Source organism: Haliotis rubra, unplaced genomic scaffold (assembly GCF_003918875.1).
Source record: "Haliotis rubra isolate DU_JTF1 unplaced genomic scaffold, ASM391887v1 Scf1160, whole genome shotgun sequence".
In the NCBI taxonomy this organism is placed as follows: domain Eukaryota; kingdom Metazoa; phylum Mollusca; class Gastropoda; order Lepetellida; family Haliotidae; genus Haliotis; species Haliotis rubra.
Genome location: NW_025765071.1, coordinates 2,574 through 74,662, shown reverse-complemented (window position 1 = coordinate 74,662; position 72,089 = coordinate 2,574). Strand labels below are relative to the sequence as shown.

The window sequence follows — 72,089 nt, the reverse complement described above, 5'->3', positions numbered from 1 at the left end:
ATATCGACGTGATTGCCGTTACTATTCACTCCTGTGTTTCAAAGATGGAAAGGACCTTGAATTAACGTTAATTTGTTTGCTTCTGTTACATAATGTTACCCTCATGAACGGTTCAAAGTGGATTATTTATATATCTTCTTGAAACCACAGGAGTGCCACAGAATGAGGCATAAAACACCCTTTTATCACATCATTGATTTAAATATATGGGTTTGCCTTAACGTTGTCGTACTGGGACTTCAGTGTTAAGCGCGGTCACAATCCTGTGTGGGACACGTTGATGATCGGGGAAATGCCCCTTTTGGTTCACGTTAACAGATTCATATTCTCCCAAGGGAAATCCACCAACACAAATACGTTATTGTTATTGACAAATATGTTTGTACACCAGTTTGTACTCGTGAATAAAAAACTCGCCCCATGCACTGAAATATGTTACTAGTTGTAATGAAACCATTTTATCCAGCATACATCACGCAACAATATAACAACTTTAAAATAATACGAATGTATTCATCACAAGGGATATACCTCAGTATCACTATCGATTCTCAAAATCTACATTCCGTTTGATACTCTGAGGTTGTGTTCTTGCTTCAAATGCTTTTCTTAAAATTTTCAGCGACATGTATTTGTTTTCAGAATAGAGCTTGTTGATAGACTGCCTTACAAGATTCTTTTGAAAGTTGTCCAAATGTTTTAATTTGTGTGATTTTGACACGACCCCTACCTGCTTCGCATCACCCTCACAATGTTTGTGTTCCAGAACATTTGTCAGTACCCTTGCTGATACTCCTAAAGCTTTTGCTGCCCGCTTACGGAATTTATTAATGGCATAAAATGGTTTGCTCCTTCTGGCTTCAGCACGGAAAAAAATCGTACACTTTAATCATCAACTGTTTCACGTCAGCATTCAACTTCATTTTTCATCAGGCACGACGAGATAGTGGCTGTTCCGTTTCTGCGGTTTCACCCCGCCGCGACAGATAACAACTTTTGCGTTTTCAATGATGAAAGTTTCTTAAACAACTTTTTGGGTGGAGTCCGGAAAATTTTCAAATATAGGAAAAGCTGTTGGGTATTAGTAAATGATAAACATGTGTACTATTTATATTTATGTGGCAATTTTGTACAATGATAAAATTTGCAATTCATCGGTCCGTTTCTGACTCAAACGGACTGTAAATATGATTGTTTGTACTGGAGTCTGAGAATTTACAGAGGTATCTCGCAGACAGCTCTATTCTGCTGGTTGCAATTTCTGTTTGAAAATTCACCATTCAACGATACAACACAGATCTGATCTGCAATGTCTTTCGGCTGGTTTGAGCCCCATATCCAGACATAAGTGGACCCATCCTGCCAGGTAAACACGCTGTTTTCAAGTCTCTGCATTCCAAGCCAGAGAGTTCCTGGTACATTATCTGCAATGATACAAACCCCATTGAGCATATGGGCCACCTCTGCCACCAATAACCGAAGTGAAGAAATAATATTGAAGGAGTATTGAAGAATCAAGTATGTAAAATACATTTGGGAGTGTAGACCAATGCCTTGTGTGTCTACCATGTAATATTTACATCACTTCCTGACATTAGGTTGATGTATTTGTGAGTGGTTTCCGTTTTGGTATTTCCGTTTTCTCTCAGGTTTCACACTACGATTAAAAAAAACAGTATACACTGACCGTGCCTCTGGAGTAAAGCCATGAACTCCTGCTTCTCCTGACTGTTGAGGACGACCAGGCGGCCGCCTTCACTTTGACACAGAGAACTCAGGCTCTATGAGGAGCCGCCGTTTGGGGTCATCTTGTAACACAACCGCGGAGACACGAAAGACGTGTAGCCCGTAGATACAAGACATGGGTCTGGATCAGGAGGCGCTGAAAGTGAATAGGTTCGTTTCTATATCGTGTTTGTTTGTTTTTCATATAATATTAATATGTCTAAAAGAACACTTAAGATATTCGCTGGGTCTCCAGAATGCTGGTGTTACTTGTATTAAATGGGTGCATGCAAATGGTGATAAATATATATTCACGGTACCATTAAGAACATATAGTACGATGAAATCGGGTTTTAAACCAATTATCGCGCGTTGCTGACAATCTCTTGTGTACAGCGTATTTAACCACTAACTACCATCGATGACGATAAAGTGACCACACGATCAGAACTTATTAAAGTGAATCCTTTCACTGTCTGGATTAAAATCGATTTAAGATCCAAAATTAAAACAATGTATATGTCCTTATTACTCAGACTAAATATTTCTGTTTCTCCAGGGTAACACATTTCCCTGATTTATTTGTAAGCATTTTATGGTGATACACATTGAGCAAGCTGACAGCAATAGTCGTAGCAGTATTACGCAGTATTGAAAACACACAAAACTTTATCTCTTGTCGTTTTGAAGCCATTGTCTCCAGGGGACGATTGCCAGTAATTGCACATTCGTACCTTAGTTTCACCAGGGATTTATGTCAGTAATGGCTTAGAGAGTGTTCAGTGTAGTAGTATATACAATGATTGTCCGAGATCAATTCCAAGAAAAGTCGCTGTAAAGCTTTATTTCATAAATAAAGCTTTTGTCAGGCCCTAAAACCTCGCCGCCATTGTATATACTACTTTTGAATCCCCAGTTAACTTCCCGGCCACACGTTACACAATAGTGTCACTATGACCGCAAACTAGCACTTTCCTGATCACGTGACACTATGTCGTGTTGACCTCGAGGAAACAGTTTAATGTGAATCGCCTATGATCTCTTTGGTGTTCGTAATGAAGGCTTGCTGGGCTTTTCCTACCCCCTGTTCTATGTACTTTTTTTTCTCGTCTTTGCGCTGATAGCAGACTTACGAGACTTGGACCGGATTTCTTGTTTCATCTTACGATATTTGTCGAGTTCAGAGAGGATTGAACGAATTTCCTTCTCTGAGATCTTACTGTCAGTGAGTGCTGTGGAAATACGCTCACTTACCGTGTTCAGCTTTGCTTCGGCCAGAACCCTGATCTCGTCGTGTTTCAATGCCTTACGATGCAGTCTGCGGGATGCAAACTTAAACACCAACCCTGCCACCCCTACCACCCCAGCTGTTATTTCAATGCCTAGCACTATAGGTGCGGCCACGATGGTGGCTAACAACCCAACACCTGCCGCCCCTAGTCCCATGATGGTTGTCGTAAGGACAGTATCAGCCCCGTCCACGATATTGAAAGCTCTATGGTACTTCTTACATAGTGCTTTTCGCATGTCGCGGTCTTGTTCTAGTTGGCATTTTACATCACATAACTGCCTCAAGTGGAACCCGTCTACGGTTTCCAGGGTCTTCGCGACTTCTTCTACGACTGGGCACAGGCCAATCCTGTGTATAATATATTATATGAGATACTTTTTAATTGTATGGGAGGTTTACTACCTGTTCAATATATTTGAAACTTATAAGGTTTAGCTTATCGTGCAGGGAAATAGGTGAGAGTTTAATGGGTAAATCTATGACTACATGAGCCCCTATGGGGGATACGAAGGAGACTATTAAATCCCCTGTCGCCCCCCGCCGGTGTATGGTGATACGGAAACGTTCGTAAATGCCCATGGTGCCATTGTGTAATGTCACCCCGGGTAAAAATTGATGTCCTCTAGAAGGATTATTATTTCTTAGCTGGGCTTCTATGATGAGTGTGGAGTCCGGGTTCATATCCAATTGGGAATCGGGTACGTCAAACCTTAACTCTGTGTTAAATATACCATTTATCATGTTACCCGTGCGATCTGGTATTAGATGATGTTCTATAGTCCCCTTTTCCGTAATGAAAGACCCGATTAAGATACCATTGTTTCTAATTTCGGTGACATATCCATGTCCACTTAAAGAGATGTAAGGTAAGGTGAGGGTCATGTTGCTCAACCATCCGGGCTCTATAAAGTCGTCTCCCAGAGGCACCCGCACGTACACACCGTCTCTTAAGTGCAGGGTGTACGAGGTGCCGTCCACGCCAGGCTGATCGAACCCCCTTGTGCCTCCTAGAACCCCGAGTGTGATGTTGGGTAGATGATTGGCCCTTGCCGCCCGCCTATACACGTTATCTTTTAAGCGTAGGACGGACAAGGCGTCTTCCTCGCCGGGCAGATCGAATCCCTCCGTGTCTCCTAGATCGTTAAGTGTGGCATTGGGCCGATGACGATTGGACATTGCTATAATACTATTACGAGATAGTTTCCAATTGTTTTTCTGATAATTTCTCAGGGGTGCACTTCACCCCCATGAAGTGTATGTTCTCGGGTAGGAAGATCTTGGTGAGTGATATCGTGTCTTCCACGGTCACGGTGACCCCCTGCAGACTGGTGTGGGAGTCGACACCCACCCGCACGTAAACAGTGCAAACCTGATACTGGTGCCGTTTCCCCAACCGGATTTTGATCCCCTTCACGATTTCGACTTCATCCTGCGATGGTTCCCCTAGGTAGACTTGGATGACCAGCGTGGAGTTCGCCGGTAGGCTCGCCAGGATGTTGACCATGCCATCGAATTCAGACACCAACTGCAATGCCCCGTCTTGCACTTAAGGTTTACTCGATAGCATGTGGGCTGTAGCACTCGAGACTGGGCTGATGACTTCGCTACGTCTCTGCGTCGGGATGTAAGCCACGAGCAGGGTTCCGTTGTTCACGACTTTGTTTAGGTAGTTGTCTTTGTTTTCCGTGAACACGTAGGGGGAGCCGAGCCTAATGTTGAGAAACCAATCTACTCGAGAGGGTAACAACACCAACTTGTCGTCATCGGTGAAGACGAGGGTATACTGCTTGTTTCGGGCGAAGGTCGTGCTCTCAACATCTTCTAAGTCGAACAGTTTGCCTCCGAACGATTGAGATACCGCCCATCTATCATCACCGATGCGGACTAGGTCGAACCGAGTGTTGAGGGGCCGCTCCTGAGGTATCTACTATATCACCTAGGGTTCCACCGATGGAGGGGACTTCAACGCGTTTGTCAATGTTGTTTTTCAGTTGCAAGGCGTAGAATTTACCATCTACTCTGGGGTCGTCGAATCCACGTGTGTCCCCGAGGTCGGAGATACCCGCATTGACGCTTTTTTCAACCTCCTTCTGGGACCTTGAGCGCTAGTCATTTTATGTGCAGCGTTATGCTGAGGTGTCCTATATTAACAGGATTATGCTTTATATCTAACACCGATATTATCAACTCAGGGTGAAAACGACTCGGTTCTACCGTCGTTGTATTTCTCCGTTTTCACCGGTACGGTTCTCAGTATCGTGGAAGGGTGCCCACCTTGAATGTTGTCCGTTGTGCTCAACTGACCGAGATGAATGCACAGCTCTCGGTACGGTACTAAGTCGGGTAACTTCGTGCCTGTGGCGGTAGTTGTGGGTTTTATCTCGTCCAGCGACATCCTGAGTGTCCTCGCCAATGGTCGGCCGAGCCTCAAGGGGTTTATTCCGTTGTTGGTTAACACCACTGTGCCGTTTGAGTCGTTCATCTTGAGTTCGGCTCCCAAGGGTTTGAAGACCTCGTCGCTTAGCGAGCACACGCTGTAGTAACTGTCAGTTATCTGGTTGCGGGCGCCACTGACGAACAGCTTGTTGTTGCTGGCGTTGATGTTAGTCCATCGTGGTAGGTAGGTGATATCGCAGAGTGCGACTTCGAGTTGGCCCGACATGTTATCGATCGCGTGCATCAGCTGAATGGACCCACCGCTCGTTATTCCTGGAAGTGTTACGTACATGTTAGAGTATATATACTCATTATATAATACTTTAAAAATGCACATGAAGATCGTGGTCGCTGATGGGCTGTATTTCGGAGCCCAGTTCATAGATGTGTTTGACAGGTATAGGTTTTCGGTGACTAACGCTAAGGTAGTCCACGCCTCGTTCAACAACCCTATGCAGTTCTGGCAGAATCAACTCATCTTCGCCGTCTGGTGTGCGACGACTGGGTGTGGCTTGACATTGACCAACACTCGACGGGGACCACTGAGTCAGTCTGTGTTCACGTTTCACGTGTACTGCCAGGTCAGACGTATCCTCAAAGAGATCAGTGCTCCGCTCCCACAGGACAAAGCATGGGACGCAGTAAACAACCCGTACGATCGACGGGCCTACGAATGCGTTTGCAACGAATTCGAACTAAACCCGAAGACGGATTGGCGTTTGCCGGGACCGAACCATGGGTTGGGTATCCCCATCGTTCACAATATGCCCCTCGTGGAAGCCAGCGAAAAGATGGGGGTACAAGTAGGATCATATCACAACAAACGAGTGGGATGACCTTTACATGGCTTTCGACAACAGCAAGGATTACCGAGTCTGGAGGTTCGAGCAGGGGCCTGCGGATGACTGGGAAAAGTTCATGCTGGACACGCCAAAAGGGTTTACTTGTGCCAGCATCGAACGCTTGAACGACTCGATTCAAATGTACGTGTGGGCCGTGCTGGGTGCTCAGAATCAAACGCGTTCCAACATCCTCGGTAAGGGGACTGCTTGTGACGCTCAGAAACAGTTCCTGTCCAACGTCGAGGATGCCATCTCCGCCCCGGTCGATATACCAGGCGCCATCCGACGATACCAAGACGTGTTGGAATATGCCCGGTCGAAAGTCGACTACGTGTTCGATATGGGACTGTACATGGCTCCGAGCGACATGCGACTGAGAATCAACAAAGTGGTGGGCTATAACAACAAAATTGTCGTAGCCAAGGCAGGCCAAAAGTTGGGTGTCAACCCCGATGTCAACGTCCCCCACGTAACACCACCCACGACCGGTGAAACTGGTATAGTGGCGCCACCCCAAGAGCCCAGGGTTCACCCCACACCCCAACAGCAGCCGTCCAATCAGCAGCACATCGACCGTAAAACAGCACTGGTGGTGGGGGATCGCGGTCGGGTTGGGTCTCATTTGGTTAAAAATTCCTTAGCCGCTACGTACACCAGCCCTACCACGTTGACGATGGCTGCCCACAGGTTTTGGCTGAGCCATGTGACAATTTTCGACAGCGGGCTCAGCAGCCACGAGACGATGCTACCCAGGATGCCGGGCAGGGCTTCGGCGGCCTTACCAGCGAGTTTAGCCAGGGCCTCCCCGAGGGATTTCAGGTGTTTTTTTATCCAGTCTCGGACGCCACCAGTGGGTGTACCACCTGGTGAACCACCACCTGCGAAGCCGCCGGCAGGCGTCAGCAACACGACCAGGGTTGATATGATGAAGCCCAATGCAGTAAGAATGCTGGCGATAGTAGTCCCTTGCTCTCGGAAGAGGATTCGGATCCTGTTGGCCAACGTGGTGTCTTCATTTAGGACTCGATCGATGGTTTCCCTCACGCGGCTGATCTGGGATCGAAGCTGTTCCCGGTTCGAGGAAGCGGATTCCAACCGAGTCCGTCTCTCATCTTGCAAGTTGCGCAATCGTTTTTCGATGATGGTTTTCAGAGACTCGTCTTCCGTTTCGGTGAGTTTTATTTTCTCGCCAGCGATATGCTCATCGATTTCGTTCAGTTTCCCCATGTTGTTCACGAGTTCTCCGCGTACACATTTCAAGGCTTCGTCTAGGCCTCGCAGTTCTCGAACAGGAAATTCTAAACCAGGCAAGGGTTTGTCATGGTACGTGGCCAATATTTTGATGTTTCTTTGGCATCACCTTCACCGCTGAGTTCGGCCCTGATGTTTTGCAGATCTTGGACAACCTTAAGGGGAAGCTTAGGCCGTGCGCCACTGTAATCTATGAAGCCTTGTTCATCACGGATCAGTTGCCCACCATAACGACTGACTAGCGTAGACAAGGCAAGCGGTTTTCTCGTGCGCTTATTCACAAGATCGATCTCCCGGATGAGCTTTCAATCGCAGTGTGCCCTTCTTATCGATGTTAAACTTGGAATAGTCTAGCCCCAACGGATCGACGTAGTTTCTATCTGACTTCCACGCGTTGTAATGATCGTCGACGGTTGATTTTAAAAGTTCATTGCTAACAGTGTCGCCCATGAATGAGGTGTCATCGTAATCCCCATCATACGCACCAGCGCCAAAATCATCGCCGTGCTAGCCAAGCACGGCGTCCAGGTCAGTCGTGGCGCTGCCGGGGCTCATCGCAGTCAAGCCATAGTTGAGAGATTCAAAAGGACTTTGGCCGAGCGCTTATTCGGGCATAAGTATGCGAGAGAGATGGCCAACCCGGGAAAACGATCGACGGAATGGGCAGCGCGGCTACCTCAAGTGGTGTCGGCTATCAACCACGAAACCACTCGGCTCACCGGCAAGAAACCAGCCGACACTATCAAACTGAAATCAGTGGTGGCTGAGTCGGCTGCACCATCGCGTGGGAAGGAGAAACAGATACCCGATAGGGCCCTCGTGAGGTACCTCTACCAGCCGGGGGAACATGAAGAGGACACTCGGAAACGAGCCACCGATCCGATATGGTCAGTCAAAACTTACAACATAGATAAAGTGGACATCAAAGCTGACGAGCCAAACTTGTACTACTTGAGAGATGGGCCAGGGAGAGGTTTCGTTAGAGAGGAATTATTAGTCATACCGTACAGCACAATGTTACCCCCCAAGCAAAATATTTAACACTTACCTTGTCGGGTAATCTTAATGGTATCCTGTCAACATGACATAGAGCTATCACATGATCAGGAAAGTGCTAGTTCGCGGTCATAGTGACACAATAGTGTCACGTGTGGCCGGGAAGTTAACTGGGCATTCAAAAGTAGTATATACAATGGCGGCGAGGTCTAAGGGCCTGACAAAAGCTTTATCTATGAAATAAAGCTTTACAGCGACCTTTCTTGGAATTGATCTCGGACAATCATTGTATATACTACTCAGTGTTTTCATTTCAAATATTATGAGCTTACCTCCTGCCTTGATGAAGTGCTTTGATCCAGGAACAGATTCCCCAGAGAACGTGAGAGAAGATCTGTACATGGTGCACGTGCCACTGTGGTAGGTGAGAGTTGAACAGAGTTCGTCCTGGGTACAGAGGCAAATACAGGTATCTTGATGAAGAAGCGCCTGTTTCCTCCAGGGATATTATCTTGCCTTTACATTGTTTAGTGTCACCTGTCTGTCAAAGCGTTGCCAGTAACTGCAATTTCCTGCATACACGACTGGGATGAATGCAATGACCAGATGCAGCACAATGTTCATCTTGCTTCAGTGGGACGCGGCCCCTACTGTGATATGTATTGACACCTGCTGCCAATGCAATCATATGTGTAGGAGATTATTCAGGTTCATTCACAACAGAAGTGTGATGTCTCCAAAACGTTTCTGAATTTAATGCAAACGCAGTGCAAATTTGTTCAAACACTTCGAATTGATTCAATCACAATGAAATACACTTTCCGTGAACTGGAAAGGTATTGTTCAACCTGTAGAGCAAGGAAGCTCCCTAAAAACTGTTAAGCCCTTGATGCCTCATTAGCAGAACAGAACAGAACAGAACAGAATTGTTTATTTTCGAAAATCATACAGAATGATATATAGAACATACAGTCGTTTAAATACAATATCATATGGGTAGGTATTTTGATTTAGAAGTGGCTAAGCGCAGTTTTAGCAAAAAGTGAAAAGTTTAGCAACGGTCGGTTTTTCATTCCTATTGTCGTCCAGTATTTACCTTTCTTCTGTCATTTTCCTCTTTGGGTAAATCATTAACCATGTTTACCAATCAAATAATTCCACATTGCCCGAAGACACCAGTCAGTGTTTAAGCCACATGCATCACATGTTAAAACTTTTCGATACCTCCCAACACTGAATGTTTGCTTGGAATGTTTTGCAGACCATTTTGACGTAGCAAGTTAAATGCTATTTCCCATCTTTCTTCACCTGAAGCTTTATTGTCTTCAAGCAAAACATACGTAATTGGTCACACGCTTCTGGGTTATCACATTAAACTTGTCAACTGTTTAGATATCAATATTCTATAAGTGATCATATGTCATCCCTTATCGATAAAAGCATTCGACTATTAAAATTGCATTATTTGTCGTTTATTAAGATATTTGGAAACACATTTGCTCTTTGTTATTTATAATTACAAACTATAGGGAATCAATGTTCTGGCAATTACCAACAGCAATCACCTGTATGTGAAAACTTAACGTGGGACAAGGAAGACGCTCAGGATCGTTTCTCAAATTATCGACCAGGTGGCCTTAATACTGAACTTAATTCCCATGTACAACAAATATTGATGCTAACCATGTAATGTAGTTTAGGTTTGTCAGCACCTGTGCTCGAGGCTTCACTACTGTGTGCAACATCTGAGACCTGCAGTCCTTCTGGCTTTTCTCCCACATTAGGTTAGTACGCCTAGATTGGAATATTTGTAATTCACGCTCTCCTTATGATGGTTGATGTGTTGTATTTGTCTAGCACTTTATAAGTTTATACGTGTTTGTGGGGCGGTGGGGTAGCCTAGTGGTTAAAGCGTTGGCTCGTCACGCCGAAGACCCGGGTTCGATTCCCCACATGGGCACAATGTGTTAAGCCCATTTCTGGTGTCCCCCGCCGTGATATAGCTGGAATATTGCTAAAAGCGGCGTAAATCTAAACTCAGTATACGTGTTTGTATATACTTTGTACTTTATTAGTTTCCCCGTGCTACGCGCAGTCAGAGAACAACATTAAGGACACCTTTGTTTGGTTGACTGAGCGTTTCGCCACCATCGGGAAACGTCATAGCTAAATACCTTAAACATGGTGCTTATTGCTTACCTGCCTCGCGCCTGTCGTTAAGGAGTTAGGCATGATGTCAATGCCAACCCGTTTCGATACACATGCTGATACCGTTATTCAGCAAGTGATCAACTAGGTAATGGTTACCTAACTAAGAACTGCATATACTGAGATCAACAAGCACAATGTGAACAAACAAGAGTGAAAAACAGTTGATAGGAGTGACGTTTGGAAGAGTTATGACAGACTTTTAAGGAAGTGGCTTGTAACCTTATGTCACAGTGTGTCCTTACAGTGTGCTGTGATGTAGTGTCCAAATAGTGTATTGTTACGATGTGTGGTTACAATGTGTCATTACAGTGTGTCGCTACAGTGTGTTGTTACAAGGTGTTGTTACTGTGTAGTTATAGTGTGGTTATAGTGTTACATTATGCTGTTACAGACTGTAGTGATCGGATGACGTACAAGCGAATGTGATCGGGAATATGCACACAAACGGTGGCCAAACAAATTTCAGATTTTGCAAACGTACTCATAGATTCTTATTACAGTTCTCAATATTTTCAAATGAGCGACATTTCCATCACTTCAACGCAAAGATGTCTGGTTAAGAATGTGCCAGGTTTGCACAATGTGTGCGTTATTTTGTTCGTGTTTTACTTGAAGCTTCGTCCAGTTTAATGGTTAATAAATTGACGTCGTTTACTGCTTTGGTGAGTGAGTGAGTGACTTAGTTAAGATTTTAAGTCGCATCGACAATATTTCAGCCATATCAATAAATCGTTATTCAATACTCAAAAGCCACAGGCCTATAGTACAATATATAGTGGTACAATTTCGAACAGTTTTATCTATGATATTGATATTATGTTTTCATACAATTATGACGTTCAGACTATGCTCGATGGTTATTAATCTTCCATAGCGTTTCATAGCGTGATATATCAACATAGCAGCATTCTGGTTATCATGGTTGTTGCAGTTTAATAAGGAATAAAATGTGTCTTTAGTCTTTCTTCTCTTTTTATCTTCATAAATCTACCCTTTTCAATCAACAAATCATGTGATAAGAAGCGAAATCGTGCTAAACTTACTCATTATTTTTAGCGAGACATGCTAGATAATGTTCAGTATATATGTATGGTTTAAAAGATGAATAGTAATCACATCTCGTAGAAAGGGAAAGTTTTTCAAGCCAGTTTTGTTGGTATATATCTTTCAATCTTTGCGTAAATAAACTAATAAACCTTGAGGGAAACTCAACATTTTGTTCATACCACATGTGATTAAAACAAAAGATTCTTTAAATTCGTTAGCCAATTTGTGTGTCTATTTCTATCATATAAAATCACCACTTCATAACATTTCTTTGGTAAACGAGGATTTTCAACACCGTCTGAGCTTGAATAGGTGCGTACCTTGCTTGGTTTGACCAGGAAAGGTGATTAGTAATAAAACACCTAGGTATTTATACGAGGTTGTTGATTCAATCTGATTGCCTTTATGATACCATTTTTCATGTCGAGACAATTTACCTTCTTTCATGAAAATAATTACTTTTCATTTATTCATATTCACATTCAGATTCAGTTTAGATTGTTCACAATAATATTCTAATTCATTAATTTGCTTCTGGAGACCAACAATTGTACTTGACATGAGAGCATTGTTACCTGCAAACAATAAAGGAAAAAGCTGGAACACATTTGGATGTACTAAGTACCATCTCTGCAATTAATTTCAATTTCATTGCTAATTCATTGATAAAGAAGGATAATAAAAAAGGACTGAGTACACAGCCTTGTCTAACGACAATTTGTACATCAAAAGATTCTGATAGTTCATTTTTATTCCCAACACAAGCTTTCACATTCTATATAAATGTTGCTTAATACGTTTGTCATTTTACTACTCAAACCACCTGTTTTAAATAAATCCCATAACTTACAGCTTTGTACAGAATCAAAAGCTTTAGAGAAACCAACAAATAGTGTCTAGAGTTTACCCTCTTGGATACTTATCTTTGCACAACACTCTGTAGCATGAACAAGTTATCAATAGTAGTATACCCCTGTCTGAAGCCTGTCTGTGATTCATTTATATTATCCATTGCTTCCCCCAACAAAATCAATCTTTTATTGATAATCGAAGTGAACACTTTGCTAAATATACTTAATACTATAGTGACCCAGTATTTCAGCCATGTCATGACTAAATCATGTTATAGATGTATAATAGTTGAAAGCAGATAATAAACACCTGTCAACGAAGGACAATGAAACAACTAGATTGTCACAGATATATATTTAAAACTAGTAATTCAGTCTAAAACGTTCAACTACTGAAGACGATATAATAACCAGGCTGTTTAGTCACATCGGCAATATTTCAGCCATATCGTGACTGAAAAGGTTATACATTTATAATAAATGGAATTAAATTACAAAAACAGTAAGGACAGTAAAATAACTAGATTATCACCGATAGAAACGTAAAACCAGTCATTAAATCTAAAACATTTGAACTATGGAGGACAACACAATATAATACCAGGCTGTAGATCGCCAGCAACTGAAGGTAGATCATCATACTAGGGACCATGGGGACTTACAGTACCTTTGCTACCTGCATGGGCCCTACCTGGATTTACACCATCCCTTCAGCCGATGACGACTGTAGGAAAATTTAGCCATCATTCAAAATCACGAAAATACTACGTTTAAAAAATCTGGTCAGTTTAAATTTCCTTTGATGGCTTTGGACTTACGTACCCTCTCAGGACAATAATTTTAGAGTACCTTAAACCAGCCCCCTTGAAGATACAGCCACTAACAGTCTCAGCTGATATTCTAAATTACCACTTATAAAACATATATCTATTTACAAAACATATGTCAAACTTAAGGCAACAATGTATTTCTTTTTGAATGCAGTTATTAAATGATAATTAACTTTAAAAAGATCCCTTACAGTTTTGACATTGAACTATGTATTCCTTGTGATGGAAAAATCAATGCAGTCACGCAGGACATGCTTGACCGTGATTCTTTCGTCACCAGGAATGCAAATCCGTAGGGACTTTGTTCCATATTCTGCGAAATGCCCGTTGGAGATAATTAGGTCTTCTTTGAATCTCGTCCCAAACGTGTTCTATTGGACTTAAATCCGGACTGAGTGCAGGCCATTGTAGGGTTTGGATACCAAGTTGTTTTAGGACGTCCAGTGTTGTCCTGGCAGTGTGGAAAGATGCGTCTTGATGGAAGATGTGATTTCTGTGACGTCCAAAAATGTGGTACAATGTGGGGTCTTATGACTTGGTCAAGTTACGCCAATTCCTCGTCCTGGAACGGCATTCGGGAACACCACAGGGCCAACTCTCTGGTTCAGACCGATTGCACCCCACACCATGATGCTTGGACCACCCCACGAGTCTCTTTCAACAATACACTAATTGGAAAACTGTTCCATACGCCTTCTCCCATACTCTCTGCCATCGGCTGTCGAAACACAATATCGGCTTTCATAAGAAAAATAGAAGAGTTCTCCATTGTCGATAACGCCAAATTTTATGCTGAGTTGCCCATTGCAGTCGGTTTGGGCGTTGACGATAGGTGAGGTCGATTCCATGATATGGTTTGTGAAAACAGAGGTTTCTTCCTCGCTAACGTCGACGCACTATATCGGCACTAATGGGTCTGTCCCAAAGGTCTGACGTGCTATTCCGTTGCTCTGGTTAAGCGATCCTGCAAATGGTTGCGCACATCTCTCGGTTTTGACGTGATGTTACTGAAAGTCATCCACCTCATGTACGGTCTTGGATGCTGTTAATTGCCAAATTTGAACACAATCCAACAGAATGTGATTAATAGTTAAAGGACTGTGACACGGAATACATTGAGGTGGGTCCTCTCCCTTCCGTATAAATCAATGAGTGTAATGAGAGTGTCCAGTGCGACACCTATGAATCACCACTTAACTGACTGACTGACTGAGATTGGTTTTACGCCGCTTTTAGCAATATTCCAGCAACATCACGGCGGGGGACACCAGAAATGGGCTTCAGACATTGTGCCCATGTGGGGATTCGAACCCGGGTCTTCGGCGTGACGAGCCAACGCTTTAACCATTAGGCTACCCTACCGTCCCCCCTTAACATTTTAAATCATAAAGAGCATGGTAGTCTATAAGCGTTGTATGGCTTGACGTTTATTTGATACTTACTTGTTTCACTATTGCTGCAACATGTTTTTGAGGTATTTGCAAAATACGGTTAATTAATGCACTAAAGACGAGCGATGGTCTGCGGAAATAGCTCATATTGATTATTATATTGTTGGTGCAAACATGTGAAGGCCATGACATGCACTTAGAGGCTAGGTACAAATAAAACATCTTAATTGAATGTGAATGCATGTAAATATTGAACATTGTGCGTAATTCCCACGCCTCCCTATTATCGACAGTTACTGCTAATAGTCTTTTTGTTTTATTAAATATTTTTATTCATTTCAGATAGGTATACAAAGACAGGGAGTACACAACTCCATGTTAGGGCTGGTTACATATTGGCAACAAAGAGTTACAAGTTTTCAAAATAAGACAATATAGTTACTAGTATACAAAGTCAGGGAGTGCACGACTCCAGCAGCAAACTTCGTGGCTTACAGGGATGCTCGAGCTAGTTATACATCAGCAACAAAGATTTACCAATTTCGAAGTGTGGAAACATAGGTACACAAAGTCAGGGAGTGCACCACTCCACCCACAGACTCCATGGGTTACAGGCTAGTTCTAGCTAGTTATACATCAGCAACAAAGATTTACCAATTTCGAAGTGTGGAAACATAGGTACACAAAGTCAGGGAGTGCATCACTCCAGCTACAGACTCTCTGGGTTACAGGCATGTAAGAGCTGGTTATACATCAGCAACAAAGAGTTCAAATTTTCAAAGTGTGATAATATAGGTATACAAATCAGGGAGTACACTACTCCAGTTGCAAACTCCATGGGTAAGGCACTTGGAGCTGGTTATACATTGGCAACAACAAGTTACACATTTTCAGAGTGTGAAAGTATAGGTACAAAAGTCGGGGAGTACATGACTCCAGCGACAAACTCATGGGTTACCTGCATGTTGAGTAATTAATATTATTATCATTCTTCTTCTTCTTCTTCTTTCGTTGACAGGTTTTTACAGTTTACTTACTATGTAGAAAATTAATTGTTCTCGTCACGATATGGCTGAAATATTGCCGATGTGACGTTAAATTTTAACTCACTCACTCACTCATCTTCTTCTTCTTCTTCTTCTTCTTCTTCTTCTTCTTCTTCTTCTTCTTATTATTATTATTATTATAATTATTATAGGATATTTATATGATGTTAAAACCTGGTTATCAATGACAACAAAGAGTTACTAATTTCAAAGTTTGAAAGGATGGGTATAGAAAGCAAACTCCAGCAGCAAACTCATGGGCCTTAGGCATGTTGGAGCTGATTATGTATTGGCCCAGAGACTTGCAGATTTTCAAAGTTCGAAATAAAGCTATTAGGCCATTTTTTGGTGAAATTTGTTAATCCTGTTGTTTTTCCTAGCTATATATTTTTCGACAAATACAATATTCTGTATTATTTTCTGACATTTGCAGCCGTCTGTTGTTTATACCTGAGACATACATGAATCGTTTCCCAGCGAGAATAATGTTAATAAAATCATAGCCAGTGTTAAGTCCCAACAGGATTGTGAAATCTGAGAGTACAATGTCAATGCTAAAAGTGTTTTTAATAAAAATCCTTAGTTCACTCCAGAACATATGTACATGTTCACACGATACAAAAACATGGATCATATCTTCTGGTTCTGATTTGCAAAATGTACAAATATTTTTGTCAATCAATTTCATTTTCAACAATTCTTCTTTAGTATATATAATCTTGTGGATGAATCTAAATTGGAAATCCAATAACTTAACATCCCGAGTACACTTTCTATAGTTTGTAAAAACAATACTCCAAGGCAATGTAATCTGAGTCATACTTTCCCACTTGTAACACACATCAGGTAGCTCACATGTTTTAATCAATTTGTCATAGAACCTTCTACAACCTTTTGAAGGTATAATAAGTTCATACACTATGTCATTAATACCCAGATTTTGAGTCTCATTAATGGAATTATTGACTGTATGTCTCCATGAGACAGGGATATTTTTCAAAAGTTTATTGTAGTCTAGAAATGTTCCTCTAACTGGATATCTGTTCTTGAACTCATTAAAAGAAAGATGCCCGACCGACAGATTAACAGAGGTCTTTACTTTCAGTGATTCCATACTCAAACCAACTTTTAAGAAAAAAGGATGAATCAACAAACTGGTGATTAAACCAGTTACTGTTAATAGCTAATAGCATGCTATCGTCACTATATGGCTGAAATATTGCCCAGGTGACGTTAAATTTTAATTCACTCACTCCCTAATAGCATACTAAAGAATGGAGTGGAAAGAAGAGACTACATCTCATCAGATAAAGAGATGTCTGTAAAAAGCCGATTTAAATTTGCAATTCTGCTTGTATCCAAAATGTTCTCGTCACGATATGGCTGAAATATTGCCGATGTGACGTTAAATAATAACTCACTCACTCACTCTGCTTGTATCCTGAATGTATCTCCTGAGTAACATGACCAAATTTCGCGAAAAGTATCTTGTCCAACCAGCAGCCCGCATCACAAACACATGCATAGGCAAGTCAGTTGTCCACGTGAAAACATCAAAGTAGGGTCTAATCAACTAACACGCATGTGCACGTCTTTCGGCCACATGGGGGCGAGGGGGTGGCGCTCGCCACGCTGAAGACCCGGGTTCGATTCCCACATGGGTTCAATGTGACTTGATTTAATATCCCCATCACTGCCAAAGTACTGTAAGTCCCCATGGTCTCTAGTATAGTGATCTACCTTCAGTTGCTGGTGATCTATAACCCGTGTTTATATTGTATTGTCTTGCATTATAGTATATGTTTTAGTTACATGCTAGTTTTATATCTCTATCTGTGATACACTAGTAGTTTTACTGTTCATCGTAAACAGTTTTATAGCTCCTAATATTATTTATCTTTACTGATAATTAACTGTTCTCGTCACTATATGGCTGAAATATTGCCGATGTGACGATAAATATTAACTCACTCACTCACTCACCCACTCACTTAATACCCCCATCACACCAAACTCGTTCTCAGGACGTTCTTGGAACATTTTCGGATCGGGTTCAAACTGTGTGCGAACGGACTGGACTTAGTGGCACCTGCTTACAGTCTGTATAAGAACTTTGCGGACGGGATCGGTCGGAGTAGGGACGGAAGGGTGCTTCAGAACGTTTAACTACTATCTCCTCGTTCTTAAATGGGACGGAGTGACAACGTACTAAAAACGAGATCGCCGTACTACGAACGGAATTACCGTACTACGAAAAGAATTGCCGTACTTCAATCTTACTGACGCAATTGCGATACGTTTGGACACAGTTTCCTCCCCGTCCACTCCATTCGCAGACAGACTTAACTCGACTGTATCACATACTTAGTTAGTTGATATTCCGTGCAAATATGTTCAAAACAAAATGAATTGTTCTGCAGAAGTTCTAAAAGTTCTGCAGAGGTTCTAAAAGTTTGCAATGCGTTCTCATTACGTTCTACTCGTTGATAGTTCTCACGCTGTTCCTACTACGTCAACACCGTGTGCAGTGCGATAAGACAAAGTAGGGTATAGATACATGCGTTTTTAACACGTTCGTCATGTTGGATAGAGACTTCTACCTGTGAAACAAGAACAAGTTTGCAGCTGTCAACAGGTTGTATGCTGGTATCCTGCATTTTTTATTGGAGGCAGAGCGTGAGTACAGTGAGTTGGTGCAGCAAGGAACGAGGAAAGGAACAAGAACTTGTTGGGTGAGGAACTGGTAACATGAGAGGCGAATAGCTGTGGGACAATATATTCGACTGAGAGTACTGACTCCTTGTATTGATAAATGGGGTTTTAAACACAGTTAACGTATCTCGCTAAATTGTATCGTTTCTGGGTTTTTTTTATTAATCTTAACATTTTAGCACATCGTGATATGTTTACTACATCGTTGTTTAAAAGCATAGCTGATACACTTCGATCATCTATAGCAACATTGAGTGACGTATCAACAGGGAATAGTCTAATATTTCAGTCTATATCATCTACGAGATCATTTATGTATATCAGAAATAACAGTGGTCCTAATGTTGGTTCAATATGTGAAGTCCATTTCTGGTGTACCCCGCCATGATGTCGCTGGAATATTGCTAAACGCTGCGTAAAACTGATGGTCAGAGGCTGTATCCTTGAAGGAGTTTGAAGCATTGTAAAATTATTGTCCTCCTGAGAAGATACGTAAGTCCAAAAACTTTCAAAGTCAATTTCGACCTACATAAATTTAATCGTAGAATAATTGTTGTTTTAAATAATGGCTACATTTCTCTACATTCGCCAGTGGATGAAGAGATGGTGTAAATCCAGCTAGGGTCCATGCAGGTAGCCAAAATACTGTAAGTCCCCATGGTCCCTAGTAACGGTGATCAGTTGTTGGTGATCCATAGTCCGGTTTTATAATGTATGTTGTCTATAGTGATATATTTTTATGATAGCGTACTAGTTTTAATTTAAGAGCTGTGCTATTCTAGTAGTTTTGTGTCCTTCGATGACAGGTTCTTATTTTCTCAATTTATTATTTATATTGATATAAACTTAATTGTTTTCGTCACGATATGGCTGAGATATTGCCGCTGTGACGTTAATAATAACTCACTCACTCACTGCGTAAAACTAAACATACCCACTCGGGTGACATGGCGACAGTATACATGTCCTCTGGTTATATAGCAACGACTTGACTGTTCTTAAACCCACCTAGAAACCAATTACAATATCATCTAAGATACATTCTATAATGTGATGGAAGACTGCGTTGATGAAAATAGTCGGGTTCAGGGGTGACTGTGCTGTCTGAGGTGTCCCTTGTGCGAACCGGGTTATACCTACATGGGTTGTCAGTCAAGACCTGATGAGGTAATTTTACGACGATGTCGTATTGGCCACAGTCGGTTTATTCACGACTCTTTGCTGAAAACGGATGGGGATGGACTTCCCATGTGTGTCTCTTGCCATAAAGTGTTCACCATCAAGCATATACTGCTTGACTGTGCGGACTATTCAGCTGCAAGGGACTCACATTATGATGCGAGAAACCTGAAAGGTCTGTTTTCCCGCGTGAGCAGCCATCTCATTGTTAACTACCCGAGGGAAGTTGACCTGGGCCCCGTTCCTCAAAGCGATCGTAGCGCTACGACAGTCGTAACTCCCATACTTTAACATAGACTGACGACAGTCTTAGCGCTACGATCGCTTTGTGGAACGGGGCCCTGTATCGTAAATTGTAACTATTTAATGTGAATGACCAATTAGCTTGCTTTTGAATTTAGTGCTATGACATTTTCTGTTTTTAAATACTAATGTAATGACTATATATGTTTTAACATAAAACTCATTTGGACTTTGGATTTAAAATGTTTGTGAATTCAGACTTGATCTCGTCAATATATGGCTGGAATATTGCTCGTGTGACGTGAAGCCCAAATCAACTCAACTCAATCCGAAACCTCCGATCGTGAATTCGAACCCGAGGTTTGTTTGTCACTACCCCACCTGTGCTCGTGGATTTCACCAAAGCGGTAAACGTCTTAGACCTACAACAATTTGAGGCATCGTCTGAACGTCATAACTGTATGAAAACATAATAACAATATCATAGATAAAACTGTTCTATATTGTACTACTATATATTGTACTATAGGCCTGGAGTCTTTGAGTAGTGAATAAAGATTGATTGATATGGCTGAAATGAATGCGACTCACTCACTCACTTAACCCTACAACATGTACATTTTGAGGCTTCCTTCTGTCACCAAGACAACGCACAGTGGAATACTGTTATGACAAATTTATTAACCTTTAAATTGGTCGAACTTTCAAGTAAAACACGAACAAAATCATGGTTGCAAAGACACATTGTGCAAACCTGGCAAACTCTCAATCAGACGTCTTAGCGTTGAAGTGATGGAAATGTCTCTCATTTGAAAAAAAATGAAAACTGTTTTAGAATACATCACAACACTCTGTAACAGCATACTGCAACACTATAGCCACAGTGACTGACTTTAGTTTTACGCCGCTATCAGCAATATTCCAGCAATATCACGGCGGGGGACACCGGAAATTGGCTTCACACATTGTACCCATGTGGGGAATCGAACCCGGGTCATCGGCGTGACGAGCGAACGCTTTAACCACTAGCTATAGCCACAGAGATTCAGACATAACTTGTTACACCTATTATTTACAACATTACGCATAAATGTGAACCTCCACATGTATTATGGAGCGGCATTGATATAAGCCATTTAGGCTTGTCTGCCAATCTGTTTCTTTCTTTTTGAATGTAGTAAGCTATGTTTAAACCACCTGTGAAAGTTTATCGTGTTTCCCTTTCATCTCTCCGCTGCTCTAGTCATAAGGTATTAATGAAAAAAGGTGGGAAAACAAGTTTAAGTAAAAAATACACGTTGTGTCCTTTGTGTGTAGTTAGGCACATAGAATGAGAATATCACTTTTGTTTAGTATGTCAATTTTATGATGGTGTTAGATACTCTATTATTCCGGCATATTACTATACATTTCCTTCACAAATAAAATTTCAAAAATTGATTGCATCTAAAATGTAGATGTACTATCACTGCCTGCAAAATATGTATTCTTAGGATATATATTACGATTACGTTTTCTTTAGTCACATGTATATTATATATTTCAGGGGTTTCATTATGTTATACGCTGTATCTCGTATACTGTTAATAAACTCATATCATTGCAACCACACACTGTAACGACACGCTATAACAACGTGCTGTAACTACACACTATTACAACACACTGAAACTACACACTATAACGACACACTATAACAACACATTGTAACCACACACGGTTTGTGTTACAAGCATCGTCCTTAAAACTATCATCACTCTTCCAAACGTCACTCCTATCAGCTGTTTTTCATGGTTATTTGTTCACATTGTGTTTGTTCATCCCAGTATATGCAGTTCTTAGCTAGATAACCATTAACTAGCTGATCACTTGCTGAATAAAGGCACCAGCATGTGTATTGAAACGGACCAGCATTGACATTGTGCCTAACTCCTTAACGATAAGCGCGAGGCAGGGAAACAATAAGTGTCATGTTTAATGTATTTAGCCATGACGTTTGCCGAGGGTGGTCCTGAATGCTAGACAACGGGGTCCTAAGCGCTATTCTCTGACAGCGTGAGCATGGTGAAACTAATTAATTGCAACGTATATAGAAAACACGTATAAACTTGCGAAGTGCTAAAGAAATACAAAACATCAACCACCAGAAGGAGTCCGTGAATTTCAAATTTTCCAATCTGATTTAAACATATTTGTTTCCAATGAAAGGAACCGGATTGGTAAACAAGCACACGCTTACATGAATACCGTTCCGGGGATACAATAGATGAGTAAACATGTCATGATGAATGTACAATGTGAATGATATGATATAAATGTTGCAAAAAAACGAGAAATAACGCAAGTCATTGTTCAACAGTATATGTCATATAAACAAATTATTTGGGATCAATTTGGAATATAAAACGAGTGAACTAAAATTAAAGGTTCTTTGTTTACTATTGAGGAACAGTTTTGGTTTCCAAACAAAAATGATTTTAGGTCAAACCCTTAGTATAACAATACAAAATTTGGAAATAATGAACACAGTCTTCATAGTTATGACCACAAGAGCAAGATGATGTTGGAGATTTCATAATTGTGCGCATTAAGATCTCTACGATCTATGATGTATGATTATAGGGATTGAGAAATAACCATATTTTACATTGTCGTATTAGATTGGGATGCAGCAACTCAAATGGTCATAAACTAGATAGATTTATTGCCAATGGTTCACGATGTTCGTGTGGTCATGCGCATGAGGATGCACATCATCACCTATTTATATGGGCAAATTATGCAGATATTGGTCATGTAAGCTACTTCCATGAAAATGGTCACACTAATATTTGACAATAAGAACCTATCTAATCATGTCAATACACAAATATTTCGATCTGTTCATTAGTTTATATCACTAAGCAAATGTTTTACGTGATAATATGTCACAGTGTTTCTTCTACATGAATGTATAATAATTTATCATGTAAATATCCTGTTTAATATGTATTCATTTGGGGAGAGATATTAATATAGGGGTAACCCTGTTTCTGAATTCCACTGTACATGACTTGAGTACAAGAATAAATATTGTTTAAAACTATGTATTATTTGACATAATCTGCAACCTAAATTTAAGTCAGAATGAGCGAAGCTGTTAGAATCGATTAAAATTACATTTTTATTAATCTCGATAGGCACGGCGATTCTTTATGTTCGGCCGGTAATGAATTCCATAATTTAACAGTATCTTGAAGAAAGGACCTCGCATAATTTACAGATTTACAGTCTGAAGATTTGAATCATCGATTCTAACATCGCTGTGGTTACAGGTTCCTAAGATAACTTGGCTTAGTGTTATTGACCATTTTGTAAAGCAAAGTCATTTTATGAACGTATCTTCTACGACACGACGGGTGACAATTAGTCAAGTTTCTTATAGGTATAGGTTATTAGAGCATCAAAACTGAGCTTTTCAAGTATATCTGCTGGCTGTATGGTACAACTATCCCCTAGAGCAATCATGCTGACGTATAAGATCTAAATGTTTAAAGCTTTGAACGGAATTAATGATATTACCATTCATTGTTAGATTCGACATTGGAGTTGGTTGCGCATTGACTCTATCTTATTGGGATTAAAAGATACTTGCCATTTTTCTATTCCAATCTAGGCACACTTACCTAATGTGAGATTAAAGCCTAAGTAATGCAGGTCTCAGTTATTGTACACTTTAGCTAATCCCACGGGTGCTGACAGACCTAACCTTCCAAACATGGTAAATTGAAATTAGGATCAGTATTTGTTGTACATGGGATTTAAGTTTCTTTGATTGGCATTCTAGAAATTGGGTAGATGAAGGATGAGGCGACGTTTCGACATAGATTCTCATGTCGTTGTCAAGCAAGTGCTTGACAACGACATTAGAATCTATGTCGAAACGTCGCCTATACAGAATAAAGAAGTTGTATATCCATAAAAATAGTCCTCATCCTTCATGGGATTTAAGTTTAGTGCTAAGGTCACCTGGTCGATGATTTGAGAGACGACAGGGAGCGTCTTCCTGGTGCCACGTGTTTCTGTGCACAGGTTGAGGTTACTCATGCATGTGATTGCTGTTGGTTAATGATTCCTTGCACTTTGTAATGCATAAATAACAGGGAGCAAAGGTGTTTCCAATTATCTTAATCAATGTCAAATATACCAATGTAAGTAGTCTAACGCTGTTATCGATAAGGGATGAGACACACGTTGGTTTGTAAACGTATGTTTTGCTTGTAGAAAATGAAGTTCAATAGTTTCAGACGCAGAAAGATGGGAGATAGCATGTGATTGTGACGTCACAATGGTCTGCAAAACATTCCAAGTAATCATTCAGTGTGGGGAGGTAACGAAAAGTTTTAACATGTGATGCAGGTGACTTTAACACTGACTAGTGTCTTCGGGCAATGTTGAATAAGTTGATTGGTAAACATGGTTCATGATTTACCCAAAGAGGAAAATGACAGAAGAAAGGTAAATACTGGACGACAACAGGACTGAAAAACCGACCGTTGCTTATGAGGCATAAAGGGCTTAACAGTTTTTAGGTAGCTTCCTTAATCTACAGGTTGAACAATACATTTCCAGTTCATGGAACGTGTATTCCATTGTGATTTAACAATGATAAGCATTCCATATCAATTCGAAGTGTTTGAACAAATTGCACTGTGTTTGAATTATTCAGAAACGTTTTGGAGACAACACAGTTCTATTGTGAATGAACCGGAATAATATCGTACATATCTAATTACATTGGCAGCAGATGTCAATACATATCACAGTAGGTGCCGCATCCCACCGAAGCAAGATGAACGTTGGGCTGTGTCTGGTCATTACATTCATCGAAGTCGTGTATGCAGGAAATTGCAGTTACTGGCAACGCTTTGACAGACAGGTGACACTAGACAATGTAATGGCAAGAGAATATTCTTGGAGGACACAGGCGCTTCTTCATCAAGAGACCTGTATTGGTCTCTGTGCCCGGGACGAACTCTGTACAGCTCTCACCTACCACAATGGCACGTGCAGCATGTACAGATCTTCTCTCACGTCCTCTGGGGAATCTGTTCCTGGATCCAAGCACTTCATCAAGGCAGGAGGTAAGCTCATCATATTTCAAATATATACACTGAACACACTCTAAGCCATTACGGACTTAAATCCCTGGTGGATTTAAGGTACTTATGTGCAATTACTGGCAATCGTCCCCAGGAGACAGTGGCTTCAAAACGGCCAGCAATAAAGTTTTGTGTATTTGCAATACTGCGTAATACAGCTACGACCACTGCTGTCAGTTTGCTAAATGTGTATCACCATAAAATGCTTACACGTATATCAGTTAAATGTGTTACCCTGGAAACAGAAATATTTGGATAGTCTGAGTAATAATGACAGATACATTGTTTTAATTTTGGATTTTTAATCGATTTTAATCCAGACAGTGAAAGGATTCACTTAAATACGTTCTGATCGTGTGACCACTTTATACATGTCATCGATTGTATTTACTGGTGGAACACGCTGTACACCAGAGATTCTGGAGTAAAGCCTACATTAAGTAACACCTCTTAGCGAACATCTGAAGTGTTCTTTTACACACATGAAAAACAAACAAACACGATATAGAAACGAACCTATTCACTTTCAGCGCTTCCTGATCCAGACCCATGTCCTGTATCTTTGGGGTACACGTCCGTCGTGTCTCCCCGGTTGTGTTACAAGATAACTCCAGAAGGCGGCTCCTCGTGGATCCTGACTTCTCTGTGTCAAAGTGAAGGCGGCCGCCTTGTCGTCCTTAACAGCCAGGAGAAGCAGGAGTTCATGGCGTCACTCCAGAGGCATGGTTAGTGTGAATCGTCCTTCGGTTAACAGTGTTGAACCTGTGACAAAAGGGAAGTACCAAAAGGGAAAACACTCACAACTGTAGGCCAAGAAGGTGCTTACAGTCATAGTCTAAAATGGAAGACATACCTGGCACGGGTATTCAGGCCCGAAATGTATGGTACATACTTTATTCATCAATACTCCTTCAATAATATTTCCTCGCTTCGGTTATTGGTGGCAGAGGTGGCCCATATGCTCACCGATATTTTTATCCTTGCAGATGATGTACCAGGAACTCTCTGGGTTGGAATGCAGAGACTTGAAAACAACGTGTTTACCTGGCTGGATGGGTCTACTTACGTCTGGAAGTGGGGCTCTAACCAACCCAGTGAAAAGGCAGACCAGATCTGTGTTAAATTATACCATGGTGAATTGTCAAACAGAAGGTGCACCCAGGGAAGTAGAGCTGTCTGTGAGATACCTCTGTAAATTCTGATATGCCCGTACACGCAATCACATTTACATTTTGAGATATTGTGAGGTACAAAGGGGACGTTGCGAGACAATAACACAGTCGTACTATTTAAATATTGTTATATTGTTGCGTGCTATATAGAATTACCATGTATTATGTTTATTTAGTTCATATTTTGTTCTTTTTGACGTGCTACATAGAAAGGTTTCATTTACAAATGGTAAAACGTTTTAGTTTATGGAATGTTGTCTTTTTCAAGGGTATAAATTGGTGCACATACATGTTTGTCCAATACAAAAACATATTTGTGTCTGAGGACGTCCATTAAGTGCATATGAACTTGTTAACTTGAACCAAAAGGGGTATTTCCCCGATCATTAACGTGTGCCACACATGATTGTGACCGCGTTTAACACTGAAGCTTGGGTACGACAACGTTTAGGCAAACATATATTTAAATCAATGATGTGACGATAGGGTGTTTTACGCCACATCCTATGATACTGCTGCTATTTCAGGTAGTCACATACATAATCGAGTTTGAACCGTTCATGAGGGTAATATAATGTAACATAAGCTGATGCAAACAAATTAACGCTAATTCAAGGTCCTTTCCATTCTTGAGACTCCGGAGTGAATAGTAGTTATCGGGAATCGCGTCGATATTTCAACATTATTCAGCTTACAATGTACATGTTTAATTATCCACATAGTCAGTTATTTGCAACTTACATGCATTTCATGATACATATGAGTCACACTTCATTTCATGTTAGTCATTAGCACTGTTGCCAGATCTAACAAACAGCTTTTTAGAGCTGCTAAAGGTTAGGGTGCGGACACCCATTTGTCGAAATGTCACTTACTAAATAAGCACCGCAGACACTTACATGTAATTTAACTTTTGGTTTAATAAAGGTAAACATTTTATTGTAGTTTTGTTGATATTGTATACATTTGCTGGAGTAATATCTATGTTTCCTCTTCTCATTTTAAATACAATTTACATCGCATCTCGTAAGGTTAGGTGTAAGTTATGAACAGACATTCTCTGAAACTAGGCATTACGCATCACCGACTATTCAACAATGACTTTATGAAGGCACATTCGCGTCGATATTTCAACATTACTCAACGTACAATGTACATATGCATAGTTTATTTTAATCATCTAAATAGTGGGTAATTGGCAAACTACATGTTCTCTCGATTCCCATGTGCCAAGCTAACATACGTATGTTTGAAGAAGTGCTTTTAAGGGTGACAAAACACACATTTGTCGTCTCGGCATTTACCGATTAAGATTCGTGAATGAGTGAGTGAGTTAAGATTTAAAGTCACATCGGCAATATTTCAGCCATATCGTGACTAAAACTTGTTGTAAATGCAGAATACATACATATCATATATAAAACACTGTCAACGAAGGACAGTAAAAGTACTAGATTATCACAAAATTATTTAAAACTAACTAGCATATATCTCTTAAAAAAAAAAGAAAACTATATTTGGACAATACAATGTAAAATGGGCTATTTATCGCCAACAACTGAAGGTAGATCACCATACTAGGGTCCATGGGAACTATGCTACCTGCATAGACCCTAGCTGGATTTTCACCATCTCTTGGCGTTGGCGTTTATGCTGAGATTTAGCCATACATGGGGCGTGGTGGGCGAGCTGGCTAAGGCGCAAGGCTAGTAATCCAACGAGGTTGAGGTGTCGGGATCGAGCCCACCTGTGACCGGGTGTAAAAACCTTGGAGTCAACTTTGTGTGCAGACTCTTTCAGTGTTGTCACAACCCCTAGTGTACAGTACACAACCCTGTGCACTTAAAAGAACCCACGAATCCGTTGGTATTTGACCAGATGGTGGCCACATGAATACGTGCAAACACCTAGTTGCGGGTACAGCAACGTGCAGTGAACATGGACAAAGTACTGTGACTATGTGTCCCAGTCCACCCAGCTGTGAATGGGTACCTCGTTAGGATGAGAAAGCCACAATAACTCGGTGCGCCTAGTGGCTGCAAGAGTTGTATACTCCCCAGGGAGTTGAGATTGATAAAGCTATGTTGAGATTGACATCCAATGATCGAGGGAAAAAATACCAGCGCCTTGAGCATGCACTAGTGCGTGGATATGTGCGCTATATAAATATCCTATAATAATAATAATAATACATTAAAATGACATAAATACTACGATTAAAAACGTGGTAGACTTAAAAATTTAGATAAAATGTTCTGGGACTAACGTACCCTCTCAGGAGGACAATAATTCCACTTCCCTATTCCGTACTTCGGAATTCAGTGAGATGTGCGCATGCGCTGTGTCATCAGTACGCTTGAGTTGTTAATCAGTCTTATTAGTTTGTGCATTAGCTCCGTTAATTTCCGCTCTTATTGCAAGCTTTCGGAGTTCTTTCGAGAAACGGACGTTGACAAGTGCTGTTATTGGAGTGACTTTCGAGATTCGGGACGTCTATACCTGGATTCTGAGGTGACTGAACTTGTTATCCCAGATTGTTGTGACCCAGACGACCAAGGGTCGTGGTCAGCCAAAATGGCGCTGGCACCGAGTGTGACCAACGAACAGGTCATTGAACCTGAAGTCGACAAAGTCGGACTGTTTGATTATGTGGACAATCTCATGGAGGTTCCCACAGATACAGACACGACCTCCAAAGGAGGAAAGTCTACAAACTCTTCCAAGGGAAGAAACAGACATAAGAATGAGCTACCTAAAGCTGGCGGAAAACTTCCCAAGGGGGAGGCCGGCGGGGTGGAGAAGGCACTAAAGCGGCTCGCTGAGGGCCAGGCAGAGCAGTCACAGACCATGGAGGAAATTGGGTCAGTGCTTGATCTGATTAGCAGTCGACTGGCTTCAGGCGGAGATTCACGGAATCAGCCGAGCACTTCCGAACGTCTGCAAGATGGCGGCGCCCATGATAGCTCGCAGGAAGGCGACAGTGAAAGCGATGTTGATGATATGGACATGCTTGTGACAAATTGCATGAATGCAGGTGTCTCCAAGGAGAAAGAGCAACATGATAACGACGACTGTATCGACATTGACAGTCTAATGGCTGACATGAGAGAGTTCTTTGACGAAGAAGATGAAACGGGGGCCGAGATACTCCCTGAGCTTGCAAAATCCCTCAATGATGGTTTAGCAAAGAGCCCAAATATGGAGAAACTCAAACCTTTGATGGAAAAATACAAGAGGCCGAGAAATACAGAACTCTTGGTAGTTCCTCGTGTTAATGAGGAAATTTGGAATGAGGCAAGGCCTCACACTAGAGGTCGTGATCTGAAACTGCAACAGACACAAGGTTTGCTGGTAAAAACTGCAATTCCCCTTGTGAAGATCGTGAACACGTTAATGAATGCTGTTATGCAAATACAAGGTGTTAATCCTAAAGAACTTTTGGCCCAAACTAAAGATTCCCTTCGCCTGCTGATGGGAGTCCACACAGATATAAATGTGAAACGGCGAGAGAACTTCAAGCCCGACTTACAAGGCCCATACAAGAGATTGTGTGCCAGTGGGATAGCTACCACGACAAAGCTCTTTGGGGATGAGCTCTCAAAGAACATTAAAGACATAATGAATCAAAAGAATTAAGCAGGAAGTTACATGGTGACAAAGCACCCAAAGGAGGTTTTCAGCGGTCCTTTAGAGGAGGTTTTGGCAACAGATATAAGCCCTATGATAGTTCTTTCAGGGGTCACAAGAAAGGCTACCCAGTGAAAGGAAGAGGTTCCCATTATGGGACTACCGAACGGGGAAGATCAACCCCTACACAGGGCACTTACAGACAGGGTGGTTTTTTAGGCAAGCGGTCATCCGGCACAAGACACGACCTGCAGAAACAATAACTTCCTCAAGTCCATATGAACAGGTGAGCCACATTGTTGGGAATGAGTTAAATATGTTGACCTTGAACACTCCTGACAATTATAAGGCAGGGAAGATTGCCTTGCATTATGAGAACTGGCAGTCAATCACGTCAGACCCTTGGACGCTATCATGTGTTAAAGGCGCTAACATTGACTTCACGTCAATACCACAACAAACATCTGTCCCTACACCCATCTTATTTAAGGGGGATGAGTGGAAACAAGTAGACAGGGAAGTTGCCAGCCTTTTTGAAAAGGAAGTAATTGAAAAGTGTGAGCATGAAGAAAATGAGTACATCTGCAACATATTTTCCAGAACAAAAAAGGACAAATCCATGCGAATCATTTTAAATCTAAGACCATTGAATGGAAATATTGTGTCACCACACTTCAAAATGGACACTTTTAAGACTGCTTTGTATCTTGTGCAAAAAGACTGCTATTTTTCATCTATTGATCTCAAGGATGCTTACTTCTCTGTGCCAGTTTGTGAAAAAGATAGGAAATATCTACGTTTCTATTGGAATAGTGTGTTATACCAATTCACTTGTCTCCCCAATGGAATTTTCACACAAGTGCTAAAACCAGTGTTCTCAGCTCTAAGAAAGAAAGGATATTCAAACACCTCTTATATTGATGACTCTTTACTGGTAGGGGACACAAAAGAACACTGCAGTGAAAATGTGCATGAAACAGTAGACACCCTTGACAGTTTAGGTTTTACTATTCATCCTGAGAAGTCAATATTCCAACCAGTGAAACGCATCACTTATTTGGGGTTTGATATTTATAGTTCGGAAATGACCGTGAACCTTACAAGTGAGAAAGTAGAGAAAATTAGGAATTTGTGTTTGAACTTCCTGAGAAGAAAAAATTGTCTATTAGAGAGATGGCTGCTCTGATAGGACAATTAAATGCGAGTGGACATGGTGTAAGGTATGCACCTCTATTTTACAAGCATTTGGAGATAGTCAAAAATAGAGCATTACAATTCTCAAGAGGGGACTATGATGGCCCCGTGACATTGGATGATGATTGTGTTAGTGACTTACAATGGTGGATAGATAATGTAGGTAAATATCCCCGATCATTAGAAGAGAACCAGCCAACTTTGGTGATAAAATCAGATGCTTCTCAGACTGGTTGGGGAGGAGTATTGCAGGAAGAAAACAAGGATGATAGGAAAACTAGGGGACTGTGGTCAAGTGAAGAACAGGAGAGCCATATTAATGTGCTTGAATTGCATGCAGGTTGGCTTGTCCTTCAGGCGCTCTGTTCTGTTCGTGTTAACACACACATCAGGTTACTACTAGACAATACCATAGTGGTTGCCTATGTTAATAACATGGGGGGCACAAAGTCTGCTTGTAATGATATCACAAGGAAGTTGTGGAAATGGTGTATGACACGAGACTTATGGATCTCAGCGGCTCACCTCCCTGGGTTGAGCAATACTGAAGCTGACTGGCAGTCAAGAAATGCCACTGATGATAAGGAATGGAAATTAGACTCCTCTGTGTTTGGAAGACTAACATGCTTCTTTGACATACCATCTCGTGATTTATTTGCCTCTAGACTAAATAGACAACTTAGCCGTTATGTGTCATGGTACCCTGATCCAGAAGCTGAAGCAGTGGATGCTTTTTTCAATGTTTTGGGGACATTCATATGATTACGTGTTTTGTCCTTTTAGTGTTATCGGGCGAGTCCTACGGAAGATTCAGGGAGAAGAAGCCGATGTACTGATGGTGATTCCAATCTGGACAACACAACCCTGGTTCAGCAAAGTACTGCAATTACTGACCGACTGCCCAAGGATACTACCAAGATCACCAGACCTTCTTACCTTGAGCAACAGTCCAACAGCCAGACATCCCCTGTACAAAAAGCTGAGACTAGCAGCCGTCAAGTTATCAGGGAAGCAGTACAAAGTGAAGGAATTTCAGAACAAGCTACAGACATCATTCTGCAGTCATGGAGAAATTCCACACACAAACAGTATGGGGGTTATCTCCAAAGATGGATGCTGTTTTGCACACAAAAGGATGCTGATCCCTTTTCACCCCCTTTAAGGATTGGGTTAGATTTTTTGGTAGAACTGTATAAGAGTGGCTTAAGTTATTCAGCTGTGCATACTGCAAGGGCAGCTCTGTCTAGTGTGATAGTGTTAGAGAATAGTATAGTGTTTGGACAACATCCAAAAGTGGTGAGGTTAATGAAAGTTATCTTTAATCTCAGACCAGCTTTGCCACGTTACAATGTTACATGGGATGTAGGAATAGTTCTGAATTACATTAAGAGTTTGGATGTCAGTGAATCCTTGAAAATGTTGACATGGAAGTTAGCAACATTACTGTTGCTTCTTTCAGGACAGAGAATACAATCCCTTCATCTTATTGATTGTAGGAATGTGAATGTGTCAGACAGTGATGTGAAAATTAGATTTGGTGATCTGCTAAAACAAAGCAGACCTGGGTATCATCAAGCTGAGCTCACACTCAATAGCTACCCAGACCAAGAACTGTGTATTGTGAACACTATGAGTCAGTATTTGAGAAGAACAAAGGAACTTCGTGGAGCACAGACAGCTTTGTTCATTACCACGACTAAGCCACACAGAAGAGCATCAAAAGACACTATATCCAGATGGGTGAAGACTGTCATAAGAACTGCTGGTATTGATATGACTGTGTTTGCACCACACAGCATAAGATCAGCCTCCACAAGCAGTGCATGTAGACACAGAGTGCCTCTTAAGACTATTCTGCAAACTGCAGGCTGGAAAAGTAATTGTGTATTTGCTAAGTTTTATTGCAAGCCTGTTTCTCAAACGGGTAGTTTTGGTGATGCCATCTTAGAGTCAAGTGTTGACTAAACCTCGGCTGGGTTGACATGTACACAAGTACTGATATTCTCAGGAAGTTGTGGTAAAGACATATTAGAGTCATGTTGACTAAGTACTTGAGTTTGAGTTATATGTAACTGTATACTGACCTTGAAAGCTTGTGGTTCCTGTTATACATGTTAATATGAATAAACATATTCTGTGAGATTACAACTTTTTCTTTTGAGTGCATAATGAGATTTCTGCTCTAAATATCTCACTGAATTCCGAAGTACGGAATAGGGAAGTGGAATTTTAAAATTAAACGAGACTTACCTGTAAGGTGAAGTTTGATATAAATTCCACTGACCTATGGAATACTGAGGGATTAAGTGCCCTCCGCTCCCACCCTTGGCTTCAAGGAATCACATTATTACTTTAAAGACTGATGACACAGCGCATGCGCACATCGCACTTAATCCCTCAGTACTCCATAGGTCAGTGGAATTTATATCAAACTTCACCTTACAGGTAAGTCTCGTTTAATTTTAAAATTCTACGATACTTTAACCCCCTTTAAGGGTACAGCCACAAACAATTTTGAGTTACTAATTTAAACTTCCAATCATAAAATATTTATGTATTTACAATTCATTTAACAAATCTAATTCTTTCAAAAATGCAATAATTAAATGAGACCTGATATTATTAAAAAGATCCTTCAAAGGTCGTGATTTAAAATAGTTATCCCTTGTGATGGAATATTCAACACAGTCAAGCAAGACATGCTTGATCGTGATACTTTCATCAAAAAGGATACAAAACGGAGGATCCCCACCTTTCAATAGATATTCATGAGTATATCTTGTGTGACCAATACGACATCGTCGTATGATGACATCTTCAAATCTGGACTGACAACCCAAGTAGGTATATCCAATATACGGCTTTATTTCATGAAATTTGTTAATACCCACTTGAGTGTCCCACTTCTTCTGCATCAGATCACGGATGTACGATCTAATGGAAGCTTTGTAATCCGAATATGGAATGAGAAGTGGTGTCACAGATTTGTTGAGTGCTGCCTTAGCAGCAAAATCGGCCATTGTGTTCCCAGAGATTCCAACATGGCAGGGTAACCAACAGAGGACGATGTCATATTGGCCAGTAGCAAGTTCATTGTATAATTCTATTATTTCTATTAAAAGTGGATGTTTGCAAGAAAGATTTTGATAGCCTGAAAACACGAAAGAGAGTCGGAAATATTATATATTGTTTATATTTAGGGTGTTTTTTAATATATTTAAGAGCTGTTAATATGGCGTTAGCTTCTGCTGTGAAAACAGAGCTATTATGTGGTAGTCGAGAAGATATTGTTTTGGATCCAATGACAGTGGCACATGCTACAGCGCCACCATCCTTGGACCCATCTGTAAATAAGGATTTGTATGTATTATATTTATTCTTTAATTGATTATATTCTTGTTTATACTGTAATTCGTTAGTTTCGGATTTTTTAAACTTTGTCAGTGTTAGGTCAACTTGTGGCCTAACCAATTGCCAAGGAGGAGAAGAAAGACGACGGGAAGGAGATATATTTTCTAGCTCAATGCCGGCAGCAGAAATGAATGATTTAATTCTTAGCCCAAGAGGCGGAACAAGAGAAGACTTTTTGTTGTATAAATCCTAACAAAGAAGATTGAAAACACAGTTAAATGCAGGATTAGACTCGTTAGAATAGAGTTTTGTTATATACTGTAATGATAATTTTATACGACGTTGGTTAAGGGATGGCTCATCAGCCTCAACATAGAGACTATCAATAGGAGAGGTTTCGAGCGTACCAATGCTCGATATATGTGGAGGAGGAAAGCTTGATCCCCTCCCCACTTTGAGTTGGATACAACTTTCAACAAAGCAAGGGCCTTCAGGCATTTTGCTTTAAGGGATTTAATATGCGGCAAAAAAGTTAAATGGGAGTCGAAAATTAGACCAAAGAACTTGGCCTCCTTAACAACTTTGATGGTGTGCCATTTAAAGAAAGTTCTGGGTCTTAATGCGGCTTATATTTTCTACAAAAGTGTAGATAATTAGTTTTGGACTTGGAAAATTCAAAGCCGTTTTCAAGACACCATTTATTTAGTTTATTTAACCACAACTGCAATTGCCGTTCAATAGTATGCATATTTTTACTGTGACAAGTAATATTAAATTCATCCACAAAAAGTGATCCATCAATTGAATCGTTTAACACCTTTGATAAACTGTTGATCTTGATACTAAACAATGTGACAGACAAAATACTGCCTTGTGGGACACCCTGATCCTGATTGTAATGGTCAGATAGGGTTGAACCCACTCGGACTTGAAATTGCCTGTCATTTAAAATGTTGGATATAAATTGAGGCAAACGGCCTCGTAATCCAAAGTCATGTAAATCTTTTAAAATCCCATGTTTCCATGTCGTGTCGTATGCTTTTTCTAAATCGAAAACATCGACACTGCATGTTGTTTAATAATTATGGCATTTTTCACAAAAGATTCTAAACGCACTAAACGATCGATGGTACTACGGTTTTTACGGAAACTACGGAAGCGTAGTAGGGCCACGTTGAAAATTTTGTTTGGTCTTACTATCTCCTACGTAGTACTTAATATCTCCTACGTAGGACTTAATATCTCCTACGTAGGACTTAGTATCTCCTACGTAGGACATAGTATCTCCTAGGTAGGACTTAGTATTTCCTACGTAGGACTTACTATCTTCTACGTAGGAGGGGCGGTGGGGTAGCCTAATGGTTAAAGCGTTGGCTCGTCACGCCGAAGACCCGGGTTCGAATCCCCACATGGGCACAATGTGTGAAGCCCATTTCTGGTGTCCCCCGCCGTGATGTTGCTGGAATATTGCTAAAAGCGGCGTAAAACCAAACTCAGTCAGTCAGTCAGTCCTACGTAGGACTTAGTATCTCCTACGTAGGACTTAGTATCTCCTACGTAGGACTTAGTATCTCCTACGTAGGACATAGTATCTCCTACGTAGGACTTAGTATCTCCTACGTAGGAGTTAGTATATCCTAAGTGGGTATCTCCTACGTAGGACTTAGTATCTCCTACGTAGGACTTACTATCTCCTACGTAGGACTTACTATCTCCTACGTAGGACATACTATCTCATACGTAGGAGGGGCGGTGGGGTAGCCTAATGGTTAAAACGTTGGCTCGTCACGCCGAAGACCCGGGTTCGAATCCCCACATGGGCACAATGTGTGAAGCCCATTTCTGGTGTCCTCCGCCGTGATGTTGCTGGAATATTGCTGAAAGCGGCGTAAAACCAAACTCAGTCAGTCAGTCCTACGTAGGACTTAGTATCTCCTACGTAGGACTTACTATCTCCTACGTAGGACTTAGTATCTCCTACGTAGGACTTAGTATCTCCTACGTAGGACTTAATATCTCCTACGTAGGACATAGTATCTCCTACGTAGTACTTAATATTTCCTGTAGAGTTGATCGATATACGTTTATATGGATTAATCTGAAACGGTCGACTTAAAGCCCCAGACACGCTCACACAATCTCCTGTTTCACTGTTTCAGTCACTGTAAGAGTCTACAGTGATTCGTTTCCTTCACTATTAGAGTCATGTGTTCAACTAATTGTTGCACATTAGTACTGTGTTGGACAGACTGTTATACTTTACTGCCTTGCGTTCAGTTTGCTCTACTATTACGCGTTGCAGTTAGTTCACTGTTATATGTTGCACTTTGTTACACTTTACTATTATGCATTGGATATTTCAGAGGTCGTTGCACATGAATCATAATCTGCGTGTACAGACGTGTCATAGACTATAGGTGGCAATCTATGTGTACGTATCCCCTTATATTTATACAAATAACTATAATGACAATTCTTTGCCTTTTTGAATTTCGTATTGTTTTACGCCGCACTCAACACCCCAGTCAAGTCAACCTGTAAACAATTACGAATAAAACCGCAAACGAGCGTTGCATCCGATCCAACCTAGCCCCATCAAGACAAACAACAACTTGCGGAAGTCGTGTTATAACCCGAGTTTCATATCACAACCTCATCCCAACCATCCCACCCACCTCTCTCTCTGTGTGTGTGTGTGTGTGTGTGTGTGTGTGTGCGTGTGTGTGTGTGTGTGTGTGTGTGTGTGTGTGTGTGTGTGTGTGTGTGTGTGTGTGTGTGTGTGTGTGTGTGTGTGTGTGTGTGTGTGTGTGTGAATAGATGTATGTATGATAGATTAAACATAACCATACCCAAACCTCCATAACTGAAAATTAGAACAGGGTCCACGTCACCCTAACGAAATACACACACAATAACACTGTACAGTAACACTGCGTTAGTGTCATGAATATTCACTGACTCACATTTCGACTATCTAACGTCCTGCATAGCCAAACATTTCTCAACTTAATAACCATCCTTAAAGAGGATATATTAAGTCCAACGTAGGAGATACTAAGTCCTACGTAGGAGATACTAAGTCCTACGTAGGAGATATTAAGTCCTACGTAGGAGATACTAAGCCCTACGTAGGAGATACTAAGTCCTACGTAGGAGATATTAAGTCCTACGTAGGAGATATTAAGTCCTACGTAGGAGATATTAAGTCCTACGTAGGAGATACTAATCCCTACGTAGGAGATAGTATGTCCTACGTAGGAGATACTCAGTCCTACGTAGGAGATACTAAGTCCTACGTAGGAGATATTAAGTCCTACGTAGGAGATACTAAGTCCTACGTCCTAGGTAGATACTAAGTCCTACGTAGGAGATATTAAGTCCTACGTAGGAGATAGTGACCCAAAAAAAATTTCACCGTGGCCCTTCTACGCTTTCTTAGGAAACCACATTGTATATTAGTTATAAGGTTATTGGTTTCCAAGTACCAAACAAGTCGATTGTTTATCATGCGTTCCATGGTTTTGCAAACGCAGCTAGTCAGTGAAATTGGTCTATAATTAGAGGGATCAGTATGATCACGTCCAGGTTTAGGTAATGGAACAATAATAGCATCCCGCCACGACGAAGGAAAATTTCCAGATGTCATCAAAGATATGTAAGAGCGTCTCTAAACATGATTCAGGTAAGTGCTTCAGTAAAGTAGAGTCTGCAACTGACAAATCTAGACAAGAATACGTTCCCGTTGCAGGATGTAGATATGTATGAGATCCATCACTGAAAATGCATAAATCGTAATTTTGGAACCATTCCTCAAGTAATTTCCCTTTAGTATTGATGTCATAGCTACCCCAAAGTGGGTTATGACATTTTAAATCTCCCATGATAATACATGGTTGAGGGAGCTGGTATTAAAGTGCCTGAAGATCAGACTGATGAAGAGAATAAGATGGTGGTATATATAAAGAACACAACGTAAAAGCAATACTTAATGTTATACATACTGCAACAACCAGAGGAACAGGACTGCCGCACCATAATAGAAGATCCTCCAGTGGATCTTACCCCTGGAGGAGAAAAACAATGGTATGAATCATAACATCGCAGGTCAAAATTATCATTATGTTTAAGGAACGTTTCTTGTACACAAAGTGCTGACGGTTTGAAATCCTGAATTAATAGCCGGAGATCATTAAAAGTTTTCCAAAGTCTGCAATTCCACTGTATTAAACTGTCAGAGCAGTTCATGTGGCTTCAATTGGAGATCGGGATCAGGGGGAATGTCCTCTACGCTGCAATGGCAGTGATTGAGAGACTTCCATATCTAAAGGTTCAAAGGTGTTATGAACCTCTAGAGGTATTGTCAATGGCGAAGGCACCTCAATATGTTTAAGGGCCCTGGATTCCTTTTTCCTTTGTTGTTTTTTTTTCTTTTCTCGTTAGGGAAAGATTGCTTTTCATTATCCATACACTTTCATGTTGGGATTTCTGTGCTGGAGTGAGTGAGTGATCTTCAATTTGTGAAAGAGGTTCAGTCTGAGATGTTGATGAAACAGATTTCGATAGGACGGTGTTGTCTTCTGTGTCAATTGGATAAAGGGTTGTCTGTTCATGAGACACCCATCTGATAGCTGTTTGACTCCCGGTATCAACTTTTACATGAGAGGAGACTGCATCAGAGTACGTCAGTGAAGTAGATTTTGAAGAGTCGGTGGCAACCAATTTCTTAGCCTCATTGAAAGATATGTCATTGGTATATTTCACTTTGAGAATTTCAGATTGTAAAAGAAAAACAGGACATGATTTTGAAGAGCACATGTGCTCACCACTGCAGTTGGCACATCTGATGGTATCAGTGCAGTCAGTGCTTTCATGTTTCTTACTGCAGCGGGAGCAAACTGGTGAGTTGCGACAGGATTTAGCCCCATACCCAAACTGCTGACATTTGAAACAACGCAGTGGATAAGGTATATAAACATCAACCCCTATATTAAAATAACCAGCTTTGATTGACGATGGAACCTTTGTTAGTGCAAAAGTGAAAAGATAGGTATTGGTTTTAATCAATTTTTCAACATCTTTTCTGTTGAACGGCTTCACTGATGTTACAGACTGAGACTTCATTTCTGATACAATCTCCTCTTGTGCCATGTCTGAGAAGCACTTTGCACGATCACGCACACTACCTCTACATGAATTCAATGTTCTATGTGCTGAGACCAACAATCTCAGTAGTTGCAAAACTATGTGCATTGAGCAGATTAAGAGACTGCTGTTTCTTTGCACATTCAACAAGCAGCGATCCGGACCGCAGACGAGTTACATTCTTCACAGTACCACATATTCCTTGAATCCATTTGGAAATTACAAGGGGTTTCAATTTAAGCGGCTGTCGTTCAGTTCCCTCTACAACCAAAAAGCGTGGCCAAGAATCCAAATTGTTTGCGCCTGATTCATCATCAGAAGATGAAACAGTGTCTAAGTCAACATGTCGTCTCTTTGTTTTTGAACGAGAACCAGTTAGTTGTTGGGTAGCCATAATAAGCTATTTGTGGTTCAAAACACCTGCTCCCCACCCACCATGGAGTGTCAACAAGGACGATGCGTAGTGGAATCCGACTATACTCCAGCAATACAGACGCAGGAAGCTAATATTGCCAAACTGAGGAAAAGTCAGGCTGGTTCAACCCTTGACAGCTATCAGAATACAATTAGAACCTGGAGGTCTATAATGCTAGATTGGCCCATGAGCCACCGCCTTCTGGCATAGGACTCTAGGCGAGGAAATATAATGATAATTTGCATATCCAAAGTTCAAAGAACCAAGACCCAATAATAAAAAAGTGCAATAATAATAATCACTACGCACAAGGCTTGGCGTGACCAGCCGTTTGATAGAACCGGGTCAGTTCTACCACCCATCTAGGTGAAGTAAGGGCCAAAGTGGTGTGTTGGGCAAAAGGAACACGGTTCCAGGCTCCCAGTGCCCTCAACCAGCAGACTCCCGTCCTCCACCGACACAGGGGCGCAACCCTCGGCAAACGGGTTGGTGGACCAAATATACCCCCAGGTCGACAACGGGGAGTTGAAGAGCTCTTAGCATTACCCAGCACCAACCACGAGGAGGTGGCTCTTCACGGGTGCCAAGATTTCGTGAAAATGGTTGCAGACAGTTACATGTCATTTAACTTTTGCTTCAACCAAAGTAGCATTCTGTTGTTGTTTTGTTGATGTTGTATACATTTGCTGGAGTAATATTTATACTTCTTCTTGCAATTATAAATATAGTTTACATCCTTTCTCATTAGGTTAGTTTATCGCCGAATATTGACCTTTGACTTTATGAAGGCACATGAGTGCACATTACGTTATACTTAATCCACCCCTGCATAGGAATAAAATGAAATCCCGTGTGATCACAGAATCACGGTCAAGCATGTCCTGCTTGACTGTATTGAATATTCCATCACAAGGGATAACTATTTCAAATCACGAACTATGAATGATCTTTTTTAATAATATCAGGTCTCATTTAGTTCTCGCATTGTTAAAAGAAATAGATTTGTTGAATGATTTGTAAATCGATAAATATTTTATGATTGGAAGTTTGAATTAGTAACTTAGAGGTTAAAGTACTGTGAAATTATTGTCCTCCTGAGGGGTTACGTAAGTCCCAAACCATTCAAAGTAAATTAAAACTTTCCACTTTTTTAAACGCAGAATATGTGTCTTTTTAATGTATGCTAAGATTTGTCTAAATTGCTAATGGCTGAGTGGATGGTGTAAATCCAGCTGGGGTCCATGCAGGAAGCAAATGTACTGAAGGTCCCATGGTACCTAGTATGGTGATCTACCTTCAGTTGTTGGCAACTTATAGCCTGTTATTATTTTGTATTGTCATTTATACTTAAAATATTTTAGATTTAATTACTAGCTTTAACTTAATTTATGTGACAATCTAGTTGTTTTACTGTCCTTTGTATATTACAGGTAAGAGTAATATCTAACTTTATTCTTATTCATTTATAAGTTTATAACTTTCTTAGTCAAGATATGGCTGAAATACTGCCGATGTAACTTTAAATATTAACTCAATCACTCACTTACAAATTGCTAACATCTGAAGGGTGTAAATCCAGCTAGGGTCCATGCAGGAAGCAAAAGTACTGTAGTACCCTAGTATGGTGATCTACCTTCAACTGTTGGTGGTCTATTGTATTGTCTTCAAAAGTTAGAAAGGTTAAGATTTGCGTACTTGTTTTAAATCTATATCTGTGATATTTTAGTTGTTTTAACTGTCCTTTGTTGACGGGTTTTAGTAAATACACTTTATGTATTATGAATGTATAACTTGTTTCAGTGTCTCAAATACTGTCGATGAAACTGATCGTAACTCATTCACTATGTTACTAATTTGTATTCCCCTACCGGCACCGGATATTGTTGTAAGGGACAAATATATGCCTTTAAATTTTAATTATTCGAAAGGAAAGGATCACAGACACTGAATAGCCCATTGGTACTAAAAAGCATGTTTTCAGCATTTTCAAGACTAAGAATTATGCTATTTGCCAAAAGACATTGCCGCAGCAAATGTCCATGCTTAGTACGTGAATGAATACAGCAAACCTCAACTGCAACGAAAGTATTCATTATCAAAGATTTACCATGTCTCTCAATTTTACGTTTGTATATCACAGTGTCTCTTTCGATTCTTAAAATCTGGAAATGATTACTACTTTGTGTTTCTTGTATTTGATGGAGATATCTCACAAACAGCTGTACGATGTCTGATGCAACGTTTCTCCGACAAAGGGGAACATTCCTCAGTTATCCCCTTTACCGCTTCGCCAAGAGGTGGCGCCAAGCACTACGGTCCTACACGTACTTCCGGTATTTCGAAGCTGTTCAGAGAAGTGTTTTCACCGCTAAGTATATCAACGCATTCCTACAATACATGCGACGTGCTGTTGTGTCCCGGGATGCAGCAATTGCGGTGGTTTGGCTTTTCCAGGGATCCAGTCATATTGAAACGATGGATGGTGGCCATTCGTAGGAGTGACGATTCAAATCAAGGAAAGATGTGGAAGCCGTCAGCTCACAGTGTTGTATGTCACGCCCACTTCCGACCGTGTGATTTCATTGCCGTCAACAGTTATGGTAACAGCAAAATATTTCCATGAAGGAAAAACGTTTCACATGGTTTGAACCATTCCGTGTTACTATTATTTCCCTTTAGTTGACAGGATTATTCAATTTTCTTGGCAATGTACATGAGTCATGTTTTGTTGGGTACAGCTTAACAACATGTTCCCTAAATTTTGTAAGATATGTACACTTTATCCGTAGTAATATTATCCAAACAGTCTAAGGAACAATTTACATGTCACGTTGGAATTGCAGGAAATAATAGAAGGTTCTTTCATTACTCTGAAGCGGTTGTCACATTTCCATGACCAGCCGCCATTTTTAGTAATGTCCGATATACCTGTGACTTTATATCGCATAAACAGGGTTATTCACTTGTACTATTGATTCCACCTTTTTCTTCAATGAGAAGCTAATATCATACTCGTATTTGGAATCTTTCTTGACACTTTATTTCACCCATATTTCAGGTTAGCTTTGACCCGTGAAGATCCGGGGTAGAATAGGTCTTCAGCAACCCATGTGCTTGCAATAAAAAGGCGACTATCTTGTCGTAAGAGGCGACTAACGGGATCGGGTGGTCAGTTTCGCTGACTTGGTTCACACATGTCATCGGTTCCCAATTGCGCAGATCGATGCTCATGCTGTTGATCACTGGATTGTCTGGTCCAGACTCGATTATTCACAGACCGCCGCCATATAGCTGGAATATTGCTGAGTGCGGCGTAAAACTAAACTCACTCACTCACTCACTCAGGTTAGCTTTCATCACATTATACGGCATGTTGAGTTTACCTGGCTATTCTTCTCATAGATATCGTGGCTCCCGGTGATACATCTGAATACAGTTACACTTTGATGATTGTTCAATTGAGAAAAGGTAATTAAAACTTTAAAGGTTTTCCCTCCTTTCAGAGTAGGAGTAGGCAAGGAAATAGGAACGGAGGTTGATTTTCTATGAAAAACATCATGAACATGTTTTATGGAGATTGATATTTCACAATTGTGTTTACATGTGAACCTGATAATTGAATATTTACTGCTTGTTCTTAAAATCCTGTTTAATTATATTCATGTTTAAAAGTTTTTGTTTGACCATAACCATTGTGACAGTTCCTTTACTTTATTATTTATTTGAAATCAACCTGGATTGCATTAATGCATACTAGTAAGTTTTTGACATTTTTCATGTACAGCTTAATGAAACCCACAATGATTCATAAGGGGCTAAGATATATGTTCATAGAAAGAGTTGACAGAGCTTGATTCAGCTCCAGAGCAACTTATCATTGTAAAGTGCATCCCAATGTTTATGTTTCAATTTCACCAGGCACATGTAGAAAAGTTAAATACTGAGGCATGATCTATGAAGATTGTAAATGCCCTTTGGTTTTATTTAGCATGCATGACTACTCCTTGTGTTATGTGTATGTTGTCATGTTTTCATCTGCTTGAAACTCACTATTACATGTGACATCTTCAAACACTTGGAGCTTCTAGACTATGTGCTCACTGTTACATGTTACAGTAACATAAAATGTATTTATTTAGACGAGTGATAGCGTCTCTGTTTGGAACCATAGTGACATCTTCAAACACTTGGTACTTTTACAGTCCGTTTGGCTCAAAAGCGGACCAATGAATTGCAATCTAACTCGAAAACTAATAAACATAAAATACTCAATGAAACGCTGATCATAATCAAAACATCATACCCACTCTGTGAGGTTCTTGCAGAATTTTTGTCCTAAAAATAAAAAAGTTGTTTAACAATCTATCATTAAAATATTGACACAGTTCACTATTTGTTACGAGGGAGGAGTGCAGAGAAAGGGACAGCCAGGTGTTCGAGAACGGATGGAGACGGCACAGCACAGGTTAATGAATAAATAACTTTGTCTGTGAACGTGCTTCTCGAACACCAGAAATGCGTGACTGTTACACACAAAAAAAAATGATTGCAAAAGAAAACAGTACAATATAACAATACAATTACGCACAAATATTACTCAAGTTCCCGAATTCTATGTATACATGAAGCTTAAGTCATCTCTGAATATATTTTCATTACAAAAAGTAGACATTTGTAAATTCATAGTATCTGTACTTGCATTAAAGTAATTACACATAATCTTATATCAGAATAACTAAAACACAAAAATGAAAAGGACATTAGTAATAACAGAAGAATATGACATAGCACAAAGTAAAAATACATGCCGTTAACAAGGATTACTGCTGTGTTTACCTTTGACTGGAATCGAACCGGCGTCCAAAGTTTTTTGGACTACCATTCAAAAGCTTACTTACATCTAGTTTTCATGTGAAAATAATACACAAAGTATGAACCCATCATACTTGTGATGAAAAAATAAATGTGTGAACCTTTCACACTAGTGGATGAAATAAATGTGTGAACCTATCACACTTCCTGAAATAAGACGTGTGCACCCATCACACATTTCGAAAATAACATTTTAAATTGGGAAGTATTAAAGGCACTCACTGTAAAGGACGATGAACCCGATAAGCACCAGTCTTGCTTCAGCCATTGGATAGTGTGGAGCTCCAGCATTTTTTTAAAATGATTATTTAATATTTTGTTTTGCAAACTGTCAACTTTCACAGAGTAGATGAATAAATTATGGTGACTAATACTTCACTTACCTTCGGTATAAAACACATGGCCTTCACACGTCTTCCTAATTGTATCGCAATGCGTCCTTAGCGACGTGAGCGAAAACTGAATCACTCATTAGACATAATTAGTATTTTCGTGTCAATGACAACGTTATAGGTTGAATGCTCGATGTCCAAACAGTAGTAAACTAAACCTATGTTTGTTCTATCAATGACCATTATATAAGTATCGAAATGTGTAATGTAACGTAATTGGGGACAAATTATTATTTACTTTGATCAGTTTACCAAGAAACGGCAATGTCAGAATTTACCGTTCAATTAGGTCGATTTTTCGCCCGGACACTCTTGCACCCCGTGCCTTCAGCTCTGTCTTCAAGTCTGGCAACTTCCAGCTTCCGTAATTCATTCTTCTTATTCCGGAAAATTAATCAGGTTAATGTTTTACTGAAGTTCGAGCGAGTCCGATAAATTCTCTCGAGTGTTTAAACCCGCGATTGTTGGACCGTAACTACCGCAGCGCCGCAAGGGGGCGCAACTCCAGGAATGTTCCCCATTCACCACAAGACAAGTGCACGGAGTTCTGATTGGCATCGCTGTGAGCTTTGTTAGAAAACCACTTCTGGGAATAAATGGAACCTCCCTACCAGGTTAACACATTATTATGTCGCTGCATCCCACTCCATAGTTTGAATGAGTGAGTTAGGCTTTTAGCAATATTTCAGCAATATCATGGCGGGGACACCAGAAAAGGACTTCACACATTGTAACCATGTTAGGAATCGAACCCAGGTCTTCGGTGTGACGAGAGATCGCTTTTACCACTAGGCTACCCCACAGCCCTCCACTCCATAGCCCGTTTGCCACATCAGTTGTAACGATAAACCTCCAGTAAACTTTTAGGGTGCCCCTACCACCAAACACGCGTTCACAAACACTGTTTTACACGCGAGAACAGTGTTACTGAAAAAAAAAATAAGTCTGGCACTGTCCTTTAATCATAGAAAAATGGAGTCTGTAAAGGCATCTGGCTGATACGTTTACTATGTTTAAAGGGCTCCACGTACTGACCTTGACCCTGAATTGAGGCAATTTACTCCTGTTTTTCCTGACTGACCAGGCGGCCACCTTCAGCTTGACACAGAGCAGTGTGATTGGTCCACGTGTCGGAGATGGGAATATACGTGAAACACAACCGTGGATACAATACAGACGTGTACCCTTAGATGCAGGACATGGGTCTAGATCAGGAAGCGCTGAAAGTGAATTGGGTGGTTATACACTTTTGATTCTGCTAGTTTTATTTCTCTATCTGTGATAATCTAGTTTTATTTTACTGCCAGTCGTCGATTGAGTTTATTATGAATATATAACATTTTATGTCACGATATGGCTGAAATATTGCCGATGTGACTATAAATTTTAACTCACTCACTCACTGTGACTGCTGAGAAACACCAGGAAGCCACGTAAGCATGACACAGTGAAGACTGAATATACACAACCGGGGACAAAACGGACGTGATGAGTGAATGAGTTCAGTTTTACCCCGGTTTTTGCAATAATTCAGGAATATTACGGCGGGGGACACCCCACGTGGGGAATCGAACCCGGGTCTTTGGTGTGACGAGCGGCGCCTTAACCACTAGGCCACCCCACCATCTGCAGGTCTGGATCAGTAAGTGCTGAAAGTGAATAAGGTGGGTCCTATATTATATTCGCAACTTCTTCCAAGCACCATCGACTTCAAGAAACATATTCATGATGAGGAAAATCATCAAAGGATAATATGGTTTTCAAACAAGTCAACCAGGATATCCATCTATTAGACACTGCAGACATTCGTCACTATTCCCCCCTTTCCGTATCCTCCACGAAAACCCGTCCTTAATCGATGAATGCCATGTACGAGGATACGACAGACCAATCAAATTGCGTTGAAGGATTCAGGAACTTTAATGAAAATTATATCAAGTACTTTAAATTGGTTATGGCATGATGTGATTGTTTACATCGTAAAGAGTATATATCGTCATAGTGACATTATAAATATATTACAATTAACAAAGGTGTGTTTCCCAATTTGAAGTATTTTGTAATGATAGATCCACAGACTCAAATACACACACGTTCGTTTGTTTACAGAACGCCTCTCATGTTTTCAACTGGGAGTTTTCTCTGACGACTTAGCAAGCTTGCTTTTAGGATTTTATGAGCGCTTTCAGACATTTTATGCAATGTAAATTATAAATTGTCCGAGTTTCAAAACAACTTATTTATATCAACTGATCAAAATTGATCTTAAACACCGTGCTTACATTTCACTTCACTTGTCATATTTTAGTTTGGCCTTTCTGGGCTCCATCAGATCATTTTCAGCATGTTTAATTACAATTCCATCAGTGATTTGGCGGCAAGGTAAGATGTAAGTTCAGACAAATTGTAAACACAGCGTATAATCATCATGATAGGACTCTCTACAAATTCTTCAGTTTTAGATATATTTTTAATGTCATGTTTGTGTCTCTGTTTTTTAAATAATTATCTTAATTGTCTATTCGTAAAACACATTCCAGGTGCGATTCTTATTTAGAAATATACATTTGGAAATTTAAGGTCAACAATAATCAACAAGTACATAAGAATAAGTTTTTCCCAAATCATTATCGTTATTATTATTGTTTAAAAAAATATTTAATCTTTCGAAAGGAGCTGCTATGTTGGAATTGAACAGGAATAGAGTTGTCGTTCTTGTTTGAGGTTTGGTGTAAATACGCCAATATGAGGAGCAGGATTCGCTATTCGGCCCACAGTATTTGGTTGCTTTATTGTTTAACGCCGCACTCAACAATATTCCAGCTATATGGCGGCAGTCTGTAAATAATCCAGCCTGGACCAGACGACCCAGGAATTCATCAGCATGGACATCGTTTGGATTACGATGACATATGTCAACCAAGTCAGCAGGCCTGACCACCGGATCCCGTGAGTCGCCTTTTACGAGAAGCATAGGTTGGTGAAGACCAACTATTCCAAACTGAATTTTCCCACAATTACTAGATAGAGCAGTCTTTCGTAAATGCCACATAACATGTTTAATAGATTTACCAAATACGTTAAAACATTAACCTGTGCATATATAGATATAAGAAACCTAACATATTCACCTAGTAAGAGCAGTTAAACAATATTTTAAAACATACAACATACCATTTGGAGAAAAATTTGAATTACCATTCATTCCCTATCTCTTTTACGACTGTGCAAAATCTATAAACACATGGAATCAATTTTCAAGTTGGATAAGAACAAAAACAGATATCACATTGAATATCGATAAGATAAAAATGATATTTGGATCCTCTGAAAAAAGGAACGATGTCCTTAATCTCCTGATAACATTTGTCAAATTTAGTTTTTTAAAATACGAACATATACTTGTACACCAAGTTTTGACATGATGAGAAAGGAAATAAGTAAATTTTACAATATCGAGAGAATGCATGCCATCTCTTCTTGTAATTTACCAAATTTGTTGGATTCTGGTCTGATTGACATCAATTGTTTTAATTGATATTAACGTACAACCGACCCTTTTTCCTACAATGTCATTTGTTATGATATGCTTGTCAATGTGAGATACCGCCAAATTCTGCATACAAATGCATGGTTTATATTTCGTTGTGATTTGATGTCATGATTTTGTACCTGAAAAAGATGAATACATTTTTTTTTTAAATATTCACCTTATACAGCTGCGTTTGGTGTTTTGATCTTTACATACATAGGCGTGTACTCTTTCAATATAATCTCACTTCGTTATACCAAATATCTCTTTCCGGGACGGCAGAACATCGAAGCTTTTGTCACTAGTGTTTCTTATATTTTTTACAATGCCAAAGAAAATCGTCTTTGCCAGTATGGTAGCTTATGTTTGTACATCCTTGTTTCACTCCTGGATTGTAGTCAGATTTATTGCTGATATTACCGCTGCATTGCACCAAGGCTTTCACATTTTCATAGATACACGACAATGCATTTGACATTTTAAAGCTGAGGCAATAATTCGGAAGTATTTACCACTCTTTATCACGCTATACAGAGTCGAATGTCCTAACAATAGCCACCTATAGCGTGTACAGTATGCCTCCCTTCTTTGAAAGGTATCGTTCAATTAGCGAGTGCAAAGCGAAAACATTACCGTTGTAAACATTAAGAAGTGTAACTTTCTCTGAAGCCGGCTTTGGATTCTGCTATTTTACCATGGTAATCAACCCCTAGCACAAGTCAAAGATTGAGCTCCTGTAGGTAGCAAATGTACTGTCAGCCCCCATGGTACCTAGCATGGTGATCCATGTTCAGTGGCTGGTGATTAATAGCCCGTTTTTATTGTATTATCCTGAGTAGTGGTATTATCTTAACGTGACATACAAGTTTTAAAATCGCTGTATGTGATTTTCTAGTTTTTGACTGTGGCTTATCGACAGGTTTTACAATCACTCCATATTTTTTATCAATATATGACCTTTCTAGTCATTCTATATCTGGCATATTGCCGATGTGACTATAAATCTTACCTCACTTACTCGGTAAAAATACCAAGTAATGTGATGCCTCGATAGTTGCATGTATCTGAATAGAACCTTGCATGTGTAGTAGGATCATTACGCCAACTGGGCAGTGTCTTTAAACAATACCTTTCAACAATATTTGAAGATATGGAGCAGCAATATTAGGTGAAAGTTTAAAACATGTACAGTAAATGACAGGTGACACGTTATTCTTTTGTGAGTGATAATTTCATTGTCCGTGATTTTAATCGTAGTATATATGTATTTTTTAATGTTATGTATGCTTAAATTGTGCACAAATCACCAACATCTGAAGGAATGATGTAAATCCAGCTAGGGTCCATGTAGGTAGCAAAGGTACTGTAAGTCCCCATGGTCCCTAGTATGGTAATCTACCTTCAGTTGGTGATCTATAAGACCGGTTTTTATATTGTATTGTCCTGTATTGTAATACATGTTTTATGCTTACATACTAGTTTTACGTTTCTATCTGTGATATATGGAATACTGTAAGGGACATTCTCGCGATCTCGCATTCTCGCGATCTCGACCTTTCGAAACAAGCTAAAAATGCCAAAAGTACGAGAATGCGACATCGCGAGATCGCGAGATTTGGCCAAAATCTCGCGTTCTCGCGATCTCGCATTCTCGTGTTTTTGGTACATAGCACTTTTTGTCAAAAGTCGAGATTGCGAGATTTGTACATGCTGTCAAATCTCGCATTCTCGCTATCTCGACTTGCCAGATATGGCCATAAAAACACGAAATCGCGAGAACGCGAGAATGCGACATTGCATTTTCTCGCGTTCTCGCGATCTCGCGATCTCGCGTTTCAGACGCTGTCGTTGCGCATGCGTAATATCATAAGGTCAAGGCGCATGCGTATCTAAGTACTGCTGTGGTCATGCTTCTTTCATGCTTTTCACTTCCCAACTAGCATTTAGCAAAATTATCACATAGCTTGAAAATGACTGACTGACTGAATTTGGCTTTACGCCGCTTTAAGTAATATTCCAGCTACATCAAATAGTTACCAAACAACAACTACTAGCCAGCACTAGATATTCACTAGACATATAGAAAGCAAACCATGAGCACATTCATACAAGTTAAAAAGTATACTGTGTATTCACTTTTATTTTGTTTATCATGGGCATATTTATACCTATTTTGTGTAATGATGAATGTTAGGGTTTAATTTACTATGTATGTAACAATTAAAATGTATAATAACTAACCTTTAATTCTGACCAAATTGTGCCACAGAACTGTACATGAAACACAAAGACACACGTGAAGGTCCGGGTTCGAATGTATCTTCAGCAACCCATGCTTGTCGTAGGAGGCCACGAACGGGATCGGGTGGTCAGGCTCGTTGACACATGTCATCTGTTCCCAATGGCGCAGATTGATGTTGATCACTGGATTGTCTTGTACAGAATGGATTATTTGCAGACCGCCGCCATGTACCTGAGAGCGGCGTAAAACTAAACTCACTCACTCAGTGAAACACATGTGAAACAACTGGCTAAAGCGCCGGCTAGTGATCTAGCGAGGTTGAGGTGTCGGGATCGAGCCCATCTGTGACCGGGTGTAAAACCTTGCAGTCAACTTTGTGTGCAGACTCTTTCTGTGCTGTCACAACCCCTAGTGTACAGTACACAACCCCGTGCACTTAAAAGAACCCACAAATCCATTGGTATATGACCATATGGTGGCCACATGAATACGATGCAAACACCCTAGTTGCGGGTACATCAAGGTGCTGTGAACTATGTGTCCCTGTCCACACAGCTGGAAATGGGTACCTCGTTAGGATGAGAAAGTCACAATAAACTCGGTTCGCCTAGACGCAGTAGAGTTGTATACTCCCAAGGAGTTGAAATTGATATTGCGTGGATAGGTGCGCTATATAAATATAATTATCCTATGATATTAATAATATAATAATGCATCCCTGTTACATTCCTACTTTCTTTATTTGATGAAATACTCCACAAACGCAGCCCTACTGAACATGCATGATACATGTGAATCGCATCGTTCGACAGTAGTTGTACAAAGTAAAAAAATAAAAATGTAAATTAATATTCTTCCCGTCTCCCATGTTTTTATAGAAATTAATCAAACTTTGTGTTTAAATTTATTGCGGCCTTAGCTTCAGAAGCTCGGCATGCTAATATTGGAAATAAACCCCATTCACAACCCGGGGTACGTGCATTGCTCTGAATAAATGAGTGAGTTTGGCTTAACACGCTTTCAACTGTATTTATCTTTCAGTTATGTCACGGCTTGTAAGTTCGATACAGGATGAAACCCACCAACATAGGTTTCTGGCACGCTCAAGGGACGCAACTCCATTGCCACGCCTCAGACGACTGAGCTACCCGTCATCCCGGTTCAATATGACTGTATAGGTAATATGCAGAAAAACGCGAGATCGCGAGATCGCGAGATTTGTCAAGTTTCGCAATCTCAGCGTTCTCGCGTTCTCGTGTTTTTGAAAATCGTTACATAGAACTGTATGGGCAATTGGCAATAAAAGCACGAGAACGCGAGATCGCGAGATTTGTCAAATGTCACAATCTCGCGTTCTCGCGTTCTCGTGTTTTTGAAAATCGTTACATAGAACTGTATGGGCAATTGGCACAAAGCACGAGAACGCGATAACGCGAGATCGTGACATTTGTCAAATGTCGCAATCTCACTTTCTCGTGTTTTTGAAAATCGTTACATAGAACTGTACGGGCAATTGGCAGAAAAACGCGAGAACGCGAGATTGCGAGATTTGTCAAATGTCGCAATCTCGCGTTCTCGTGTTTTTAAAAATCGTTACATAGAACTGTATGGGCAATTGGCACAAAAGCACGAGAACGCGAGATCGCGATATTTGTCAGATGTCGCAATCTCGCGTTCTCGTGTTTTGAAAAATCGTTACATAGAACTGTATGGGCAATTGGCACAAAAACGCGAGAACGCGAGATCGCGAGATTTGTCAAATGTCGCAATCTCGCGTTCTCGTGTTTTTAAAAATCGTTACATAGAACTGTATGGGCAATTGGCACAAAAGCACGAGAACGCGAGATCGCGATATTTGTCAGATGTCGCAATCTCGCGTTCTCGTGTTTTTGAAAATCGTTACATAGAACTGTATGGGCAATTGGCACAAAAGCACGAGAACGCGAGATCGCGAGATTTGTCAAGTGTCGCAATCTCGCGTTCTCGCGTTCTCTTGTTTGAAAATCGTTACATAGAACTGTATGGGCAATTGGCACAAAAGCACGAGAACGCGAAAACGCGAGATCGCGACATTTGTGAAGTGTCGCAATCTCACTTTCTCGCCCTTTAGTCATCCAATCAAGTTTCATCATTTGAAGTATTGTGCGCATGCGTCATACTTACATCACACGTGTACAAGTCGCCATTTTTATCTGAGTGAGCGTATTTACATATGCACCGTGCTTAAGGACTAAGAATCTAAAAGAACACATACATCTGAACTGGTTGAAAATTCACTAGTGGAACACCTACAGTAGGTATCTTGTTTCTAGCTCTACATTTAGCACATGTCCAACTGTAGGCGGCTTTACATAATCCATTCGCCTGAACGTCAGAGGTATTGTTACTAACATCTTATGCCACAACACCATAAACAACGGTTTGTCTGTAGGTGAAATGGGATGGAACGTCGCGTACATGATAATTGCACTTCTATAGCTACGTGCAGGCACGTGTGTTCCTGCAGGTACTAGTCCGGTCTATTGCCTATTTAATATTATTTTATAGTGCTAGCTCACTGAGATACCATGCCGCAGGTTTAATATGAATATCACACTCAGACATAGTATACCGAATCTGAGCCCACCAGTCCTTGTTTTATAGCCATAATGTCGAGTGCCAGGCAGGATAAAAATAATAATAGTAATAAAGCGTGCCAAGGTTGTTGGACAGAATCTAAAATTTGATGTTGATTTTGTTGAACAGAATAGCAATCCCACCGACTCTTTCGCCTGTATGAAGTCAGCTGGTCTTAAATGTGAAACTGAGGGCTTTCTTTTTTCTGCTCAGGACCAGTCACTTCCCACACGCAATCGCCAAAATGTGATTCTTAAAGAAAATATTAACATGAAATGCCGACTGTGCAATGAATTTACTTACACTGTCCAACACCTTCTCAGTGGATGCCCTTCTTTGGCACAAACAGCTTATCTTAAAACTCATGATGGCATGGCTTAAGCTTGTTGCTTTTACTACCGTCTCCGCCACTTCTGTGGCTTTGACTCCGAGGTCCATCTATGGTACGACCCTGAACATGTCCAGGGCGTCATGGAAATGATGCTTCAAACTTCTGTGCAATAGGCCCGTATACAGCCAGCTAACAAACTTGATCTTGTTCTGTTTGATAAAGCCAATGAATTTATTTATATCATTGAATTTTCTGTCCCTTTTGACAGCAATGTGATTGGCAAGATTAGTATGGTCCCTAGTATGGTGATCTACCTTCAGTTGTTGGGAATCAATAGCCTGTTTTTATATTGTATTGTCATGTATAGTTAAAATATTTTAGATTTGATTACTAGTTTTATATTTATATTTGTGATAATCTAGTTGTTTTACTGTCCTTCGCTGACAGAATTTTATTCTTTACCTTCAGCCGCCATATAGCTGGAATATTGCTGAGTGCGGCGTAAAAATCAACTCACACTCTTTACCTTCAATTGTTAATATATTTATAACTTGATTTAGTTACGATATGGCTGAAATATTGCCCATGCGACTTAAAATCTTAACTCACTCACTCACTCCGGAGTCTTGGGGCATGTAAACAGAACGACTTATCACCAAAGCTTGTGAAGTTGTGGTGAGGAATTGACAGACGGTAGAGCCTATCTGAGCGCACTGAACGTTTGTACAAGGTAAAACGACCATCTCTCTTTAACATCTTTTGGTATGACGCTGGTCGGGGATCGAACCCTTCCGTTCTTCGGGCGGTCGCTCTGGCAGTTCACCACGGAGCATGTCCTTTTGTCTTTAGCCACTTTTCAGGCCTTCAACAAAATAACCTAGCCAGACCACCGATCCCTTTAGTCGCCTATTACCACCAGCATAGGTTATTTGGGACGTGTTCTGTAATCCCAAAGAGCCCTGTCAGCAAATGTGCTACTATGTACATACCGGGATCTGCTTTTCATTTTACTTAATCTCTATTTGTCGCAACGCAAACGTATTTATTGACAGTATATTGAAAAGGATTAATTGCATTTACATGCAGTGATTGGGTGAGTGAGTAATCAATAACACCCGGAAACTGGCCAACACACGATATTTAAGAAATACAGTTCGCTCTACCACCATGTATAGTGTAATAAAGCACACTTTCGCCCTGAACTATTATAGTTAAAGCACGAGGACGCTTGCTGACATTCCACGATTGCATGATGGGAATGTAAACATTGCGAACGTTTCCGTATCGCTGTAAAATTGTGAGTCGAACTGACACATGTTATCTGTCGGAAAACATAAACGTAATGTTTCCACCAGTGATGTTAGCTGAGTGAAGCAACTGCAAACTGTGATGTAATGCAGAAGTGTTCTAATAAGAGGGGGCATACGAGTACTAGAATTGCGCAGTGACGCCAATACATTGTGACGTAATGCAAACAGTGCACATTATCGTCTTATAAAGTACTGTCGACGCCTTTGATTTTTCACCGAAGCATCTTAGAATTATCAACATTGTAAACACAAAAGTAAACCAAAAGGCCCACATGGCACACCGAGTACGGTACAGTGAAGTGTCCTCAGCTGGCCGTTTCAGATGGTCCCATGGTAGCGTCTTGAACTGCTCATTTGTGACGTTATTCCGACTTAACGTCACAATATGATTTAGTCACCCCACCACTGCTTACTTCGCTACAATACAATAATAATATTGGTAATGCTATATTTGTACGTGTTAATACGCAGCGAATAGTCTTGCAATTTCCGGGAATCGAATACTAGTACCATTCGATCATGTTTTTCAACCAACCACATTAAAGAACGCAGTGACTTTTGGTTTACATTTGTGCTTTCACGCATATAACATTAGAAGTTATTTATGTTCTATCTCTGTATCATGCTCTATTCACGTAGGTTGCTGCAAATGGCTACTTTGGGTTCAAGTGGAGCTCCACCTACAAGTAGTATCCTTTTTCTCACACACAATCAGCCACAGTGAAGATAAAGCAGACATGTTAAGCCTTAGAACTTTATAGTCGGTAGATGCGACACAACAGAGGCAGAACCATCTTTTTATTCCAGTAGATCTATATGTTATTATCATAAAATATGTTTTAATGGAATATAACCATGAAAATATAAATAAATCTAGTTTTCAAAATGTGTGACGCCTTACTGATTCGCTTCAAATCATCTGGTAAGTCCATGATATCATGGTTTATTACCCACGTGGTCAACGTATGGGTAGTTGCATACTAATCTCGTACGTCACACGACTGTCGTATCGCGTTGACCTCTGTCGTAACGACTTGACCTGAGATTCTAACGATTTGATTGGATAACCGATGACCTCTCAATTAGGTCACATTCTGACGTAACTATTTTTTCATTCATAACAAACACGTGAATTCATTCATTCTATAACTTAAATGCATTGTGGGAATGTAAACATTGCGAACGTTGCCGTGTCGCTGTTTAATTTTGAGTCGAACTGAGCCATTATATCCGTCGAAATTTTTTTCCACCAGTGATGTTAGCCGAATGAAGCAACTGCAAACCAATAATAGGGTGCTACGGAGTAGTTTACTGTAGGAGGCTGTACGAGGCGATGACAACTGACATGCATCGTGACGTCGGTTACCAAGGCAGTGACGTCATTACAGTGTGACGTCATGCAAATATTGTACTACAGTACAAAACTCTTCCGCAACCTCTTTATGAAACCGGTTTCGGTTGGAAACCAAAATATTAACAAAAATACGCTATTTTGTCAATTTAATGCATGTAAGATGTGGGTAATAAATAAAATACCACACTCGGTCTCATTACATAGGAATTATATGAAACTGGTCTCCTTCCTATATTATCTGACCTCGCTTTTGCTCGGTCAGATACCATAGGAAGGACACTCATTCGTATAATTCGTATGTAATGAACCTCGTATGAAGTATATCTATATACTTAACCAGTATAACCCGTCTTATGTTTTCTTCTCTCGCAGTCTGCTTCACTTAACGGCTTTCAGGAGATGATTTAATTCGTCAATACTTTTTAAATGGATTGAGCTATGAAGAAGATACGCATAGTTCTAGATGTAAGACACGGTTTCTCCATCGGGTTCGTATTCCTTATGAATGTCATCAAGTTAATAATATAAAGTGTAAGCAGAAATATCTGCATATAAACATATCATGAATATTTAAAAAAAGAACGGTATTCATAAATGTTACATGAATTATTACATATGTTGTGTTACATTCCCTTTGATATTTTTGTGCATATCTGTAGTAACAAACAGTTTTGTACAATATTAGGTGAGTGTTTCAATATTGGTATCAACCAAATTGAACCATCACTTTTCCTTGTTCATATTTCATCTACAATTGAGGTATATCTTTATTCGTTGTTTTTACATATCTTCACATAAATTGCGTTTATGGTATTGTATGTCATGTTTAAACAGTTACTGATTGCATTTTGCATATCGTAAGTAAATGACAGTTATGAAAAATAAGTATCATTCCTCACAGTATTCGTCAACTGAAGCGACTGTTAAGAAGAATGAATTTACGTCGTCGTGGTGCTTCAAATATCCAAGTGGTCCGGCGAGCAGTTCAGGTACATGTACCGCCAAGATTATATTTATACATTGCATAATTATTTCTTTACATTATGATACTATATCATCTGTTTTCACAATGTAAATGAAACATGGTATAAAGGTCGCACGCAGTCGTGTTAACGGTCCTGAAATCAGTAAGACACAGGTAATTGTATCCATGTGAGTTCCGCATTCAAGTTTCTATTTGAAATATTATAAAACTGAACTAATTAAGAAACAATATTTTTTATCAGTGCTGTCACATCAAGTACATCGTTTTACAGTTACTTTTCATCGTTGCAGGAAGAACTAAATGGCAGTGGTGCCTATCTCGGATGTAGGTCAATGCGGTCGCGGCTGCAGTCGTCGTATGGCCTATCAGTACCAAGGTATGCAGCAAAATGTTAAAACTTGAATTTGGAATACCTTGAAATTGCACAAGAAGTTAAACATAAATCTCAGGTACATCAACTACCCGATATCGATATCGTTTAATAACGATCATGTCCCTTCCACATGAACTTGAGATAGATAATGAAACCAGTTAACCTGCCTCATCTGGTTTATACTAATATTTAAATCTATGCAAAACGCTTTCCACAACACTGCATCACAAGGGGTATTATTGATAATCACCATGAATTTATATTACAAAATCATAGCATAAATGTCTTTATAGGAATAAGTGAATATGGCACTCTCTAGGGGAGGGTTATGGAAAATGGATGTTTTATAATAAAATATGTGCTTTTGCATTGGTCTTTTCGAGGGGCATTGGGTTGTGAAGAAACTACAAACACATGAAGAGGGTCAATGGCATTTAGGCTTGGTCATTATTTTCACTTCATTATCAAAAACCTTTCTTCAACTAGTGTTGTATACTGACTTGATATTTGGCGAATATATCTTGTGTATGAAATCCTAATGTTACTTTATATTGTATTTGGGGTGTAGGTAGCTTAGTGGTTAAAGTGTTCGCTGATGGCCCGTATTGAATTCTCCACATGGGTGCAGTGCTGAAGTACTGAAATAATATGTATGAAAAATATTGAAAGTTTAGAAATTAAAGTATTGTCGTAGAAGAGTTCCTATTCCGAGTGAGTGAGAGAGTGAGTGAGTGAGTTTGGCTTTACGCCGCTTTTAGCAATATTCGAGCAATATCACGGCGAGGGACACATGGGCTTCACACATTGTACCCATGTAGGGATTCGAACTTGGGTCTTCGGCGTGACGAGCGGACGCTTTAACCACTAGGCTACCCACCGCCCTTTCTATTCCTAACTTAAGGATAATCCAAAGTAATCTGACTTTAAGATTCACCATAAGTGGAATAATATGGCCCGCCACACAAATTGTGACAATACTGTTTCGCTGGTCGATTTCTTGACCCATTACCAGGAAACTGTAGAAAATAAACTTGCAAACTTGGAATCCAGTTTGGCTACCAGTCAACAAAGTCGGAGAACAAACTGTTTGGGGCATATGAAGCTGCTGAACTTGCCAAATATGACCAGGACCATTATCAAATTATTTCGGTTAAATTGAATAGTTTGTAGTTATATGCCCGAGGTATGGACACTTGCGAAAGGCCTCTTAGCCATTCTGGTTGGGGAGTCGTAATCAAAAGAAAAGATATAAAATAGTCAACATCCTGCCCGAGGTCTCGTCAAAGAAAGGGTCAATCTGTCACGAGCTGTATCTCCCTTGTCTTAGTCTCAACGGTGTTTGGTATTGCGCGTACCAAGGTTATCTTTCTCCCAACACTCAAGTGCTATGAATGCTAAGCATTACACGACTGCTCCAAGCTAATTTGGGTATCACGTGCCCGCACTTTTAGCTTTTAGAACAAAAGCGTTTATGCACAGCCAGGGTATGAAACCCTCTACCTTTCACCCTCCTACATCACGGAGGCAGTAAAGATGTGTTGGTTATATTATACATGAGGTGGAAATTGTTCTTTTTTTTTTTTAACATAACTTTCTCCCAAACCTTAAATCTTTAAATAAACTTTCCAGAGATACAGTCCTCCAGCTTCAGCGTGAGTTAGACCCAGAAGGTGTGGAGATGAGATCTCGCCATCGACTATCAAGGCGTGTCTACACTAACAAAGGACCCAATTATCTCGTCCATATCGACGGCTATGATAAATTAAAACCATTTGGTTTTGCAATTCACGGAGCCATATGCGGGTAAAGAAACTCCGGTACCTAAATCAATGCTTTCTATTCAAGTCCATTCTAGAAGAGTAGATCCATTGGAGATCATTGTCATGTAGTTGTCGTTTTGAGAATACTCTAGTAGTCATTTCCTAAACTGAATATTGTGGCTGGAAGTGTCTAACACGAACAACAATCCATACGTTGTTGCCTCTTACTTTCTGAATTATATTGAAACGGTGAAAGGTAAGTATTCTTTATAAGCATCAGTAATTGTGCAGAATATATGGGAACATTCAACGGTTGTCTTTATTTACATTGTCAATGTATATGTTTCCCTTTAAGGTGCATGTCATCAGAACATTAGGAAAGTTTCTTACTTTATGATGTGTTATTGATGAAGTGGAACATTTTCAGGCGTTACAATCCTGTTTCATGTGTCTGTATTAGAGTATCTGTATGTCAAGATGTGATTCGTCATCTGGCTTGTACTCATGTCAAGATCACATAAAGGTCAGATCACAGAAATCATTTGTTATAGATAGGTTAGTTACAGTACAACCAGAAATTATTGAGAATTTGAAGATTGTAATTTTTTTTTAAAAATTTCACTCGTTACTCACGTATTAAATATGAATATTAGCAGAACATAACTCCAGATTTAAAGACAGGTGAACAGTTAGTATTTTGTCAAATCACCATGATGATGCCCTTAAAAGGGGGGTAAGTCTTCACAAACTAATGAAAAATGATTAACGGAGTTGTCTCTCTTGAATGAACCCAAGCACTTGATAGCTGGTCAAGGTTCTTTGTACTAGAATCCAATTAAACATATTCCTAAAATTCTCAATAATTTCTGGTCATCCTATACTTCATCATATCGCGATGAAGGTGTTTCATATATCATGTTTCATATATCATTACAGTCGTGAAACAAGTAATGTAGGTATATGCTATATAAATATCCTATAATAATAATAATAATAATAATAATAGGTAACACTATATCTGAGTTATCATGTAGGTGTCCCACGATGTATCAGAATGGACTGAAAACGGTGTTATTGAGGACATGCAGAAGGCATTCAGATGGTACCACACAGATGAAATGGCAAGGGAAAATTGTGTCATAATTGCAAGTTCTAAGTCAAACCAAGTAAGAAAACCACATCAAAACAATTTCGCAATATTCACCATTTGTGAAACATGAATCAGTTATGCTCAAAACACACTTTTCGTTCATGTGTTCCTAAAACATGCATAATTCAAAACGTCCCTGGGTTAGTCCACAGAACGTACAAGACAGTGAAGAGCTGGAGCTTATAAGATTATGACCGAAGATCAATCCAATGATATCCTGCTGTACCAGTAGCTATCCACGTTCACACCACGTCATTAGAGTGAGTGAGTGAGTTTAGTTTTAAGCGCTTTTAGCAATATTTCGAGCGATATCACGGCGGGGACACCAGAAAGGGGCTTCACATATTGTACCCACATGGGGAATCGAACCAGGGTCTTCGGTGTCACGAGCGAACGCTATAACCACTAGGGAACCATTACCGCCCGAACTTCATTAAGAAGTCATGCTTGTCGTGTTTGGCGACTAACGGGATCGGGTGTCAGACTCGCTCACTTGCTTGATGTTTGTCATAGCATTATCCCAATTGGGTGGATTGATGCCCATTGTGTCAAGCACTGGATTGTCTGGTCCACATTCGATTATTTACAGACCGCTGTCATATAGCTGGGATATTGCTGAGTGCGGCGTTAAACAACAAACAAACAAACGTTAAGTCGTTATTGCCAGTCAGTCGCGGTGATGTCATAACTCCGTGTCTAGGTGTAACCATGTTACCAAGCGACGTGTCATATTAATTAAAGTAAATTCTTCTGAATATCTTCCTTAGAGTTCTGGAATGACATAAACAAACCGTTTAAGGCACAAGCCTGAAGTACTGATAACTACCTTTACTCATTACAGAGGATAGAAAGATGGTGGAGATCCATGAAGGAAGGTGGCATTGCTTTCTGGATAGACTTATTCAAAGATTTACAAACCACAAATGCAATAAATTTTTCTGATGAATTTGAAGGTATGTACAAAGTATTCTAACGTAAATCATACAACATCATGTATTCACTCCAAGAAATCATTTGGATTAATTGAACCCAGTGCGCACGAGTCATTCACTGGATTACCTATTATAACACTAAGCGTATCTAGTGATATTTAGGTAAATACCAATGTTTTCAAGCTGATTAGTATGACATAGATATGAAGAAGTAAGTATGAATCTGGAGAGTGTTTAGCCACTTCCTTTTGTGTAATCTGTTTAAGTTCATGAAGCTGACACACGTGATATAACTGGAATACTGTTTGGAAACACGGCGTTAAACTTATTCAATCTCTCTCTAGACGTGAAGCCTTGGCATCTGTGATAATAGTTTGGTACATAATGCCAAATGCTAATTGTACCAGGAATTTAGAAATTATTCGATTCTGAGTGGTCAGTGAGAGATTTCAAATCACAGTTACACCTCTTTATAGGCCACATACCCACGGACAATAATATTCAGAAAAGTACTTCTTTCGTAAACAGAAAAGAAGATGGATATCGACTAAGAGATTGTAAATACATATTGTAAGTTGTTCACTGGTCTCGAGGGGGACATGGGCTGATGTACCCCCGATGTTTGTGTGGTGATTGGGGTCGCCAAGCTTTGCAACCTATCGGGCTTACACAAAATAAATTGGCTTGCTTCGCGCCTGGAGACGGAAGGTGCCGGAGACAGCTTATTGCCACAGCGCGTCCGTGGAAGCCATTTTGTAAGTATTACCTGCCTGAATCAGGGGTCTACCATATATTTTAGATTTTGGCCTAAATACTACAAAGTGCGATCCGCGGCTTACTCCATTCGTGATTTCATATCGTAGTGTTTGCTGTGATCACCACATTTGTTTATGTTCCCTGAGCCCGAAGGGCGAGGAACATAAAGAAACATCGAGGGTACATCAACCCATGGGCCTAGGTACCAGTGAACAAGTGTTTATCTTACCGAACACCTCAATGGTTATTTTGAACTGTTTGATGCACGGGTATCGGATCATAGAATGAAGTACCAGACAAAAAAAAAATTAGAGTTATCTCCCTTCCATCGATTTGCATTCGCAAAACATCGGTAATTTCCGTTACAATATTCATACACGATTCAATGTAATTCGAGAGAAAGAATTACTACTACGCTGTACCAGATGAGTTCGGCATTCCCAGCAGGGTACATAGAAACTGTTACTCCTTGCAAGCGGGGTACATTGAAAATAATAGAACATTTGCGTGTGTGGATGCAAGATATATATAGTTTTTAGAACCACAGAGAACTTGGAATTTATCGCTTTTCCATAGCCAAATATCACGTTATATTTTCTGCGTTACAATGAGTTGTATCACGTCATAATAGTTATGCGTGGTGAAGAACGAAACATTGCAAAGGCTTGCTCAGGTTTTGTTGCTTCACCTTTGTAGCTTAGATGCACACGTTTATGCCCTGTCATATTTGCGAGTGGGATTTTACGATGTGAACAAAACATGTTTGTGCAAAGAAGTTTTGTTTTAGGGATACAGAGTTCTACAGACATGGTAGAATGGATATAAACACAGTGTGGTTGATCCTTATAGACGAGTGAGAATTAAACTATTCATAACAATGCCCTGTACCTTAGTTCCACATACAGACATTTTATTGTATTGATTCTGTTTTGCAAGGGACTGTCTCCGATACAGCTGTATGGATGTGATACAAGCTGATCTAAACAGAATAAAGGGACGAGTGGAATACTATTTTTGCCGAGGCGTGTGACCAGTCAGCTGAATGGGAGGCCAGATTTGATGTACAGTATACCAGAAATGTTTGGTACGTTTGAGGAGAGGTTGAGGCCATACTGTGGTCTGATGGTCACAGCACATACAACTTGTAAACTTAAATCTTGTACTTGTAATGCACGGTGTACATCAACCATTTAAAACATTGACCTTGAAGTGTTTTATATCCATTTTTTAAGGCTATCGGGAAATATGATTAATATGATGTAACATTGTTATTGTGCATTTCGCAATCCAAGTCGCTAAACTCTATTAGCGAGATGTGAGATTACGGAAGGAGAAGTGTTTACCATAACAGTCATCAGCGATGTGTTTTTATCCTGCCTAGCAGTCGTATTATCGGGTTTTTCTGTTTCGGTACTCGTGCTGGCATTATTTTCGTTGCGCAGTAACATATATATTCCACTATATGGCATGTGTGAAACAACATTACCATATATTTACATTGAGCACGTGTTCTTCCATGATATTGGTTCAGGATCATATTAATGACCAAAGCATCTTCAGAAGAAACTTCTTCAGTATAAAGTGTTTCGATTTTTGTTTTAAGAAAATAAAAACAGAACACTATATCCATATAAATAAGAACACAGTTTTATTTGAATGTATACCCGTCATAATGAGTATTTATCTTCCATTCATCGAGGCACCCGTGATGTACAAGTTCCCTGTGTCCCTGTGGACGTAGCCGACATGTGGCAGTGCTGCACACGCCCTCTTCCAAAGGTGTATCCAATGAGTTCAAGACTCTGTGCGACGAAATTGTCAGCACAAATACGCTGAGTCCGCCTTCGAACAGCCAAGAATGTTTAGACTTGTTTCACAATCTGGCTGCCACATTACCCCAGTAAACCACTTCTGTTAATTGCCATCAGGACTTACATATGTGTGGAGTTATGCAGAAGTTTGTGGAATCAAAATGAAAAATATAACTCTGTAGTTGCACAATTAATGGACGTTCTATCATTGATACTGTGAAAATGGTCATCATAATACGACAAATTACTGGCCCCTACAAAGTCGAAGGAACAAATCAACTGACTATCCAACGTGATGAGATATTTTCTCACAAATATGTCTGTCTGTACGCAAGACTATCACAGTTTTCAACGCTGTTATGGAAACGAAATACGGACTCACGTGCAGCCGGAGAGACAAACAGACCATATGCTGACTACATCCCATTGCTGTATAAAATATGCGGCTCCATGTTAATCACAATTAATGACTATCATGAAAAGAAATAAAAGTTGGCTCCCACCAAGCTGGTCACTTTGGTGTTTGTTAGTTTTGGTAATGATGACTAAACGCTAAATATGGTATTACAGAAGAATTCAACAATGTCAAAAATACATGTTTGTGATTCAACAACGAAAATGTCAATAAATGCAGAAACGTACTAAAAAGCTATGATTACACAATGCTACATAGAAAAGTGACCAAATGTAACCTATGTTATATTTGGGATTACACTTTCTCGGTAAAGGTACAGATTCTAGTACTTTTTGTTGGGTTAAGTCCTCATCACTATTCACGCACTTAATCGCCAGCACACTAGGAGTCAGCCGCTTAACCCTCTCAGCCCAACAAAGTATTTCACCAAGAAGGGTGAAATCCCAGATGGAGACATATATGTTGCTAAAAAAGTTTGCTGCAGCTTTTGGAGAGTCGAATAATTTCTGCACATATGCTGATGCCCAAAACTATGGGGAGCGTATTAATGCCACACCTATCAATCTTTCCAGCGGTGATAATGCCCATAGCTACGTGGATATTACTTTTCATCTGCGTAGAATATTTGTTGTATGATGTTTAAAATATCACTTACACTAATGGTGTTATCCACTAACAATGTAACGAAATGTAACAATATTTTTTTCTCCAATTAATAATGGCTTAATCAATAGTCACGATTTTTTGTTACTTTCTACCTTGACATGTCTATTGATATACTATCTTAATATTAGATAAAGCAAATCTGAATTTCAATGTGGCCAAGTTACTTATGCATCACACTCACCACATTCCTTGTAGCCGTAATAAAGAGGAAATTACCAAAATCTTCAAACCTCAAACAACTATACGTTATTATTACAAAATATATATCACACATAACCTACAGTTTAAGTCGCAGAAAATTGCTGGAATATATTAGAGCTCTTATACTTTTTCTATTCAGGAAATTAGTTTTTGAGGTAAATCGTCAATATGAAGGGAGTGGGAATCCCTCAAACTTAAAATGTACGAAACCAATTCCCTGCCAAAGCTTACTGAGGGTTTCATTCTATGGTTTTATATTTGCGCTGATTGTTTGACAATTTAGATTAACCTCTGTATGTTGTAAATAATTGAGAAAAGGCAAAATGGGCAGAAATGACCAACATGCTTCAAACATTTAATTGAATTAGTAGTAATGTATTAGTCACCTTTATTCAAAATATAAATGTTTGTATAAGAATTAGTATCCAACTAGGGGGCAACTTCGTAACACAATATTACTGTCTGAGGTAATGATAATACGTTTGATCCTAATATCATATGATACACTCTTCGTACATATTGGCCTAGGTACGTAGATGAAAATGTTTACACTGTGTCTCTCATACGCTTCCCACACCTAATTCTAATTTCAGAGAGACATTAAATAGGTAAATATATATGGGGAATATCAAAACTTGGGAGCATGGTCCAAAAACAAGCCAAAAACTTGGGAATATGTTGAAAACATAGGTTGAATCCTACTACTAAGTGTATTACTATATTGGTTGAGAATAGCATGTGATCCACTGTTTACCCTGAGACCGACAGGCAACGATATAGTCTTTTGTAACCAAACAAATATACACAAATGAACACAAGAATAGATTCACACACTCTGCAAAGTTACAAACTGTGATGGAAATACATCCATGCAATAGCCATCACATACAAGCTTCTTTAACTAAAAAGACATTACAGTGAATGTAATATCCTGGAAAAGGTTGTCGTTTCTTTAAAGAGAAACATAACAGAGACCTTGAAACAAACTGTGGGACTGTTTCAAGCATTAAAACGACGGCTTAATAAATCCTAACCAAACCGCAGGTGGTACTGCTATGCGAGGGGCGTTCAAAAGACATCGGCTTCACCTAGAACATTATACAAATGCAGCTGTTTTTATGCTGTTTTATTTTTTCTACATATCGTCTGTCCAACCTCCAAACAGAATTGCTTTGCCATGATCCCGCCACGATCCCCGTTTTGTTTCCCGGCTTTTATCTTCAGTATCCCCCCAAAACCAAACGCATAAAATCTGAAATATCATCTGGCTACAGGTAACATAATAAAAAGAAATATTTTGTGTGTCTGAAGATAGGCAGAAGTCATTTAGAATCAACACGCAGATATCCAAAATGCATAAAAATGCAATTCCAAACTACAATCGCTTGTTAAAAGTGACTTCCCCTTCATGTTTACTGAAAGGCCTTGTTTTGGAGACGCTACCCAACCCCTTTCGGATGACGTAATCATAAGGATACATAACATATTCTAATGTTTTCACTTATTTATGCATGATGCGAAGGGTTCAAACTAAATACTGAATGGTCACACAAGTGTCAGCACAATATATATTGTAACCAGTGCGAGCTTCAACTTCTGCACACAACGTTTTTGAAGATTAAAATGGGTGTGTCCTTTAAAAGCACACTTACCGTCTATAGTTAAGCTATCAAAATATTTTAATGTTGATTATGACGGGAAGTCATCAATACTATACTGAACATATCTGATATGATGTTATCTGAGGGGCATACCATTATCCAGAGGTACAAAATGACTGATCGTTTTTGCATTTTCTGCTATTGTTTTTAATATTATACCCCAATATGTTGTGATTACTAATATCTCGTTAACCACATTACCCACATATGTGCGAATTTTGGATGAGTGCTTTGCTAATGATTCCTTTAAAGGTCACATGCAACGCAAAACACAACTTTGCGAGATTCTGATCAGGCTTTCGGTATGGACGTACGGTAACAAATTATCAAATTGCAATTTCAACTTATAAAGTTGAAACATAACGTGATGAAAAACACCCGCGAAATCGCAGTACAAACGATTCACTTATTTCACCCAAGGCGCTGGGGTGAAGAGTGGTTTCAACAGCTGTGCTGCGCTGCGCCCATAAGCGCATGCGCGAAGTGATTAAGTTCGCGCGGCAGACCGGCATGGCGATTCGTAAAACACAGCAAGTGATGCGTGCAAGGAATATCGCTGTGGTCGAAGTTGGAGAACAAGGATGTTTCTTGTGATTACCAGCATCTGCGGTCTGCAGTAATAAAATACGCTGGTCCCACACTTTTTTCTTATATGTTTTCACGTCTTGCTTTTTTGGGGGTTGGCAGATTTGCAAGCTAGGTTTTCAAGAAAGTAGTCTTAGCATTAGAAATACTAATTTCATTGTTAAAATTGCTCAGCTTGAAAAATGAAATGTTTTAATACATGTTTATAGAAACATGAAAAATATGTTGATTGTGATAAAGCAGTCTCTGTCACGGGCAAAACTCAATGTCTGTTTTATTGACACCTATGTGTCTGCCTGCCTGTCTGCTACTCACAATATGCAATACACAGCTTCAATCGTGACTACATGCAATTTGAACTTAACATCATGCTTTACACCATAAACAAAATACATTGATTTATGGCTCGTGCACCTGAGTTCTGTCACATTATATAATTAGACGAGGCAGGTGTGATACCTACACATGACATGTTATTATGTCTGTGGATTGCGAAGAAACACATCCATTTTTCTCCAGATGATTGGATCGGACGGAAACCAATGCAAACTCAGATTGTCAGTTTCAAGTCCTGCTTTGTGCTTCGGACGAACAACAGTTTCCAGCCACGCAGTAGTTCACCATCTCAGTACTTGTTTATTGGATCGAACGCAAATGCAGAAAGCATGTATTTACAAAACCCAACATCTCTATGCACATTCTTTATGGATAACAACTTCTTTTTATTGTAAATGCGCATCATTTACAATAAAAGATATTATCTATGAATTTATTTCAGTATGTCACTCTTTCTTGATAACGGTATAAGAATCCATACCGAAACGTCGCATCATGCTCACAATAACAGTTATTATTCCTATAGAATCTTACTTTCTTATTACTCACCATACTTCTAAAATGCCAATCAATCAGATCATCTCTATATACAAACACACAATGAGCCCTCAAAGGTATCGGCAAATGAACCAGCCAATGAGGGGAAGCTTCGTTACGCTGAGTGCACACCCACCCGCTCTGACTGGGTTCGGTCTCCCGGGTACTTCGTTTCGAGGGAAGTAAACCCAAAGTACAAAATATTGCGCTTTTGATTCGCGATTGTGCGCCTAACTTTGTTTTGTTGTATTTTTCACAATCAGCGAGTGTATATTATGTGTCATGAATAAGTAATAATTGTGTTCCAAAATATGTTTGTTTTTTGGTTGCATGTGACCTTTAAAATAAAATAGAAGCTTTTCGAACATTTGACATCGATAATATAGTTAGGCTGACAGCTTTCGGAACGCCCTCACACATACCGACATACGTATCACACATCAAAGTTATAGTTAAGCAATAAAGAAGCCCGCCGCTGTGATTTATGCAGCATACGTCATCTTTTCTTCAAACATGTCGGCGTCAAATCCACGCATCAACTCCAAAACCAAGCCACAAGTATGGGCAACTGGTAGTGGAGCTGGCGTCCTATTCGGGACGAAAGTAATTGATAACTTGTTATCAAAACCCAGAGGTGGGACACGCTCGGACCCCGTCCCAAACCTCAGTATGTCAGCGACTGTGACTGTGCTGTCTCCACCTGCAACATGATACAAGCACAAATTTGCTCTATTATTTGAAAACAAATTAATTCGAATGCTTTGTGAGAAAATAACGGTAGCTGCTTTGTGAATTTATTTCACACAACACACACACACACACACACACACACACACACACACACTCTCTCTATCTCTCCCTCATCATCACTGTCACTGACGCACTGATTCCATAAACAGTCACTGAAAATATGTTTGATAATGCCACCTCACTTGCACCAGTAAGAATAAATTGTCATTCTCCGGTAAACCGTACCAACGCTCTGATCTTGTGTCGGGCATATACAAAACGTCAACTGATACAAACTTGGTAATGATATAATAATATTATATATTTTAGTTGAATTGTGAACTAAAAGTATATCTACGTTGGTTAATCTGTCACTGAAAGTTTCTAGAGGGCAAATATACGTATGCCATGTCGGCTTGAACATCATTGTCTGTAGGGTTTAAATGTTCAGATCTTAAACATATATTTTTCAACTATATTTTACTAAAACATATTTTTATTTATTTCCAATCAGTGTTAATAAAGAGTAGTCAAAATACTGATTTCTCTGGCTAGTGAGGAAACGTTTCACTCACAAAGGCAGGGTATATCATTTTAAAGATAGTAATCAATATCAAAGGTGGGCATCAAATTAATTTATTATCTTTGTAGTTAATAACTGAAACTGATATTATATAATTAGTTAAAATTGTAAGAAGAGCGTCTTTGATAAAATCAAATAACACTCGCCGGTAAAAGTACATTACGGCATCGATCAGCGTCAGGGGATTTGTTACTTCAGTTGATATATTCAACAATAAAGGTGAGGTTCTGCATGTATCTATAAAACAACAGATTCCTTACCAGTTCTGCTTTAATCTATGGCGGAATTACATAGGTAATCTGTGCATATACAAGCTGATATGAAGAATTATGAACGTATGTCATGGTAACGAAATTACCGGAAAAGCATTTCGCATTTACACATTTCTAAATCATTACCTCTTTCGCAACACTTTTAAATAGACACGTTACCACACTTCTCACTGTTTGCTTCGTTATATCGTATTATTCATAGAGTATTCCTCCCATCAAACATGGGAACACATTTTGAAATGGACAGTATATTTTACTTCAAGTATGGAAACAAGCTGTAAAGGATAACTTGTGTAGTGAATTTGATGATGTGACAGCGCTTTTTCTCGATCTTTACTGTCGGACATCGGGTGAAAATATCATGTTTTGTGTTCTGTTGTCTTACGGCATGATAAATTATAGTGGTGTGCTCACGGACTACCTTGTAAAATGTGATGTAGCACTGGCAAATGGAAGCAATTCTATAGTTTGCATATGTTTATAATATTTTATAGTACATATAGAAAGCTCATTTGATAGAGCTTATGCGACAACTTACTCTCACAAGTACGAAGGAAATCTTCCCAGGCAAACATCGTGTCTCGTCTTCTTGAGGATCTGTTGTTCGAGCCAAGAGGGGATAAATGCACTGTATACATTGATTTTTGGCTGCCGATAAATTTTAGGCCCAACAGTATCAACGAAGAGAGGGATTCAGTGGTTCGGGTGATCGAGTCATGTACTTCAGCATTTCAAGATCTTGTGTAGTCCTTTCCGAAAATCCTGAATTTCTGCGTGAATCCTGTTAACGACACAGTCATTATATACACTGTAAATATTTCACTTTCTGGAGTTGCTGATGCCGATAAGACACTACTACGAGCTACATGCTAATCACGAAGATCAGTAAACCGTATCAAAATGTAAATAAACATCTCCTCATGAAAACTCACCTGTAGAACATGTGTGATTTGAACAGCTGACGGACCAAGTCCTCCTTGTCATCAATATTAATGTTACAAATGGGTTTCATTATTCCAGAATCTAACATCCAGTTGGTGGTTTCCTCGTCTTGACAGGCTATCCTAAGCTCATCTGTGGTATCATCAGTTCAGGATCTGTTGCCAAGAACACGCCAAAGTGGACGTTTTGCAAATCAGCATACACGAATATTTCTGATAGTTACAGTCAATGTAATAACGTATTTATCATCAGGGGTGATAATAAGGTCCTTTCAATGCTTAATTTCAGCACTAGTCGTAAATACAATTGTTAGTAGAAATCAGGGGCATTGCTGTAAATTGGTATGGCGTGTTTGTAAATGTATATATCTTATTTATACATGGACGTATTGAAATAATATTAGCACATGTTCAAATCGGTTAACCAACAATTACATGGCGCCAGTAGACTTAACTATTTTATCCAGGGGCACGTTTACTCAAATCCACAAGTATTGTGCACTGGTGAAATGCTCTATACATGAGAGTTTGCCAAAGTTTCGCTGTCAAGGAGGTTTAATGTGTTTGTAAAGAGGTGCTAAACGTATCAAAACACACACACACACACACACACACACACACACACACACACACACACACACACACACGCTCGCA

At 39.8% G+C, this 72,089-nt stretch overlaps 2 protein-coding genes and 1 pseudogene across 2 annotated transcripts; all 3 read left to right on the top strand.

Annotated features, from left to right (window-relative positions):
- Positions 1-10,245: 10,245 nt before the first annotated feature.
- LOC124256338 lies at positions 10,246-26,919 on the top strand. Its single transcript, XM_046690328.1, has 4 exons — positions 10,246-10,325; positions 24,835-25,174; positions 25,723-25,917; positions 26,179-26,919. The coding sequence occupies exons 2-4, from the start codon at positions 24,838-24,840 to the stop codon at positions 26,385-26,387; spliced, it is 741 nt and encodes a 246-aa protein (XP_046546284.1). The 5' UTR covers positions 10,246-10,325; positions 24,835-24,837; the 3' UTR covers positions 26,388-26,919.
- A 2,019-nt stretch (positions 26,920-28,938) lies between these two features.
- Positions 28,939-33,197, top strand: LOC124256363. The gene is made up of 3 exons (XM_046690367.1): positions 28,939-29,715; positions 30,092-30,277; positions 31,969-33,197. The coding sequence occupies exons 1-3, from the start codon at positions 28,939-28,941 to the stop codon at positions 33,148-33,150; spliced, it is 2,145 nt and encodes a 714-aa protein (XP_046546323.1). The 3' UTR covers positions 33,151-33,197.
- A 24,477-nt stretch (positions 33,198-57,674) lies between these two features.
- On the top strand, positions 57,675-61,963 carry LOC124256330 (annotated as a pseudogene).
- The last annotated feature ends 10,126 nt before the right edge of the window (positions 61,964-72,089 follow it).

What these genes read in the sequence shown, in the direction of transcription:
- LOC124256338 (XM_046690328.1), top strand. Translation starts at nt 24,838, where the DNA reads ATGTCAATACATATCACAGTAGGTGCCGCATCCCACCGAAGCAAGATG. An exon ending in GCACTTCATCAAGGCAGGAG is followed by an intron (nt 25,175 to 25,722) that starts GTAAGCTCATCA and finishes ATTCACTTTCAG; the next exon opens with CGCTTCCTGATCCAGACCCA. An exon ending in GGCGTCACTCCAGAGGCATG is followed by an intron (nt 25,918 to 26,178) that starts GTTAGTGTGAAT and finishes TTATCCTTGCAG; the next exon opens with ATGATGTACCAGGAACTCTC.
- LOC124256363 (XM_046690367.1), top strand. Translation starts at nt 28,939, where the DNA reads ATGGCGCTGGCACCGAGTGTGACCAACGAACAGGTCATTGAACCTGAA. An exon ending in AACAGACACAAGGTTTGCTG is followed by an intron (nt 29,716 to 30,091) that starts GTAAAAACTGCA and finishes GCCCTATGATAG; the next exon opens with TTCTTTCAGGGGTCACAAGA. An exon ending in CCTCAAGTCCATATGAACAG is followed by an intron (nt 30,278 to 31,968) that starts GTGAGCCACATT and finishes TTGTCCTTTTAG; the next exon opens with TGTTATCGGGCGAGTCCTAC.